The sequence below is a fragment of the Muntiacus reevesi genome, chromosome 6 (assembly GCF_963930625.1).
Source record: "Muntiacus reevesi chromosome 6, mMunRee1.1, whole genome shotgun sequence".
In the NCBI taxonomy this organism is placed as follows: domain Eukaryota; kingdom Metazoa; phylum Chordata; class Mammalia; order Artiodactyla; family Cervidae; genus Muntiacus; species Muntiacus reevesi.
Window position 1 is genome coordinate 9096288 of NC_089254.1, and position 60948 is coordinate 9157235.

Below are 60948 nucleotides of genomic sequence, written 5' to 3' on the forward strand. Positions count from 1 at the left end.
TTTCCTTCAAGTTTTCATATTTACTTTTTATTTTCCAGTTCAAAAGATGAGGATATTAAGGTTCCCCCTCTCACTCCACTGAAATCTCCTGAAGCCAAACTTTCCTGTCATAGTGCCAAAGGGGTTAATATCTCCATGTATCTTACAATCAGCACCATATCTGCTATGTTTTTGTCCATAGCTTGACTTTAAAAATTGAAAATAAATAAAGCATCTCCAGCCTTAAAGCTATAGAAATGCTCTTCTATGTCTTTCCATAAACACTAGGATCTCACCTCTTTAAGCCCATTTTTATGTTATTTTATTTTTTCTCTATGCTTTCACTGTCCAGGGTCTAGGACCAATTCCTGGTCAGAGAACTAAGACCCTGCAAGCTCCAAGGTGCAGCCAAAAAGAACCTTCTTCTTTTTTTTTTTTTTGGAACCTTCTTCATTTGTAACGAGCCTTAATCTGCTGAGAGTCTGTTTTCCTAATTTCGTAGACTGTCATTTTCTGTGTCCTCACATGGCAGAGGGGCAAGGGTAATCTCTAAAGTTTCTCTTATGAGGGCACTAATCCCACTCGTGAGAGCTCCACCCCCTTGACCTCATCACCTCCCCCACTTACAAATATCAACAAGCTGGGGGTTCACTTTCAGCATACAAACCTGGAGAGACACAAGCATTCAGCCTATGGTAGTATATATCACCTTATTATTTATCTCAAATATGTAGGATTTAGAGATTCAGAAAGTTGTCCTAATTTTAGAATTAAACATTACTGGGATTTTTCTTTCCCCACATCAAGGAAGAGTTTTCCTTGTGTCTTTGTATCAACTTTAAGTCTACATACAGTGTCATTTAGAAGCCAAATGGATATTTTTGTGATTAATCCATATTTACCTAATGGATTTACCATATTTACACAACATTTTACACATATTTACACAAATTTACCATATTTACATTAGTCCATATTTACCATATATAGATTTAGGGTTATTTGTATCCAGAGGTGTTTCCTCAAAGCCGTGCCCAGAGGTGATGCAAAGTCTTAGATTTTATTAAGCACAGTGCAGCAGTTAAGCAGCATTCATGCTGTCCAATTCAGAGACGCTCCCATAGAGGTAGTCAAGATCTCAATGTTGTTTCTTTAAACTAGTCCTCCCTGATAACGTGGCTACCACTAAAACAGCAAGAGTAGTAGTATCTGATACTCCAGAGGGTTCTGTCTTAACATTAGACAGTTTACAATTTATACCAAGACAAACAGGCAATCTACATTCTTGGAAATTTCAAATTACCTAAATTTTCCATATTAGCAAGCTAAGTTCCAATAAAGTGTTCTAGAAGTTACAAATGTATTCTAAAACAGTTGAAGAGAGGAGCTCATGGGTAAAAACCTTTTTTAAGCTAAGCACAGCTTTCCATTCAAGGTGATTCCACTCTAAGGGAGAAAATCAGTTTCACTCCCATTGTATGCCCGTCAGCATCCTTATAACATCAGGCCTCCACATTCAGACTTGTTAATGCTTCTCAATAATTATTCTGTAGTTAAAAACTAAATTTTATTATCTTATAACTATTCACTAAACATGAACCAGCCTTACCACAGAGTTTTAACTTTTTTGTGCCATGAACCTTTCTAGCAATCTCATGAAACTATGGATCCCTTCTCAAAATAATGCTTTTGGGATGTAGACCATTTTTTAAATCTTTGTGAATTTATTACAGTATTGCTTCTGTTTTATGTTTTGGTCTTTCGGCCCCAAGGCATGTGGGAACTTAGCTCCCGACCAGGGGTCCAGCCTGCACCCCCTGCACGGGAAGGTGAGGTCTTAACCACTGGACCGCCAGGGGAGTCCCCAGAATAATGTTTTTAAAAACATACAGTATATAAGATTGCAAAGGAAACCAATTATATAGACATACTCAAACTTTAAAAAATTTTTGTGGTGAGTAAAGAAGTAAGATCTAACAGTCTTAGAATACCATAATTTCAAAGTAGTGATAAAAGTTAAAAGACATCTATAATGTAATATGAAAAGTATCTGATTTCTGTTTGCAGAATCATGGATACTGCTAATAATAATGTGGTTACATAAATTCATGAGTAAAGGAAATATTATGGTTTGAAATTAGTACACATAAAGATGGCACTTTTTTTCCCATCCCAGTAACCTAGATTCCTGAATTTTTCTCATTGAACCACACACTTCACAATACAGACTATATTCTCAAAGATAATTTAATGTGAAAAACTCAATAAAACAGATTTTGCCTTCACAAATAGCGTAACATGAGACCACTAACCTTTTAAACAGAACTGTAATACACAGTCGCATCTCCAGTTATAATTTGAGTTGATTCTTGAACACAGGCTTCACAGAATTTGACCAGTGAGATAGATACACTCCCAAGAAACCCTGCACTGTATTACCCTTGTCTTAAAGCCACAGTTCCTGATCTCAGGTTTTGTATTTAACAAGGAAAAAAAAAGCTTGTTAACCTAAATTAACAGAACTAGTCACAAAAACCCCTGATTAGATTCTAGCGAGGATATGGAAATCACCTTGGGCCAAAGAGAGCAAAACTTATCCTTCAAGGACTTTATTTTGGACTTCCACACCAATGGAACTATGTGGACCCAGACACAAATTTATCAGGCAGATAAATATATGATATTCAGTAATTAGATCAAGTCACACAAAATTAATTTTGTATTATTTTTTAGGAAATATAATTAGTCATTGTCAGAAATCTGCTTCCTATGGACAGTGCTTCCAGCTATTTCAGAGGCTATATTTTCCTACAATATAGCTCCATCATTGCTAAATATCATCATTCCAAAACAATAGGATTCTCTCTTATCCAAGGCTTTAAATGTGAGTTTATTCCCTCCCCATCCATCCTTACATATCCATACACTGCCCAATAAATGAATGAATAACCTAAGGCTTCCAGATATTTCACTGGGCTTTTATACTTGGAGATCTAGTACAAGATCTAAATGCTCTGACCTTTCTCGCCAAGAGCTATGTATGCTCTTTTAATACCTGGAAATTGTGTCATTTAGAGTCTGCCAGTTAAAGATCCTCACCCCCGAACTAATGAGCTTGATTTCCTTAAAGAGAGCATATGAAGTATCCATCATAAAACTATTAGGAAATTTCTGAAGTGCCATTGGATTTGATGGCACTGTTCAGTTAATACATAAAAACCGTAAGCTTAAATAAACTTGTTTAAAATTACAAACTCAAAAAAAAAGAGTATACTGGGAGTTGTTTCATAAACTTCATTCTCTTCATTGCTTTCGCAGTTTACAGTGATGTTCACATTTTAGTTCCTTGCTGCCTTTTTCATTTTGATCTTCGTTTGTATCGGATAACTGGGTTTTCAGGGGTGTGAATCATAGTTGTATAATTCACAGTGGGAAAATACCCATCAATGAGATCAAATTCATATAAACGAAGCATAGTGGACCAAATTGTCTTGATTTGAACATAGGCAAAATTCTCCCCAATGCAACGATGACGCCCTATAAAAGAAAAAAAAGTGTCCATAACAATTGGTTGAAATTTCTCATCTCTTTGAGTCTAGAGTGATAAAATTTGTTTATCTACAGTTAATTAAAGGTGAAAAGCAGCTATACAGATACTACAGTAAAGAGACATATTCTTTTCATAACAATGTAAGTAACCATAAAAATCCCAACAGATTTTTAATGTCTCTTAGGGGAAACAGCACAGGGGTATTATACAATGATTTTTCCAATTGTTTTTTTCCTGAAACCCAACATCTATCTAGGTTAAATATATGTAACGTTTGAAACACACAATGGTAATCAAGTTTGGAGATATACTAGAATATTCTGAATGTTAGAATATTAGAATATTCTCTTCTCTCCCAAGAGACCCATAGTTAAAAGTTAATATGAACCTTCCAATCAAAACTTTAAACGCCATTTCAAATGATAATGGAAAACGGAATTTAATACTCTGAAAATAGCAACACATCAAAATGTAAAGGGTCATATACATATAAAAACTAACAAGCTGATTCTAAAATGCAGAGACAAATGCAAAGGACTAGATCTCCAAAGCAATCTTGAAAGAGAATAACCATGTTGCAGGACTTAAGACTTCAAATCTGACTTCATAACTAAATGTTTCACAACCTCTGATAATGTGATTTGTAATAAATATAAATATGTATTTAGTCTTCCATTCTTGGCACAGTGTTCCTCAAACCACTGGATTTCTTATGTGAAGAGAGCAAATAAAGGTCAAAGAAGAAAAGAGCCATTTGTTATTCATAACAAGCCCCTTTCAACCACAACTTGAATTTGCAAATGAGGTGACGTTTGGGGGTGGGGGTGGCACACCCAGAGAGGGCATGCAGCTGTGTACCCTTTCCTTCTGCTTTGCTCTGCGCTTCTCTTCAGTCAGGCTGTTCCTGAGTTGTATACTTGTGCAGTAAGCCAGCAGTCCACCTGACCTGCCTCCTGAGAAACCTGTATGCAGGTCAGGAAGCAACATGGAACAACAGACTGGTTCCAAATAGGAAAAGGAGTACGTCAAGGCTGTATATTGTCACCCTGCTTATTTAACTTATATGCAGAGTACATCATGAGAAGTGCTGGACTGGAGGAAGCACAAGCTGGAATCAAGATTGCCAGGAAAAATATCAATAACCTCAGATATGCAGATGACACCACCCTTATGGCAGAAAGCGAAGAACTAAAAAACCTCGATGAAAGTGAAAGGAGAGTGAAAAAGTTGGCTTAAAACTCAACATTCAGAAAACTAAGATCATGGCATCTGGTCCCATACTTCATGGCAAACAGATGGGGAAACAATGGAAACAGCAACAGACTTTATTTTCTTGGGCTCCAAAATCACTCTCTGCAGATGGTGACTGCAGCCATGAAATTAAAAGACGCTTGCTCCTTGGAAGAAAAGTTATGACCAACCTAGACAGCATATTAAAAAATAGAGACATTACTTTGCCAACAAAGGTCCATCTAGTCAAGGCTATGGTTTTTCCAGTAGTCATGTATGGATGTGAGAGTTGGACTATAAAGAAAGCTGAGCACCGAAGAATTGATGCTTTTGAACTGTAGTGTTGGAGAAGACTCTTGAGAGTCCCTTGGACCACAAGGAGATCCAACCAGTCCATCCTAAAAAAAATCAGTCCTGAAATATTCATTGGAAGGACTGATGCTGAACCTGAAACTCCAATACTTTGGCCACCTGATGCTGGGAAATATTGAAGGCAGGGGGAGAAGGTGATGACAGAGGATGAGATGGTTGGATGGCATCACTGACTCAATGGACATGAGTTTGAGGAAGCTCTGGGAGTTGGTGATGGACAGGGAGGCCTGGCGTGCTGCAGTCCCTGGGGTCGCGAAGAGTCAGACACGACCGAGCGACTGAACTGACTGTCTGAAACCAGCAGTCAGTAAGCAAGCGCTCCGGAGTTCTGTGAGTCATTCTAACAAATCATGGAAGCGCAAAGCGGGCGTCCAGAGAGCCTCAGGTTTACAGCCAGTTGGTTAGAACAGCTAACAACCTGCACTTGGTAAATGGCATCTAACGTGGTGGGGGAACTGAGCCTTTCACCAATGCGGTCTGCACTAACCCGAGACAGAAGCCAGGTAAGTGTCAGTTTAGAAATGGTTCCTTTTTGAGGCAGAATTTGGGCTTGATAACTAATGCCCCTTCCAACCGCTTGAACAATCTATGACTCTTCTCTGTTATGTATATGGTATACCACTTTTGAATTTCTTTAGTAAATAGTTATTAAGATCTAAAGTTTCCAAAGGACATTATACTTTCATTTACGTGAGGAAAAGATGTGACCAATGATAAACAAGTCATGTCACTTAAATGGTCTTTTTGGAAAGTCAGATAAGTCATAGAATACAGTTAAATCTGTGCAAAGTACCAATGACTAGAGAAATTACTGGAGGAACAGCAGTCAGCCTGCATTATTTTAGGATCTTAATCGAAATGCATAGGTTTGCACATTTATGCACTACCTGTCCAAATTTCAGTTCAGTTTAGTCACTCAGTCATGTATGACCTTTTGCGACCCCATGAACTGCAGCATGCCAGGCTTCCCTGTCCATCACCAACTCCCAGAGCTTGCTCAAACTCAAGTCCATTAAGTCGATGATGCCATCCAACCGTCTCATCCTGTTGTCCCCTTCTCCTCCTGCCTCCAGTCTTTTTCCCAGCATCAGGGTCTTTTCCAATGACTCAGTTCTTCGCATCAGGTAGCCAAAGTATTGGAGTTTCACAAGTATACTATCAAGGGTGAAGCAGATCACCAGCCCAGGTTGGATGCATGAGACAAGTGCTCAGGGCTGGTGCACTGGGAAGACCCAGAGGGATGGGATGGGGAGGGAGGTGGGAGGGGGGATCGGGATGGGGAACACATGTAAATCCATGGCTGATTCATGTCAATGTATGGCAAAAACCACTACAATATTGTATAGTAATTAGCCTCCAACTAATAAAAATAAATGGGGGGAAAAAAAAGTATTGGAGTTTCAGTTTCAGTGTCAGTCCTTCCAATGAATATTCAGGACTGATTTCCTTTAGGATGCATTGGTTAATTTCCTTGCAGTCCAAGGGACTCTCAAGAGTCTTCTCCAACACCAGACAGTTCAAAAGCATCAATTCTTTTGTGCTCAGCTTTCTTTATAGTCCAACTCTCACATCCATACATGACTACTGTCCAAATTTAAAGAACATTATAAGAATACATAGACAACCAAAAAGCTCGCTAACAATCCAGGAAAGCTTCCGTGCTATTACTCTTTTCTGAAATGCTGATTATCTCATCATATTTAGCTTCAAATGCTAAATGGTGTGCTAACTTCAACAGTTCTTTAAAACAGAATTCACAAAGAGCTTTAAATAGCATAAGGGAAAACAGGGTAGACTACAAAAATCAGAACTATAAAACTAGATGGGTTACAAAAGATAACAGAACACTATATAAGGATTCACAGAACTGTTTCGTTTAGTACAAATGAAATATTTCTTCCAACCTGCAAAGATTACACGCCTACAAATGTCTGTAGGCATGTCCCCATAAGAAAAGGGGAAGATATTTGTAAATAAAATTCACATGGATTATTTAACAAATACGTTATCAGAACTAACATTTCAAATATGAAGTGTAATCATCTTACCAGCTCCAAATGGGACATAGGCAAACTTCTCTCCTGATGCTGGAGTGTCCTCTAAGTAGCGATCAGGATTAAAGTCCAGACGCTCTACCCATGAGTCTTTGAGTCTCTGATTGACAGTAGGAGAAACGCACACCTGATGTCCTGGAGGAATGGTGTACCCTGCCACAGTCTACAAATGAAAGCAGCACACTTCACTAGGTAACAGATATTCCGCCAGATAATCAGGTCGCTGTACAATAAAGCACTAGTATGCATGGAATGTACATATATTTTAAAACTGGATGCTCGACAGGACAGTTAAAGAGTATTTTAACTCAAGATGACTTCCATATGACACAACACTGGGCTGGAAGGATATACACAAATTTTAAAAAATCATAATGCCATGGGGCTGGGGATGGGATTTCAAGAAGCCTTTCACAATCCAATTTACACAGTTCCACAGTTACAATTACTTCTAACAACAAGTATGTTCTTTTAAAAAACCAAGGAAAAAACCACATTTCCATTTTAAAAGCCCTAATTGTTAAAATGTAGGGAGATGAGATGAACATGTATACTGTCTGCAATATGTAAAAATATTTATATATCTAGAATATGAAAACTGAAAATTGTGTACAAGTGATTATTCTATGTCTTAAAAAAAAATTCTCTTCAATATTACACTGTTTCTTTTTGATAAATAAAACGGGGGGCCACAGAGGAAAAGCTCTAGCCAGGAGACTCACCAGAGGAGTTTTGGCCAGTCTCATCATGGTCATTATAGGAGGCCGAAGTCTTAATGTTTCTTTTATACAGCGATCAAGTAAATTGAGATCCTTGAGCTAAAAAGAGAAAAATTTTCCAAGTTTTACAAACTTTTAACTGCAACAGGATACTGCAACAGGATACAAACAAGTTCAGAGTAGCTGAATAAAAACAGTTTTATTACTGTCCATGGTCAGCAAAGAAAAAGAAGGCAAGGTAACAGATCACTCTGAAGAATGGCATGGTAAGGACCTGCAAAAATTCACCCATCTAAAACATGAAAACATTAGCAAAAAATCATCAATTTCAGCTTTTCCAAAACCTGCACACAAATGTTTATCGCAGCATTACTCATAGTATCCAAAAGTGGAAACAATCCAAATGTCAATCAACTGGTGAAGAGGTTAATCAAAGTGGGATAGCCACATGACGGAATGTTACTTTCACAATAAAGAAGGCTAAAGTACTGATACATGTTACAACATGGATTAATCTTGAAAACATGCTAAGTGAAAGAAGCTAGTCACAAGAGATCACATACTGTTTGATCCCATTCATATGAAATGTCCAATAGGCATGAGTGGTTGCCAGGGGCAGGGGAAATGGACTGCTCATGGCCCTCTTTTGGAAGTGGCGTAAACATTTTCAAATGAGACTCTGATGATGCTTTCACAATTCTGAACATATTTTTAAAAACCAGTGGATTATATACTTTAACAGGTGGATTTTATAGTATGTAATTAGCTATCACTATAAAAATTACTAAAATCAGGAATTAAAAGGAGACATCACTACTGACCTAATAGAAAAGAACGGCAAGAGATACTTTAACAACTGTTTGGCAACAAGTTAGAGAGCCTAGATGAAACAAATTCCTAGGAAGACACAAACTGCCAAAAACTAACTCAAAAGGAAACAGAGCATATGAAGAGATTTGTAAAAAGTGGAGACACTGAATTAGTAATCAAAAACTGCCCACAGAGAAAGCACAAGACTGGATGCCTTCCCCGGTTAACACCACCAGACATTTAAGAAAGCAGCAATACCAGTCCTTCACAAAGCCTTCCTAAAAGGAAAAAGAGGCGGGAACGCTTCCAAACTCCTTCTCTGAGAACCAATAATACCCTGATACCAAAATCTGTCAAAGACATAACAATACAACCACAGCCCACTATCCCCTGTGAATATAGTCCAAAAGTCCTCAACAAAACACCAGCAAACAGATCCAGGATAAGGACATTTCAGGGGAGGCTATGGGGAATTTTCTAAAAATAATCAATTTAATCTACAGTATATAGAAGATCCCAAATTGTCCCCTTTAAAAATCAGCCACACACACTCAGTATCATAAGCAGCAATGAAACTGAAAATCCCACAAACCTGGTCATAAGTCAGAGGAGGCAGATTTTCGCCACAGACTGTTTTCTGTTCTAAGAAACATTTTTCTTGCAGTGTTTTGTCTCTGGCCAGAAAGAAGCCCATCCAGGCACTGGTAGTTGAGGAAGTATGCTGCCCTGCCAAGAGCAGTCCAATAAGCATGCCTGCTACTTCATCATCCGTCAGAGGACGCCCATCCCTACAGAATGGACCACATACACAAATTTAACATTTGCAGAAGCACTTTATACCCCAACCTTTGCATAAAAATTAGTTCATTTTTTCTCTTGCATTTGCCCATCACAAGTCCAAATTTTTTTTCCCCTTTAGAGAAGAGAGGCCAATAAAAAATATGACATTAATTACAAAGACTTCATCGCAGTTTACTAACAAACTTTTCACATGCACAGTACTAAATTCCAGTAAGGTACAGGATATTCCAGTAATTTAGGTCTCATCCATTTAAGAAGTTCAAAGGTCATAGCTACTAATTTTTGCCAGTATTATTACTTTTTAAATGTACTGAAATGTACATGTAGTTAAATGTATTTAACTATATTTTATGTATTTTATGTGGAATTTCCTGCTTCAGTTTAATATGTGATCTGAAGAGCTCTTACTTGTAAGTAGACTCTAATAAAGTTTGGAGAATGTCATCAATTTTTTCTCCTGACTCTCTGCGTTTCTGGATCGCCTTGTAGAAAATATTCTTGATCTCCCGATGAGCTCTGTCCCTGCGTCTGTAATTCAAACATGAAGATGACTTTAAAGAATTAAGCAATACTTTCAGGCATCAATTGACAAAACTCAAAAACCAAGAGGAAAAAAAAGAATCCATGAGAATCTTACATTGTTAGGAATTTCTAAGGTCCTTAAGGACAGGAAATGTGTTATACATATCCCTGATTCTGAACACAATACCTATGTTATAACTGAAGACTCAAATGATTATTCCTTTACAGCCATTTTCCATTTTAAAAGAAAGCAGAAATACACCTTTACATTAACATGAAATCCCAATTTTAAGCAAATTAATTCTTAAAGTGGACAGACTCACTCTGGTTCTTCTATAGAATTTAAGATTTGAATAACTCCCATTCCTCACTTGAACAGAAATGAATCAATAAAGGCTACTAATAGCTACATGCCAAGTCCTACGAGCAGTGTTTCTCTATCACAGATGATCCTTGCTCTTAAGGAGATCACAACCCAGCTGACAAGGAGACAAAGAAAGGTGTGAATACTTCAAAACAAAGAAACTTCATAACAAACTACAAATTAAGTCAACTACTTTCAAGTGCTTAGAAGGCTGCATCACTTCTAGGTAAGAGTTCAGGAACTTTCCTGAGTACAAGGAATACCTGGGACAAGTAGGTTTTAAAATATCAGGAGAGACAAATTAACCCTTCTAAAACTGAAACTTAACCTTAAAATGAGCTATGTAAAAAAAATGTTGAATTCTTACAGAAGAAGGGAGGCTCATAATCTCCCCCAATTTGTATCTATATTTAATTTTTATTTTTGTTAATGCAAAGCAAACCAACAGTACAGTAATTAAACAAAGTGAAATGACCAAGCATCATCTCTTTATCCATACCTGAAACTAGGCAGAGGGAGCCAGCCTGGCAAAAGCCAGGCTGCGTGGCTAAAACCTCCATCCAAATCCGCATACAGTTGTGCCACCTTCTCGTTGAGTTGACTTCTGATTTCCTTTCCATGTAAACAATGGCTGGCTGTTAAAATTATGAGCTCAGAAAGAGCTTCAAACAAATCTAGAGGGAAAAAGATCATTCCCGTTACCATTGCCAAAAATTCTTTTGAAATGTTGTTTTCTTAGAGATGCAAAAGTACTATGAAGGAAATGAGAATACAAATTTAACTCATTAACCAACAAAATCCTATTCACACCACTGAAAGAAGCCTGTAGACAGGCTACAATAAAGAGAAACCAAAGGCAGCCCCCCTCTGTGGACAGCCAAGACAGATGCCACAGAGGCAACTAAAATCTCACTCACCCTCATGAGCCCTTCATCTCAAAAAGAAAAGATAAAAATGAATGTGGTTATCTGAGTTCCAGGTCACAGGATAATGAAGGCAATAAAAAGGTTATCTAGTACATAAGGGGATAAAAAGATGCTTTCTAAGAAAGAGCAGTCCAAAGACTGAAGAATGGATTATTCCCCAGATCAAAAGTGGGAAATTCATAAGTGGGAAAAAATGAAGTCTTGAAAAAGTCTTAAAACTAACTAATCACCATCTTGTATATGCAAACATTAAAGACAGATGCATCAGGTAAGCACACCCTTTAAAAGTCATAACAATTACCCAACCTATATCCTATTCTTTAATTCCATGTTCACCAAACGACCTTTAAGTTATCATTTGGCTTTCCAATTAGATTGCCAATAAAGAGAAGTTCAGCAAGTATTATGCTGTTCTTGGTCCCATAATTGCATCTCACTTGTATTTATTCAGTTAGCATTCTCATTTATACATCAGCTTCTTGTAGAATACCAAGTATGTCACATAAAGCTTAGGTCTATTAAATAAAGCCAGGTTCCTGGACCTTTTACAGAAGCTGAAGACTAGACCCAGAATGTGACGGCCCAGGCGGTAGTCTCACTGCCCTGCAGACAGATGTTGCTTCCTGCTAGGGCCATGGCAACGCTTTCGATGGCAACACTTAACTGAAGTTCAGTATAAAAGCTGGATTCACTGAGTCCAAAGGATGTCACGTTACAATCAATATATTCCCTACACAAGGTGAGAAAGCATATAATACGTTTTTTAAAGATTTCTAATGGGAACAGCTAAAATCGCTCTTTTGGTAGTACAGCAAGCTTATGTATTTAAACTTACATTTTTGTTGAAATAAACCGCTCCCATACAACATTAGAAAAATAATGTATTACATATATAATTTAATCTTTTAGACTTCAACTTGCTGACATGAAGGGCAAATTTTTTTATTTTATATATTATCTTAAAATGACCTTGAATGTAAGTTTTACATTTGGTTTATTTCAAAATTCAATCATGAATTTTTATGTAACTCACACAATTGCTGCTGCTAAGTGGCTTCAGTCATGTCCAACTCTGTGTGACCCCATAGATGGCAGCCCACCAGGCTCCCCCGTCCCTGGGATCTCCAGGCAAGAACACTGGAGTGGGCTGCCATTTCCTTCTCCAATGCATGAAAGTGAAAAGTGGAAGTGAAGTCACTCAGTCGTGTCTGACTCTTAATGACCCCATGGACTGCAGCCCACCAGGCTCCTCCGTCCATGGAATTTTCCAGGCAAGAGTACTGGAGTGGGTTGCCATTGCCTTCTCCAAATTCACACAATTGAGCTAAATAATATGCACATTAATTAAAATATTTTAAGATTTTGCTAAGTGAGCAGCAATAATTACTTCCTCTCAAGTCTTTTAACTCCATAACATGTTCATTTCATTAAATATACGGCAGTTTAGCTTCCCAGGTAGCGTGAGTGGTGAAGAGCTCACCTGCCAATGCAGGAGATGTAATAGATGTGGATTCGATCCCTGGGTTGGGAAGATCCCCTGGAGGAGGGCATGGCACCCCACTCCAGTATTCTTCCTGCAGAATCACTTGGACAGAGGAGCCTGGCGGGCTACAGTGCATGGGGTGGCAAAGAGTCAGACACGACTGAAGCGATTCAGCATGCAAGCGTGCAAGGTGGTTTTACATGTGTTGTAGTTTGCTCTTTACACACATATACACACACACATTCTTAAAACTTCTAGTCACAGAAAAGTAGATGTATTAGGACAAATGAAAAACCAAAATATTGTGCTTACTTTTTTCTCCACTTTCTCCCCAACTTTCAAAGTATTCTTTTGTTTCTTTTTCAATTATAGAAACATGCTGTCTAAAGTGGGCTATGTTAAGACCACTTTTCAACATTTTCTTCTGCTCCAAAAAAACCTTCAAAATATTAAGAGTATACAAGTATTAAAACAGTTCTGTTTTATCATGAGACTCATTTGGGTTATTATAACTCTTTAATACTCAAAGAAAGCAATCTTTTGAAAAATTGCAAACAAAGATAAAATAATTTTCTTCACCACACCAGATAAAACTTCATGCATATATCTGAAGTAACATGTAGTAGACACATGCTATGCAGTTTCAATTCAAATGAAAAATTAGGAACCCCACTTCTGGCCCTCCTTCCTATATATACATGCTTTCCCCACTCTTGACTCAAAGGCTGCCTCCTCCTATTTCATTATATTCTAGTCTTCCAACCCAACCTAGATGCCAACACAATCTCCCAAAGGTCCATTATGCTTTGCTAATATTTTTATCCTCTTCCACATATTCTACCATTTATTCCCAAACAAATATCATTCCTCACTCACACTATCTTCCAAAAGTTTAATTAGAATGTAATACAGTGGGAATAAATTCACACTAATACAATAAACCCTTTGGGAAAGTTCTTAAAATAGAATTTCTGGTTAGATATATCCAACCAGAGGGATTAACCTAGGCTTTCGCTTTTGGTCTTTTTTTTGTTTTGTTTTGTTTTGTTTTGTTTTGTTTCCGCTTTTGGTCTTAAGGAGAGCTGTTCATTCCCCCAAACCTCCTCAATGCCAGAAGCAGCACTTAATGGCAATTCTCAGCTGCTATACTAGAGGTAATGCATGGTACACCGATAGCCAGAGCCTGCACCAAGTAATTAAGTTAATTATTGGATCTGCATTTTATACCAAGTTGCAGCACTTAAATATTTGCCTTCGGGGGAGCAAAGAATTCACACAAACTTCTAAAACCAACAACCTCTAGCTCAAAAGAGCTCTCATCCTAGCATTTCAGGGAGGAGGTGGGAAAGTATTAATAAGAGGCCCTTTTGATGAAATGAGTTTTTCCTTCTTACTACCTCAAATCTAATGCTAACACACTAAGTTCTCATTGATCTATTAATATTGCTTTGCACAGGAAGTCCTTTAAAATTGTTTAGTCCACGCCAGCAGCTATAAAGCAAAATACCCATTCTGTCAGCTACCCTTGGTTTTCCTTCTCATAAATGCCTCCTGATTCTTCAGAGTTTTGAGGCAAGGAACAATCTCTTCTAAGCAGCAGAGCTTACACCACTAGCTATAAATTGTATAGTGTAGATTTGTCTTTCTTCAAGCTAACCGTGTCACCTACTGTATTAGGCACATCATAGGCAACTCCCTTCCCAAACACAGGTGTTGTCAGACGGCTGTAGACATCCTCGGCATTCAAGTCTTCGTTTTTACTATTAAAAAGCAGTGCGGCAGCGTCACTCCCCAGCAGGTAGGTAAACGTCTTGCCCACCATGGTAAAACTAAATACAGGTCCATACTGAAGAGAGAAAAGTACCCATAGTGACGTTACCAAAAAATCTGTAAGTGCTAAGACATTCATCTTAAATAACAAAATAATACATTGTTGAAGATCAAAACATTCACAAACCTTAATGCAATTCTTCCCCCTGTCTTTGTCCAAATGTATAATTATGTTCATCCAGTTCCAAATAAAACATAAATAAAACTTTCTATCCTGCTTTTTTCACTCCTTACATTGAAAATATTTTCTCTTTCACAGACATCATATTAACTGTTCTTTCTATGGTTGATGTGTTCATTTTTTATTTATTATAGATAATTATGTAATGAATATCTCTGAGAATATACACATATTTTCTCTTTGATTAAAGGTAACTTTACAGGAGTAGCCAAAAAATATGACCTATCGTCAAGTCCTTGCTATGTGAAGATACCAGTATTTATTTAGTTATGAGTCCTACCACTATTTCACCAACACTGAATGATCTCATTTTTAATTTTTTTGTTCATCTGGTTAGGTGCAAAATGCTTTGCTTTGCAGTTTTCTGATTACTATTAAAGATTTCAGTTACTGGGGATACAATCATGAACAAAAATACTGTGACTCAAGAAACTCCAGTCTATTTAAAAAGATACAACTCAACTGAATAATCGCATTAACAAATGTAAAATTACAAATGTGACAAGTACTACACAAAGGAAAGCAACTCTTCGATGAGAGAACTGATAAATGGGACTAAAAAGAGAAAAAGACACCAGAGCTGAGACCTAAAGCATGGGTGGGGGCAGCAGTTAGCCTGATGGCAGAGCATGCGCAGAGTTCTAAAGGTAAAAGGGCAGGCAAGGATTCGATGAGGGTAGAGGCTATCGAGTAGGGCCTGCACCATACAGAGCCTTAGAAGCCACACGCAGGGAGCTGCATCCTTGCAAGCAACGGAATGAGATGGAAGGTCTTAAACTGATGGGAAAGATACTAATCTGTGCATATTTTAAAAGAAAGACCCCTCTGGCTCCTGGATGGAGAGGAGGGAGGGACAGGAGCTGAAGGAAAGTCAGACGACCAGCGAGCCTGTCACAGGAACCTGCTGATGAGCACGTGGGATGATGGAATGGAGGCAGTGGAGACAGCAGCAGAAGGATACAGAATTATTTTGAAGAGAAAATCCGCAGGTTTGGCAATGAATTGCTGGATGGAGCAGGAAGTATCAAGAGTGAATCCTAGGCTCCTGGTATGTTGCAAAACTGGTAGAACAATGAGGAGCAAAGTGAACAGGAAGGACGATCAGGATTAGAGAGAAAAATCACAGGGTCAGATTGTTTAAATGTCTGATTTCAGGTGACTTTGGACAACTGAGAAAAAATCATGCGGGAGGTGGATATTCAGGTCTGAAGACCAAAGAAGAGACCTGAATTGGAGACATTAATTTGGGTGTCATTTACATCTGGTTGGGCTTTCCAGGTGCCTGTCAATGCAGAAGATGCGGGTTCAATCCCTGAGTTGGGAAGATTCCCTGGAGAAGGGAATGGCAACCCACTCCAGTATTCTTGCCTGGGTAATTCCAAAGACAGAGGAAGCTGGTGGGTCACAGTCCACGGGGTCACAAAGAGTCAGACACAATTGAGGGACTACCTAACACTTTCACACTTTGACTTCATGTGGCTAAAAACTGAAGCTACAGGAAGAGACAAGATCAGCTAGGAAAGAATAAAAGCCAAGGACAAACCTCAGTGAATCGCAACAGTCAATGGCCAAGCGTGAGCCCACAAATGAGTTAGGAAAGCAGCATTCAGAGAAGCAGAAGAAAAAGCGAGAGAAGCCACAGCTAAGGTGGGAGTGGTCATCACTGACACATACAGCTCAGTTCACTGTATTAGGACATGGTGCTCATTAGTGAAGGGGTTGAAAGACAGACTACAGTGGACTAAAGAGTAAGGAGGAGGTGTGGAAATAGAGACCAAGTACAAAAACCTGCTGAAGGGGGAGGGACATGAGAGGGGGTTAGAAAATTCCAGATGCATGGTTAAAAAAAAAGGGTCAATTATTAATAGTATCCATGTTAACTGTGATCAGTGAATACAAAATTGAGGCCAGTGGTTTTTAAACCATAGTTGCCAGGACTAAATTTCCTCAGAGATAATCCCAGAACAAAGGAGAACATAAGAGGGTCTCTAAGACCCCTCCAGCTCTTAATCCAGAGTAGCTCCAATTTTATCTGTTACCTGTACTAGGGATAGGCATAAGATTACTTTTTAAAAAAAAATATTCCACTATTTAAAAGAAAATTGGAAAAGCACTAATTTCTTTTCCTTTAATGATCTGTAACACTTACCTTCTCATATGCATCTTCTAGGAATTCAATTGGACTTTTCCCAAATGCTATAGCATGCCCAAGGAATGGAATTGGAGAGAAAATGTATGGTGGACTTTTCTGCAAAAGAAAAACAAAAAAACTTCGAGTTTACATTTCCTATTATAAGACATTCAGTTTAGTTTCACAATTCAAAAAGAAAAAAAAGAAATTTGTCCTTAATATTAAGAAGTTACCAAAAGATGAAGCACCAAAAGTAACTTCACAACAAGCAAACCACAAATACCTTAGAGAGAGCAGCTTTGGGAAAAAGAAGAGAAACTCAAAACCTGGTATAAGATAAATGACCAGACAAACATCACAGTACTGCAATTATTAATGCTGAACACTTTCTAGAATATGCCCAGTATTATCAGTGGCTCTAGGCAACTTTCCTAACCATAAGTAAAAACAACACTAAACTCAAACTATGGTTTCTTGAGCACTTATTTCTACTACCACTCAGAATTTTAGTCCCAAAATCTTGCCTAAATCTTTAGTCCCACAATGGGAAAAAAAACAAAGTAACTTGAGGGAAAGGGAAATGTTTAAGATGCTATATTCCTCAGTATGGTCAACAGAACACATTATCATGGTTCTTTCAAGGAATGATCTATATCCATTGATTTTAAAGAGAGAGAAAATCAGTTCTAGCAGGAACTTTTTTTTTTTTTAAGCAGGAACATTTTAGCACTCACTATGAAAGGTACTTCTGGGCTTCCCAGATAGCTCAGTGGTAAAGAATCAACCTGCCAAAGCAGGAGATGTAGGTTCTGGCCGGGAAGATCACCTGGAGGAAATGACAACCCACTCTAGTATTCTTGCCTGGAGAATTCCATGGACAGAGGAGCCAGGCAGGCTACAGTCCATGGGGCTGCAGAGCCGGACACAATGATCCACTGAGCATGCAGGCTTAAAATGTACTTCAGGTGCCTCAAAATGAGACTCACAGATTAGAGCATCAAGTCTCCTGAAATCAAATATGCAGTTATGGAAAAGGACAATAGCCCTCATATCTTTCATAGTCTCAAAGAGAAAGGAGCTCTACAAACTCACTCTTTGGACAATAGTAGCAACAATCTTAAAATACTACAGTTGTCTTTCCAAAGATAACACTTCCTCAAAAATACCACACATGGGGGGAGGGGGGAATAGAACTGCCTCATGCCTGTTTTAGGTCAAACAAAAATCATTTCAGAAACTACTTGGTCAATAGTTTGTGATTTCCACTGTCAGTAAAAAAATGTATTCTATTGTCAGTGCTACTTGGTTTGGCTAAAAACGCATTCATCACATATATTCGGGAAATAGAAGCCAGTGGTCAGTAAAGGCTCTAAGTTAGAGAATCTGATATTTTATTAGCATCATATGAAGTTCCCTGCAACACTCATCACGCTAACTCTACCAAACTCAACACATTCCTTTCCACACTGATGTAAAATCGGCACTAGGGCTAACATCCCATACAACACTGAACCACTCAAGGGCAGCCACCCAGGATGACGACCACCAGGGCCGAAGCGGCCCAGAACATCACCAACAGGGCCCGCACCAGGGCTGAAACACCCCTTACGGCGGCCAGTACCGTCACCGGACGCTCAGGGCCACAGCCGCCACCCCGACCCTGGCCATTAGGGCTACCGGTGCTGCCCCGGTCAACAGAGCCATCACTGACCACAGTCGCGGCAAACACGACCCCAACGAGGCCGAGGCACGCGACCGACATCAGGGCACCCAGCACCGAGCTCAGCAAGGTCAGGGCAGTCGCGACCACCCGCGCCACCAGAATCGGGGCTGCTGCCCCTCGACCCCCGCCCAACGCCAGCCTCCAGCGCGCCCGCCGCCACTGCCCGGCAGCACCGCGGTGCGAGTCCCTCGCTAGCTCTTCGGTCGGCCAGGTCGCAGCGTCCCCCCCAGTAGAACCCCCAGGGGTGCACGTACCGCCCCAGCCGGCAGTGGTGGGGCCAGGTGGCCAACCGCGAGGCGGAGCAGGTAGACCAGACTGAGAGTGAAGGCGCAGGCGATGAGCAGCATGGATGGGAGGTTGCCGCCCGTTACTTGCTCCATAGCCTGCTCCAGCACTGACCCGCCCGCCTGCAGTAAGTCCAGCATCACCATCCTGGCCGCCACCCCCGCGTCAGTTCGCCTGAGACGCTGGAGGCCAAGGTCGCCGCGGCTCCTCCGAATCCACGGAGGAAGAGAAGCCGGCAGACGGGCGTTAGGAGGCGGCCCCGGCCAGCAGGTCTCCTACTAAGCCCAGCCCCAGCCACTGTAACCCCTGGCTCGTTCGCGCACCACCCTGTACGTCACAGAACAGGGCGGGGCCTGCAGCTGGCCACGCCCCTTAAATAGAGCCACCATGCCGAAGTCTCCTTGCGCCTCGAGAGAGAGGACCTGAAGAATCAGGCTGCACCTGTGGCACGAGGAGTGCAGAGACAGAAGAGAAACATAGGCTTAAGAGGAGGCCACCCTAAGAATCGCGAGCCACCCGCGCCTGTGTGTCCTGGGTGCCTGGAGCCAGAACACGGCCCGTGATGGGACGGGCGGAAGGATTTCAGGGAGAGGGTTGCGGCGTGGCGGCGGCGGCGGCGCGCGGTCGGTGATTGCACCGCGCGCGGCTGAGGTGATCTCGGCTTATGTGGCGTCAGCGGGGCGGGTGGCTGCGGCGCCGCCCCCTGCCTGGGCGCTCGAGGGCGCCGCACCTGAACCCTTTGGAGGGCAGCGTCCTGGGCTTTCGGAAAGTTCCAAATATCATCCGCGATAAAGGGAGATTGTGAAAGACGCCTTCTACGCCCTGAAGGTTGGGACGCTGAGGTCAGTCCCATCTCACCTCGAATAAAACCAGATTCATATGCAAATTCATGTGCAGTGATAGAGCTAGCAAGTCGTGGTTATTGGGTGTTCTGCGTCTAACAGAAGCAGATTTTGCAAGCTAGGTTTATGTGTTACAGGCCGCCGTGACCTGTTTGAGGCAATATTTCCCAAGAACGCCTCTTATTCTAGCTGTTTAGGGCCAGACAGATTTTGAAACGGAAGTTCGGTCCTCCTGTTACACGCACCCTGAGCTCATCCACTCTTGTGGTTTCAAATAAACATGGGTGTAAAATGACCGCCAAGTGGAACCCTCCTGTTAACTGTCCCCAGCCCCTGGCCAGATTCATTGCTTTATGCAGTCAACGTTAAGAGCTGGGTGCCGTGCCTGGCCCTGGGAATACAGCAGTGAATGAGAAAACTGCGAGCCAGTGGAAGGAGCCTGTTCTGACTCCTCTGGAGATCTGATGCTGGTATCAGATGAGTAACTCCAAGTAAACTCATAAATCTTCACTCACCTGGCTGCCAGCCCGCTCCTCCGTGCCGCGTCTGTAGGAGGGGCACCGGTGGCCACCAAACTGCCCTCCTGCGCTGCGCATCATGGCTCATCAGTCACCAAGTCCTGTAATTCCACCACCTTAAAGGTTGCTCCACTCTTGCCACTGCCTTGAGTCCGGCCCTGGTCATTGCTTGTCTGCGTTACTGCAGTCATAGGCCAGCTGGACCCTAGTCCTTGTCTTTGATCTACCGTCCACAAAGGCTACCGTTTCTCCTGTCACTAAAGCTGTGCTGCAGTTGACTTCATCAGTTTCCTCTGTTATCAGATGAACTTAAGAATAGGGACCATGTGTTAACTGTTTTTACATTCTGCACTTATTCTGATTCACAGCTGTTCACAAAGTGTGGTTCATGGCCTTCTGGGTATCCTCAGGACCCCAGGGGTGTCTGCAAAGTCAAAGCTCTTTATAATAATACGTGATTTACTTTTTCACTGTTGGAACTTGCAGTGATGGTGTCAGATCAGTAGCAAATAGAACTTCTGGGGCCTTAGCACAAACCGATGGTAAGTGGCACCAAACTCTAGTAGTCGTTATTCTTCACTGCCATGCACTTGTAGTAGAAAAACATTGCTTGCTTCACTTAAGAATGTTGTGGATGAAATTATAAGTATTCCTTTTTAAAAGGGTATTTTAAAGCAAGAATACTGAAGTGGGTTGCCATTTCTTCCTCCAGGGGATCTTCCTGACCCAGGGATTGAACCTGTGTCCTGTATCTCCTGCATTAGCAGGCACATTCTTTACCCACTGAGCCGCCTGGAAAGCCCCAGCTCCTTTTTCTGTGGAATGGCATTTGTGCTTGAAAGAACAAGTGCAGACTTTGGTCATTCAGCGTTGGGTATTTGACAGATGTTTTCTTGAAAATGAAGTCAGCCTCTCCTTTCAAGGAAAACCACTGGCAGTATTTGTTGTCAATGATAAAATTAAAGTGTTCAAATAAAAATTAAGAGTTTTAGAAAACTTACATCTGCCTATATGAACTTGACAACTTACCAATTCTTGAGACTTCTCTATAGAGGAAATTTAGTAACAAGTGCTGTTTGTGTAGTAAAATGTGTCTACATATTGAATCTTTGTATAATTATAAGAGCCCATATTTTCAAATGTCCAGTACATAATGTTGCAAGATCACGCATGTGTGAAACAGCCATTCAAAGTACAAGGGAAGGCCCTCTCTTCACTGACCTAGCACTGTGCCAAGAACTGCCCTCATTCTTGTCATGCCCCAGCAAAATGCATAGAAGTGTAAGAAACACAGGGAGGAGTGTCTCCCAACAATGCCTGCCCTTCTTTATATAGCTCTTTGTTATGGACTGAATGTTTACGTACCCCCAGAATTCTTATGTTGAAGGCCCCAACCCCTAATGTGACTGTTTTTGGAGATAAGACCTGTGAGGCAGAGATAATGGTTAAATTAGATTATAAGGTTGGGACCCTAATCTGATAGGGCTGATGTCCTTATAAGAAGATGAAGAGATGCCATCTGCTTGCTCTCTCCATTATGCGAGGACACCGTGGAAGGACACATCTGCAAGCCAGGAAGAGAGTTTCATCAGGAACCAGATCACCCTGTGTCTTGATCCTGAGCTTCCTGGCCTCCAGAACTGTGAGAAACAAATTTCTGTTGTTACACCCAATGTGTGGTATTTTGTTATGGCAGCCCATGCTGACTAATCTACTTATCTGGACAATTCTCACCTACCCTGTTCTGGTATTATGATTTAGGTATTCCTGCTCTGTGTTCTCATAGTACTTTCTTTTTATCTCTATTATGACACATGTCACACTCTAGGTATCCAAAAATTCACGTGAATATAAAAAAAAAATTATTGAGCTCTTACCATAGGCCAAAGCACTCACCTTGGTACTAGGTACAGAGTTGCGAATAAAGTCTTTCTTCTCATGGGGCTAATAAAGACCTAAACTTAAGTTTAAGATAAACAGGGCAATTTGATTGAGAAAGACTTAGGGGAAAGCAGCTACTTGTAGTTGGGGGTCAGGGAAGACTTCGTTAAGGAGGTAACACTTGAGCTCAGACCTAGATAGTGACAAGGGTAAGTTCATGAGAGAATCAAAAGGAAGAGTATTCTAGGCAGAAGGAACAGCAAGTGCAAAGACCCTGGGTTAGGAATGTGCAAACTGGCTGTTCAAGAAATAGAATAGGTAACAAATGTGACTGGGAATGATGGATGAAGGGCAGAAAGATAAGCACCATAACCAGAAAACCAGATATAGATCTTTCAACTATGGTGTGTGGGATTTAATTTAAAGATTTCAGCATAGCAGCATGGTATTATGTGTTAATGTAGGTGCAGGCAGTTGCTACAATATGGAATTTAATTCGTAGGATGGTCAGCTAGTGTTTGAATAAGAAAGGCCATATCAGAGACAGCCACTAAAAGCTAGATACCAGGGACTTTCCTAATTTTCAGAGTGAATGTTAGAAATGTGTTTTCATTGCTAAAATTATATATGGTATGTAAATATAGAATAAAATACTATATGAGTTTTTAACTGTAGAAATTAGTGACATTTTATATATATATTGCATTGGCTAAAATATTTGAGACACTCCTGAATATACAAATTCTCTCCAAAAAGCCCAACTTAAAAAATAGGCAAAGAACTTGAATAGATATTACTTCAAAGAAGATATACAAATAGCCAATAAACATATGAAAAAATGTTCACCATTACTAATCATTCAGTTCAGTTCAGTTTAGTCGCTCAGTCGTGTCCGACTCTTTGCAACCCCATGAATCTCAGCACGCCAGGCCTCACTGTCCATCACCAGCTTCCAGAGTTTACTCAAACTCATGTCCATCGAGTCAGTGATGCCATCCAGCCATCTCATCCTCTGTCGTTCCCTTCTCTTCCTGCCCCCAGTCCCTCCCAGCATTAGGTAAATGCAAACCAAGACCACAATGAAATACCACTTTATATCCATTAGAATGGCTGTTATAAAAATAAAGAAAATAACAAGTCTTACCAAGATAAGTGCACTCTTGTGCACTTCTGGTGAGGATGTAAAATTGTGCAGTCATTTTGGAAAACAGCATGGTGATTCCTCAAAAAAATTAATCATAAAATTACCATATGATCCAGCATTTCTCCATGGTGATGCTAGTGCAGAAGGCACAAGAGATGCAGGTTCAATCCTGGTTTGGGAAGATCCCCTAGAGTAGGAAATGGCAACCTGCTTCAGTACTCTTGCCTGGAACATCCCATGGACAGAAGAGCCTGGTGGGCTACTGTACATGGGGCTGCAAAGAATTGGAAAACTCTGACTGCAAAGAGTTGGCTGAGCACACACACCATCAGCCAGCAATTTCACTTCTGGATATATATCCAAAAGAGCTGAAAGTTGGGACTTGAACAAAAGTTTGTACACCCATGTTTATAGCAGTATTATTCACAAAAACCAAAGAGTGGAAGTAACTCAGGTGTCTATCAATAGATAAATGGATAAACAAAATATGGCATAAATGCACAGTGGAATATTGTTCAAGCTTAAAAGTGAATGAAATTCTGATATATGCTACAACATAGATGAACCCTGAAGACATTATGCTAAGTGAAATAAGCCTGACATAAAAAGACAAATATTGTAAGATTCCATTTCTATGAGATACCTAGAGACAGAAAGCAGAATGGCGTTTACAGGGCTGAGGAGAAGGGCAAAGGGTTAATGGGTTTGAAGTTTCAGTATAGGATGATGAAAAAGTTCTGGAGGTGAATGGCAGCAATTGTTGCATAATAGTGTCCATGTTCTTAATGCCACTTAAAAATGGTCAAGATGGTAAATTTTATGTGTGCTCTACCACAGTTAAAAAAAAATTCCATCCAGCCCCATAGTCTCTTCTGTTAAGGATGACTCTCCAGCTCAATCCCACAACTGTTGTTTGTCTAGGTTGGAATTTGGAAGATTCTGATCTAAAATAGACTATCAGATTAGTCTAATCTTATCTCTAGTATGTTGTCACATTTGCCCCCAGTGTATCTTTTCTGAAAGGTGTGGTTAGCATATTAAAGAATGACAGAGGTGAGATTTCATTGCACTTACAGATTACATAATTCTATGTCTGTGGGTGTGTGTGTGTGTGCATGTGTGTGTGAGAGAGAGAATTGTCTTAAGACTTGCTTCATTGATAGAGTGAGGTTCTGGGGGAATGTAACTAACCCTAACTCACCTGAAGCTGTTGTTGGCTACCATTGTCTACCAAAATCAAAAAACGTAGTATTTCTGACAGTATTGGTACACTGAGCAAGATTATGTTCAGATAAATTTCAAAAGAAGTGGAAACTCTAATTTCTGTAAGAAGCCAGACTTTGAAATTGGGAAAATAATACATGCATGCTAGCCAATATGTGTTTGGGTATTTGTTCTATAAAGAACAGGGGATAATTAGAAATAAACCCATGTACCTTACTGTCAAAAAACTGGAATAACTGGTAGTGAAAGCACTGTGCCAGCCTGACTTTGAGGAGGTTTTATCACCTCTTCTGCATTTAGGTTGAGGTTAAAGATTTAATGAAGGAAGAAAGAACATTGCCATAGTTGAGACTAGAAGGCAAAACATGAGTGGAAAGAGAATAATGTAGAGAAGTGAGAGTAGCAACATTCATCCTCAAGCAGAGTCATGCCTAGGGGTGTGAGGTCATTCTTTTCTGGAGACTATCAGCAAGAACAAAAGGTAATAGAGTGAGAATTTGTCAGAGGCACAAAGTTGCAAAATGAGGACATTAAAGTTTATGCAAGGCTCCAGTTACAAACTATAAAAAAATAATTTGCTCAAGGTAAGGAAAAGTAAGATGGAGTTTAGTTACCCAGAAGGAGGAGACATTTTCTGTTAATAGGGTGTTTTTAGACCGTAGGCCAATCACCACCATATGGGAGACTGGGAAGAAACTTAAACTGAGGGCCTCAAAATGAAGGATGAAAACTTCAGTAAACTCATCCTGCTTTTTGATTCATTCAGGAAGCACTGGTCCAAAACCAATATTAAAATTTTTTAAGCAAAGAGATGGAAAAGCATTCCAGGAATAATATACAAAGAAACTAGGATTTCTGCTTCTATTTAGGATGAGGAAAACCACGTGAGGGCCTTGCCTCCATCTTAAATCCAAATTCCTGGAGAAAAAAAAAATTTCTAAAATCATAGGTTTCTTCTGAAACCGTTAGAGAGCTGCGATCATAAGACAACCAAGCAGATTAAATTTAAGTATTGACAAACTCTGAGGAGAAATGGGACTCTTCAACCATTTCAGTTTTGGGAGAGCCAAAAAAAAATTGGGAGTTTTTATTTGGGAGTTTCAAGAAAAACTAAGAGGTCACTATAGAAGTATGTAATGAGTAATGTGCTAACATTGTTAAAATGAATTTCTGAAGGCCAAACTATTTTTGGGCAAATATAACAGAAAATTCATCATGAGAAAATTTGAATTAAAGTAAACATTAAAGGGAATTCTTTAGGCAGGAGGAAAATGATCTAGACAGAAGGATAGAAATGCAAGAAGGGAATGAAGAACCCTGGGAGAAGTAATTTGTATATATATGTGTATATATACACATACATATTGACTTTAAAAGCAATGATTATAAAGTTAGCCAATTTAAATATAGAATTAAAAATGCAACACAACAAATGAAGAGAGGAGAACATGCATTAAGAAGTTTTAGCCCCTGTGTATTTTGCTATATGAATGTCGTGATTTCCAATGTAATCTCTAAAATAATAGCAATAAAATCAGTAGAAAAAATAATAAAATGATTGGTCAATTAAGACAGATATGGGAATAAACACAAGAAGGTGAGACAAATGGAAAACATGCAACAAGGTGGTTGATATAAAACTATACATATAGTGATGTCAGTGAAACTGGCCATCAAAAATTCCTAGAATTCTCCCCTCTAAAATAACAAGAAAATAGACCTAAAATGTGTCAGAATCAATTTTTTGAGAATTCTGAAAATTAATCAAAACCTGTCATCAATCCATGAAGCATTCATTAAAGAAAAGCAGCTATATCTTGATAAGAACAGCAAGGTTCGAGGATTTTTTAACTTAATCTACTCCCATCCTCCTCCTGCGGTAGCTTTGAAAACTAACCACATGCATTTGTGAAGATCAGCTATTTTAACAGCTACTGGTGGAAACAAAAGGATTTACATTGGTATAAACCCTATTAATATAACTTAGGTGTAAATCTTCATGATCTTGGATTAGAAAATGGTTCCTTGTACAGTATGTATAAAGGATTGTGGTGCTACAGAAGACTCTTGAGAGTCCCTTGAACTGCAAGGAGATCAAACCAATCAATCCTGAAGGAAATCAACCCTGAGTATTCATTGGAAGAACTGATGCTAAAACTCTTTAGAGCCCACCTCTCTCTCTCTATGGAAGTCTCTCCAAGGAACCTTCTCGGCCCTTCCTCAGTCAGAATCGTTCCCTGCTCCTGAGGTGGCGCCAAAGGACCAAGGATTTGGGGGAGTTCAGCTGCCCCACAAACGCAGGAAGACTGACCTGAACCTCTCTTACCGCCAGACTGGCTGCCCTTGATCTACACTATAAAAGGGATAATTTGAAATTTTGATCAGGAGGTTGATATGTTAGATCTGTTTTTTTAAAAGATAAATCTGGCAGCAAAATACAGTGAGCTCTGGGTGAGTCTACAGGATAGGACAGGAAACTCTGATGGGTGAGAGGTAAAGAATCTGCCTGCCAGTGCAGAAGATGCAGATTCTATAACTGGGTTGGGAAGGCAGATCCACTGGAGAAGGGGATGGCTACCCGCTCCCTTGGGCAGAGGGGCCTGGCAGGCTCCATGGAGTCTCATTGGTGGGGTCCATGGGGTCGCAAAATAGTTGGACATAACTGAGCAACTAAACAACAACAAACACGATAAAACATCTGTTTGAAAGGTTGTTGCAGCATTCAATGGCAAAAGTTGTGATGTTGTTGTGATGTTATCCAGTTTTCTTCTCTCTCTCACTTCTGACTAAAGTTTTCCCAAGAAAATTTTCTGGTCTTTGTATCTTTGAAGGAAGGATACAGAACCTGCCTATGTCACTTAATTATTCTAGGTCTTACTTTTCTTATCTGTAAAATAATAGTTTTCCAAGATCCTTCCTATTTTAATGTCCTATGGAAATACTTTGCTGCCAGTTGAGAATGTTAACCATCACACCAACCACAGGTGAAACGAATAATACTTCTGGATTTTTCACTTTTCACTGACTTAAGCTCATGGGGGGCTACCTGAGTGACTCGGTGGTTGAGAATCCTCCTGCAATGCAGGAGACATGGGTTTGATCCCAGGGTTAGGAAGATCCCCTGGAGAAGGAAATGGTAACCCACTCCAGTAAGTATTCTTGCCTGGGAAGTCCCATGGACAGAGGAGCCTGGCAGGCCACAGTCCATGGTGTTACAAAAGAGTCGGACACGACTTAGGGACTGAACGACAACAAGCTAGTGTGACCTGAGTCCTCCAAGTGATTGAGAATATTTTAGAGAGTGTACAGTTTTTATTCACTTTATAAAATAACCTTCTTTTTAAAAGATACAGACACTTTGTGATGTGAGACTAAATTAAACACAGGTCTTAAACACAGTGCACAGTACAGCATTTTGGATTTAAACACCACGTATTTTATTGTCTTTGTTGTTTTTTTCGGAAGTGCAACATGAAATACTGGCTCTCAACTATAGCACCAGTCTCTTAAGTCCTTCTCTATTTTTCAACTTTTCCCATAGTAATAAGAGTGCCTAAGGATTTATATTCGATAAAAAAGCTGAGCGCTGAAGAATTGATGCTTTTGAACTATGGTGTTGGAGAAGACTCTTGAGAGTCCCTTGGACTGCAAGGAGATCCAACCAGTCCATCCTAAAGGAGATCAGTCCTGAGTATTCATTGGAAGGACTGATGCTGAAGTTGAAACTCCAATATTTTGGCCACATGACGTGAAGAACTGACTCATCTGAAAAGACTCTGATGCTGGGAAAGATTGAAGGCGGGAGGAGAAGGGGACAACAGAGGATGAGATAGTTGGATGGCATTACCAACTCGATGGACATGAGTTTGAGTAAGCTCGAGGAGTAGGTGATGGACAGGGAAGCCTGGCACGCTGCAGTCCATGTGATTGAAAAGAGTCAGACCCGACTGAGCAACTGAATTGAACTGAACTGAAGAATAGCTGTCTTTGTATCTCTGAAGGGAGGGTAGAGAGACAACAGAACTAATACACCAAAAAAAAAAAGAAAAGAAAAGAACTAATACACAAAATAGTGTCTGTAATATTTTATTATGATGACACTAGAGTGGTAGCCAAAATTTATCATCTCTTAGGAATTCATAAAAAGAGACATGACGTGCATTTCTCTTCTATCCAGTTTCAATTATGTAAGTGCATCCTATGTTCTCATTTCTTATTCCAGATACACTGTTCAGAATTTAATTGCACATGAAAAAAGTTTTAAAGCTGTTATTTTGTCCATAATCTCATATGCTCCTATCATGGTTAGCGCCCGAGTTAGTTGATCTCTTAAAGCAGCAGTGGTTACCGACAAGTTGTTATTTTCCGTTTTCCACTTATCAAGTACTTGGTGGACTCTCTCACCTAGTGAAACAGTGCTGAAAAAAATTTAAATAATAACTATTTTAATTATCAGTTAGGAACATTCAACATTGTATATCTAGATTTTCAACCTAGTTTACCAGAGTGATTAAATTAACCAGTGAAGACAGTTTATATAAAAATTTAGCACAGAGTCTGACACATACACAGTAAGTGAATGTCAGTCCTATGCCAGCCCTTGTTGCCTTGTACAAAATTGACAATTCAATTAACATTTGATTCTAAGAGAGGTTTACTCAAGACCTCAATATAATTGTCGCCTATTTACTGTAGACCAGTGCATTACTGCTCCTGTACTACATGCTTTATAACTTGATTTCATGACAACTCACTTAGGTAAATCTGTTTATTTTACTAGTCGAAAATTGAGGCATACAAAAGTTAGAGGACTTATTCAGGGTCACAAAACTAGCTGGGATTTAGAGCCAGCCATTCTATTGTCAGAGTACTTGCTCTTAAATTACTGTAACCATATGAATCTCAAACATATAGTAAACTAAAATCAGTCTTTTATAACAAATTAGAGTTGATGTTCATATGAATGTTTCAGAAACATGTAATATCAACATGATATAAACCAGAAAATGAGAATAGGCTTATACTACATGTTGTCATTTATACATACCTCAATGCAGACTTATCACTTTCTGAGATTGTCAGGTTTAATTTTTGACACAAAAATTGAAAATTTGTTTCAGTAATATTCTTGGCAACTATCTTGAAGATCTTTGCTAAGATTTTCTCTACATTGGAACATAAAAGAAAATTTAGGCCATCTGTTTTTAAAAACATACTCTATTTTGAGTTAATATTATAGCTAGATTTTTTACTTCTGTGCTCTTATACAATGTATATATCAAACAAAATTGAAAAATAAAGTACAAATATACTAACTGAAATTTGAGAAGATAACAAAATATAAATTTGAACTACTCAATTCTCAATTCTAATTAACCCTAAACATAAATAACATAAATGTCAATTTCACATAAAATGTCTGTTTAAAAGAATATCATAAGCAATTTCAAAGTGATCATTAAACCCTTTAATTCTTTCAGGATTTGAAACGAATTTAACTCCTTCCTTCAGTTCTAGCTTTTTAATATGCTTCTTTGGGTATTATCCTGAGAAACCAAGTTTAAAACTACTATAAATATGGTGTACACACACATATATATGCTTGTTTTATATTCACATCATTTATTTAATGACTGTTGGCTTAGACATAGAGTGTTTTTAGTTTTAAAAAAGCTATTAGCTAATATGAACTAGATCCATCTTTCTGTTAACCAAGGTAATTTGAGAATTTTAAAAAACTAGAGATCTGCCACCCCCTCTATAATCATCTCAAATATATTCAGTGCTTTCTGTTTTAACATATTTATCTATACCATTAATCACTCAGGCTAGACTGTATGTTAATGATATAACTGAAAATCCAGTCTCCTAAATGAAATTTTAAGGAAGAGACCCCATGTTTCTTGTTAATTGCAGAATAAATATATCTCCCATGATGACTTTCTCTTCAGTCTCTGTGGTGCCAAGCTTGCAGTATGAAGGCCCCATGGGAATAAAGAAAGGAGATAAATGACTTGAATTCTCTTGTTTTTGCTGACTTTGATGTACTGTCATTGCCAGTTAAACTTTCCCTACTAGAACCACATGAACCTTCTATCCTCAGGAACTTGAGTAGCAGAATGTTAACAAGAAAGTTCAGTCATGTAACTTTACAGCCCTTCTCTAAAGTACTGTAACCTAGCAATAATACAGATCCTTAAAAAGGCCTTCAACCTTTGTTTTACAAAAGTAAACTTACCATTAAATTTCCCCTTTTATGATAGCAGAACCAACTTGCATAGCAAGTTAGAGAAAACAACTACTGTGACTTTTTATTGCTTAGGCTCCTTCCATCAATGAGGCCTTCTTGCAAAATCTTCAGAAAGGTAATCATACCTATTGTGGCTTACAGAGGACTGTAACCATATCTTTTTAGTGACCATCTCAACAGATTAAAGGATTATGATGGTATAAGCCTCTTGATTACACAGACAGGGTACATAATAGAATGATTTGGGGGGATAGTTGTATATATTCTCTTTCCCCAAATCTGGATCATTAAATTGATTTAATACTTTAAAACTGCATTAAATTGGAGGACAAAAATCTGGGTCTATTCTGAGGATTGACAGTGAGCGGCAAACTCAGAGTCCCAGGAAAAACCTTAGATGTTGGGAACCCCAACCCAGGGAAAGAATGAGACAGTGCAACTTCCATCCAAAGGCTTGAAGAAACCAGTCTCCATCTGGTGAAAGGCCATTTAAAGAAAATAGACCCGCTCTCTGAAGTAATCAGAGGAGTACTTAAGAACAGCAGAAATGAAGATTGCCTAAGGATTGCAGACAGCTGATCGTAATGAGCCAAGAACTGACGGGCATCTGTGAACTTCCTTCAAGGCCAAATATGACTTTTGAAACAACTGTATATGGTGCTATAGTCCAGAACTGATAAAAATTTCAATAGGTAGATTCTCTGAGTCTGGCCACGATCATGATGGCCACAACCTCTTGAAGAGCATCAAGGCTAATAGATGGGAAGCAACTCATCTGTGACTTAAATTTACCTGTTTTTCAATGGTTCAAATTGTAAAGACCTATATTAAATAATCTGAATTATCAAAATAAACTCCTAGCCTTCAGAAAAGGGAAGATGATAAATACTTTAATGTCCCTGCCAGATTGAAAACCTCTGATTAAAGCAAATTATTTGTTAATATACACATACCAGAAAATGACTTGTAAGCTAGCTAGTCCTCACTCATCACCTACCATCTCTTTCATCTGCCCTCTGTAGATAGCGTGCAATAGTATACAACTGTTTTCCTTTACAGATTTCCATTGGCGGTCTCAGCAAAGGGTTATCATCAAAATTTATCTCCTTCAGTGAAAAAAGGTTGTAGATACCACTAGGCAGAACTGAAAGATTATTTCCTAGCAGGAAAAAAAAATGAATTACATCCTTTTGTAAAGGAAAACTATGGAGACAAGTAACCATGTCAAGGACAGGGAGGTCTGGCATGCTGCAGTCCATGGGGTCAGGAAGAGTCGGGCGCAACATGGCGTGAAAGGGCGTCTACTGTGTCTCACCGACGCAGTGCCAGAGGAGCCTCGTGGTGCTGGCAAATCTTAAGTTCTTACTGTTGTCCACTTGCTAGGAGTGAAAAGGGGGACGTACAGAAGCAGAGCAAGGATTCTTTTTTCTCATTGAGAATGACAAGATAAGATAGGAGGCTTCCCTCTTGCAATACCAGAATGGACTTTACAGAGTAAGTGTGACAGTACTGTTTTTTTGGTAATTTTTTTAAATAAACTTTTTGTTTTCAGGAATTTCAGGTTTACAGAAAAGTTGCAGAAATTGTATGGAGCTCCTAAATACTTTTCATCTAGTTTTAGTTTCCCCTGAGGTTATCATCTCACATTATTATGTTACTTTTTCTTGGCGCATCATGCAGTGTGCAGGATCTTCAACCAGGAATTTAACCTGTGCTCTCTACAGTAGAAGCACAGAGTATTAGCCACTGGACTACCAGGGAAGTCCCCTATGTTACATTTTTAAATCCAAGAAGCTAACATTGACACAGTACTATTAAATAAGCTTTGGATGCTTCTGAATTTCATTATATTTCCATCAATGCCCTTTTTCTGCTCCAGTATCTATTCCAGGATAGCACATCGCATACAGGTATGTCTTCCAGTCGGTGAGAATTCCTCAGCCTGTCCTTGTTGCTCAAGATCTTAATGGTTTTGTATAGAACTGGTTAGGGTTTTGAAGAATATTTCTTAATATGAGTTTATCTGATATATTTTTTCAGAAATAGACTGGGGTTATGGGTTTTTGGAAAGAATGCCACAGAGATTGAGTGCTGTCTTCACCTCAGGGGTACCTGACACCCACAAGCCATCACTGGCATGTTAACCTTGATCCCTTGGCTAAAATGGGGTCTTCTAGGTTTCTGCAATGTAATGTTTTGATTTTCTCCTTTCCATACTTTTTCTTTAGAACTGGGTTATAAAGTCTGGTCCATCCTCAAAGAGTGGAGGGTAAGTTCCACTTCCTTAAATGTAATTTTTTCAAAACCACCTTAATCTATTGATAATATAAACTTGACATAAAAAGTAAAACTGTGATTACTGACAAAGAATTTATAATCATTTCAAGAGGAACTGGCCTAAAGTTTGCCTTTGTGTTATTTGTGTATTTTATGGTTATGTTATTTTAGCCAAGAATAAAGGAACCTGGTTCCTTTCAGTGAAGAAAGGTTTTAGAAACCAAGATCTGGGTCCTAGGTTGCTTATTGTTTCTTGGAGTATGTGCTGCTTCTGACTTATGTATATTCTCTCTTTCTGATATTACTAGCTCTGGGGAAAACTAGTTACCATGTCATAAGGGGGCAGACATGGCAGGGAACTCAATTCTGTTGCAAGCAGCCACATAAATATGTTTTGAAGCAAATTTGCTAGCAGTAATCAAGCCTGTCTGTAGTACCAACCAACAGGTTGGCTGTCATCTCACACAAGATTCTGAGACAGAGCAAGTCAACTAAACACCTTCTGGGTTCCTGACCCTCAGAAACTGTGTGAAATAAATATTTTATTAACTTGAGAAGCTAAATTTTGTGGAAATTTGTGGCACAGCAATAGATAATCGATATAACAGCTACCAGCTGAAAGTACTGAACTGAGATGTAAGGAGCTGCCAACTTCAGGGAAGGCGTTTGCATTTTCAGTCCAGCAACTTAAGTGCCTGATGAAGCAACAATAGCAACCAGAACAAATATCAACTTTCTTTGGAGAGAGGAGAGAATTGATGATAGACTTCAGGATTCAAAACAGAGAAACAAGAAAGTGTGGCTCACTCCCAAAAGAAAAAAACTGACTCAATTGTAGTTAACAAAAAAAGAATTTTAAAGCAGCTAATACAATGAAGTTTAAGAATATAAAGAAAGATAGTCTCGAATGAAAAAAAGGGAAATCTTGGAGGAGAGATATAAACTACGAAAAGAAAAATGGCAGTTCTAGGACTGAAATATTTAGTATCTGAAATTAAAAATTAATTGGACAGATGTAATAGAATAGAGATCATAGACAAGTCAGTAAACTTGAAGGCAGATCAATATGAGATGCTTAAAAGCTGTGTGTGTTACACACACACACTCACAGTTTTAGGGACTTGTTAGACAATATGTAAAGGTAATTGGAATCTTACCAAGAGAAGAGAGAAAATGAAGCAGAAAAAATTTTTGAAGAAATAGGTTAAAAGTCCCCAACTTAGTAAAATATCCAGACCAGAAACAGCAAAATCCAAGCAGTATAAATAAACATGAAAACCACACCTAGAATGAATGTCACAGAAAGTTCAGAGTAATCCTCTCAAAAAATCAGGTCCTCTACTTCAATCAATCAAAAGTTGGAAAGCAATGATAGAATCAGCTTTTTCAGAATTCTGGCATTTACTCCAGAATTTTACAGTTAGTAGGATACTGCTCAAGGAAGAAAAAGGCAGAAGAATTTTGGTAAGAGAGCACTTTGACTTTTTCACTCATCTCCCTACCACTCTCCATTTCCCAGGCAGCAGCAGTCAAAGAGCGGGCTGGGGCAGCCTGCGTTCCTGGCACAGCGTGCTGGTATCAGAAAGCCAGCATAGACTTTGTTCTTTTAATACTGTGGTTTTGCATTCTGACCTGTCTGCTGATTTCCTGATGGACTGGCACAGAGAATGACCTTTGTTTTGCTACCCTGGCTCAGACAGTTGTTGTCCCATGTAAAGACATACACTGTCTCCCTGTCCCCTACAAGGGAGGGCGGCAAAGAACAGCAGACAAAGCAGCAAACAAATTCAAAAGCCAAGGAAGGAGAAGGCTGAGGAGGAAGTTTCTTGGGGGAATTAGGGCTCAGAAGAGCCACAGTATTTTCTGGGGGAAATGGAATGCAATAAGCACATTCAGAACTGGACACATGCCCAGAAGAAAACTGAGAGAATCCTAGGCTTGCACCTGAGGTGGATTTTTGGGCTTCACACAATCAGGAAAAGACTAAGACAGAGTCTTAGGTGGCCTGGCTTAGTGTTAAAGTGCCCCGGCTTAGAGATAAACTGCAAAGACTGGGAAAGTAGTATTTTCTTTTATGGCTCTGGGTATTGAAGGACAGAAGAAGAAATCCATGCAAATACTAACCAAAGAGCTGGGGTGGTTTTAGTAATATCAGATAACAAAGACTCTGAGTCAGTAACTGTTATAAAAGACAAAGGACAGTATATATTGATAAGAGGATCATTACATCAAGAAGATATAACAATTAGAAGTATGTACAAACCAAACAACAGAGCCCCAAAACATACTGGGCAAATACTGATAGGATTGAAGGGAAAATCTGGTGGTTTTACAATAATAAATGGAAGCTTCAATACCTCACTTTCAGTAATGGATAGAACATTTAGACAAAAGTCATTTAGGGGACTTGAACAGCACTATAAAACAATTAAACCCAATAGATATACATATAACATTCCAACAGCAGAATACACGATTTTCTCAAGTACACATAGAATATTCTCCATGATAGGCTATATGTTAAGGTGCAAAACAAATCTCATTAAGATTGATTAAAAAAAAAACATACAGTATATCTTTTCTGACCACAGTGGCATGACACTACCAAAAATAATGGAAGGAAAATTGAAAACTTTACTAATTTAAGCAGCATGCCAAATTTAAGCTACCACTGTGTCAAAGGTGGAATCAAAAAGGAAATTATAAAATGCAAAGATAAAATGAAAACACAATAACCAAAAATTATAGATGCAGCAGAAGCAGTGCTGAAGATGAAATCTATAGCTGAAAATACCAACACTAAAAAAGAATATCAATGTAATTACTTTATATATAAATTAACTAGAAAAATATAAGTAAATTAACCCAAAACTATCAGGAAGAGGAGGAAATAAAAATTGCAAGCATGTTCAGTCAATCAGTTGTGTCCAACTCTCTGCAACCCCATGGACTGTAGCCCCCCAGGCTCCTCTGTCCGTGGAATTTTCCAGGCAAGAATACTGAAGTGGGTTACTATTTCCCACTCCAGGGGATCTTCCTGACCCAGAGATTGAACCCACGTCTCCTGCATCTCCTGTGTTGGCAAGCAGATTCTTTACCACTGAGCCACTTGGGAATTTTTAGAGCAGATATAAATGAAATAGAGAATCAATAGAATCAACAAAACCAAAAGATGGTTCTTTGAAAAGATCAACAAAATTGATAAACCTTTAGTTCATTGGACTAAGGAAAAAGAAAGATTCAAATTACTAAAATCAGAAATGAAAGTAGAAACATTACTACTGATTCTACAGAAGTAAAAGATTGTAGAGTACTATGACCATTATTATACCAGCAAACTGGATAATCTAGAGGAAATGGACAAATAGCGAGAAACACAAAACCTGCCAAGACTAAATCATGGAGAAAGACGGAAAATCTGAATAGATCTATGGCTAGAAAGAAGACAGAAGCAGTAATCAAATATCCTCCAACAAAGAAGAACCCTACAACTTGTGGCTTCACTGGTGAATTCTACCAAATATTTAAAGAACATCTAATGCCAGTCCTCAAACTCTTTCAGAAAATTGAAGAGGACCGAACACTTCATAACTCATTTCATGAAGCTGCCATTACCCTGATACCAAAGCCAGAAAAAGACACTTCAGGAAATGAAAACTACAGATCAATATCCTTTTTGCACCAATCCTCAACAAAATAAGAGCAAATGAAATCTAGCAAAATATTAAAAGAATTATACACCATTGTGAGGTGGGATTTATCTTGAAATGCAAGGATGGTACAATATAAGAAAATCAATCAGTGTAACATGTGATATTAAGAGAAAAAAGAATAAAAGCTCATGATTCTCTCAATGATACAGAAAAGTCATTTGACAAAATTCAATACCATTTTATTAAAAACAATCATATTTGTGTTTTTCTAATAATAGTCCTTCAAAATACATGAATAAAATTGATAACTAAAGCAAAAATCATACAAATTCCACAGTCCTACTTGTAGATTTTAATGCCTCTCCAAAGCAACTAATACAAGACAGTATACCAATGAAGACAGAATATTCCAACAAGATTATCAACCAGTACTTATATGATATTTATAAAACACTGTACCTAACACTTGCAGAATATACTTTTTTAGAGCATGTGGTATGATTATCAAGGACGGAAAAAAATGGGTGGAAAAAAATGGGTAGAAAAAAGATATACACCAATTTCAGTACAGTGGTTACTTCTAGTTTGGTTATTGTTGTTTAGTTGCTTAGTTATGTGTGACTCTGCAACCGCATGGATGGTAGTCTGCCAGCCTCCTCTGTCCATGGGATTTCCCAAGCAAGAATACTGGAGTGGGTTGCCATTTCTTTCTCCAGGAGATCTTTCCCACCCAGGGATCAAACCTGCGTCTCCTGCATTATCAGTGGATTCTTTACCAGTAGCCACCTGCCCCTACTTCCAGTCTTGGGGAGAAGTACAAAAGAAGTTTCGATTCTGTTTTATTTCTTAACATTCAAAAATACCTCAAGTATACATGTATCCCCTCTTATGACTGATTCATGTTGAGGTTTGACAGAAAACAACAAAGTTCTGTAAAGCAATTATCCTTCAATAAATATTTAAGTTAATTTAAAAAAAAGAATGAAAAAAACTCAAGTAAATGATTTCTTATACCTCAGAGTAAGCACATAAGTGGTTTTTTCTGTAAGCCTGAAATACTTTATAATAAAAATTAAGAAAAATACTAGTCTAGCTTTGAGAATTCTGATATTTTCAGAATGACTTACTTTTGTTGTTGTAATTGAAGTGATTTACTTTGTAAAAGACTATAAGATGTTAGATTACTATAGGGTGTAGGAGTGGGCTGAGGGTAGCCAGCAGGAAAGGAAAATAGAGAAAATGCTGACCTAAGGTTGTGTGTGGAGACGGAGGGAGGTCAGGTTCACAAAGGGAAGAAATACTGAATGATTAGGTATAGGCAGAGAAGACAGAAAAGAATGAAAATATGTTCAAGTTCCCCAGCTAGATCATAACCTCTTTCAGGGAAGGAACTGGACTTTAGGCTTTGTTCCCATTTTCTGTATGTGCAGTAACCATTTCCTTCCAATGGGCACTTAATACATTGTGTTGAGTGTTTGCCATTCTGTCTTGTCAGCAAAATGTGCAACCTAGAAACTAAAACTCAACTTATTAATAACGCTTATTGATTATACTTGACACTCACCACTCAAGTTTAGCCGTTGGAGAGCATTTAAAGATAGAAAAGATGGCGGCAGATATCTTATTTGATTGTTGTCTGCGTTTAGACTAACCAGACTTCTCAGTTCCCCTATATTTGTTGGCATCTCTCTGATTGCATTATTTGAAATATCAAGTCCTTTAAGTTTAGTCATATTAGACAGCTCTTCTGGAAGTCTTGTTAGCTGTAACAAAGGTTAAACAATTATATTTTTAATAAATATTTCTATGGTGAAAACTTTTCTCTGAAATAAAAGTAGAGAGATTTTTTTTTTGTTGTTCCAAAAAAGGAGATATTTTCACTATGTCACAAAGTCTTTGTGATTCCTTTCTTTAATAAAACCCACAACAAATTGTGTAACATCCACATATCTCCCCCATTCTGACTGATGCTACCTATTCAACCCTGTGGCTTACTAACTACTTTTTTCACTCACCCAACGCTTGATGTTCAGTGCCACCTTATCCCTCCTGTCCCTAAAGCTTACCCAGCTTTGATTTATTCTCCCTGAAGTCTTTCTAAATGATTCTCTTCCATATTTGATCTCTTTCCTCCTACTCTCATCAACATAGCTTTTTATTAATCCCTTGTGTATTCTCCTTGGATTTTTAAATGACATATAGTTTTTGTATGCATGTTCCCAATCATGATACATTTTGAGTAAGTGCTCATTAATTCCTTTGTAATAGACACACACAGTTTGGCAATGTAGCTTCCAATGAAAATTCCTAGTACAAAAAGGATTGCAAAGTAACAGGAATTAAGATACTCTGCTAAGGCAAAGAAGAAATATGCATCTTCAGAAAAAAATAAGGTCATCACAAGTGGCTTCTGAAATAGAGGAAGTCCTGTGAGTGAAAAAAAGTGTTTTGAATATATGGGCCCCTCAAAAATAATCAGACAACAAGGTAAATACTACATATCGAGTTCAGTGCTCTTCCATGTATAAAAGAAGCATAATAGATGATCCTAACTTCAGGGAGATTAAAATTCAGTTTGGGAACAAAATGCATGTGTGCATGCTCAGTCACTTCAGTGGTGTCCGACTCTTTGCAACCCTGTGGACTGTAGCCTGATAGGCTACTCTGTCCATGGGATTCTCCAGGCTAGAATACTGGGGTGGGTTGCCATGCCCTCCTCCAGGGGATCTTCCTGACCCAGGGACCAAACCTGCATCTCTTCTCCTCCATTGGCAGGTGGGTTCTTTACCACTAGCGCCACCTGGGAAGCCCAAAATATACACATATGAAACAATCAGAAATCAGCACTAATCAATAAGTAATTCAGTGCCAAAATAATGTTAACAATAATATATAGAGAGAGAATTTAGGGAATGTATATCAGCATAAATGAGAGAACAAAAAAGAAGTTTCATGTAGTTTCAGATGGGAGTCAAATGGCTTTTTGAGAATGAATAGGATTGTATAGAAGTTACAGGACACTTCAGGCAAGACAAATATCACGCATAAAAATGGCCAGTGAAAAGCTGACAAGTAAAGAGGTGATAGGAATCAGAAGGAGATATATTTAGAGAAGGAATATGGAACCAACCTCTGGCAAGACTTGAAATCTGGGCCTATTGGGAGGAATCTGATCAATACAAATAGCTAGGTCTACAATTTGACATTGTTTCAAACAAATATTCTTGAACAATTTGCTCAGCATTTCTTAGAGGAAGTGCCTGAGAACTGTGTGATTGAGAGAGCTACTCTGAAAGGAAAACTCCTGTTGGGCATCCTGCACTCAGCAAAATAAAAGCCCTGTAATTAACCTGATTCCTGTTCTTCAGATGACTGTACAGTGAATATATGCTGTTATATAGATTAATCTTTTGAGTATATTACCTTCACCCCAAGAGGGTTATCAAAGTGACCTTTCCAATGATAGAGGATATTCCTTTTGAAAGGAATTTTGATACATCATTTTTCTCATTTGATGACCTTCAAATTGATGTTTTAATGACATGGCATTTGGCAACCGTCCACCCATCCAAGGAATCTAGATTCCTAAGAATGGCCCTGTGAAATGAAAGCTGATAGTTTTGATGAGTCCTGAGAAAAGGAAGGAGACAGAATCAAAGAGAATAGCAGAAGTTTCCCAGAGTAGTCTAGGCATGAACGGAGCAATGAGCATGGACCAGGATGGAGCCAGTGACACTGGAAAATCAGAGAGAGGATCCAAGAGCTTTTTCAGAGGAAAAATGAAATTGCTTTGGTGTGAGATTCAGTATGATTGGTGATGGTTCCATGATTTCTAGATTGGCAGGTCTGAAGAAAGTGGCATGACAAACAGAAATGGGGGAATTTTGAAGGGAGTTGCATTAGAAAGAAAGGTGGGTTTGATTTTGAAGTTATATTGAGTTTGAGACAGTAGAAGAATAACAGAAGAGAGAGTATGCAGGGAGTCTGTGGTACTAGTGCACTGGTGAACGTTAGCTCCAGACATCTGGGTCTGAGAGGCACGTGCATGCTGAGGTCTAGGAAGCAGTTAATAGGAAAGAGAAAATTAAAGACATAACTTTGTAGATTTCCCTAGTAAGATATAAGAAGAGAACGTGAGAGGATTATAAATCAGCCAAGGAATCAGTTGACAATTATAGTACAGAACTAAAACATGTCTTTTAGTATAAGAGAAACTTTTAAAATATAACATGTATTATTATTCATTCCATCTACTTAAGCAACTATTTTCTGGAGTAGTCTTTCTGGAAAATGTATATATAGCAGATAGGTTTAAAAAATAACTTTGGGAAATGTGGGTTAAATAGAGACAAACCAATCTCTTTGTGCAGGCCACTTGAGAGCTTTTAATGTTTTGAATCCATTGCGATTCTCAAAGAGCCCAGTACTTCTCAAAGCTCATGGGCCTAGTATTTTTTAGTAACAGACTCTGGTAAATCTTGGGCTTCCCTTGTGGCTCAGACGGTAAAGAATTTGCCTGGAATCTTCCGGGAGACCTGGGTTTGATGCCTGGGTCGGGAAGATCCCCTGGAGGAGGAGCTGGCAACCCACTCCAGTATTCTTGCCTGAACAGAGGAGCAAGAATTCCATGGACGGAGGAGCCTGGTGGACTCTGGTCCATGAGGTTGCAAAGAGTTGGACACATAACACATACACACACACTAGGAAATCTTGCTATCCATAATAGTCCCTTGTGACTTGTGTGACTTGTGAAAGTCGCTCAGTTGTATCTGACTCTTTGTGACCTCATGGACTCTACAGTTTATGGAATCCTCCAGGCCAGAACAGTGGAGTGGGTAGCCTTTCCCTTCTCCAGGGGATCTTCCCAACCCAGGGATCAAACCCAGGTCTCCCGCACTGCAGGAGAATTCTTTACCAGCTGAGCCAGCAGGGAAACCCAAGAACACTGGGGTGGGTAGCCTGTCCCTTCTCCAGATAATAGTCAAGCCTCTATCAAATTAATTTGACTGTGGTGGTCAGATTAAAGATACCTAGGTAATAGCTGTGTCCTTTTCACTTGTTTACTGAGATCTTAATATATAAATCAGATCTTAATATATAAATCAAATTCTTTGATTTTTAAAAATATTTCCATAAAATTCAGTCAGTGTTGAGTAAACTGAAATGCTGTAAGAACATTTATACCCATTGATCTAGCAGTTCTTTAGGGGAAATTCCATAGGGAAATAGTAAAATATGAAAAGGGTACATTTATGAAGAACTTCATCATAGCATTATTTATGATGATGAAAAATGGAAACATCACAGAATGCTTAACAAGAGAGGATTAGTTACACATATCATGCATTGGTTATAAAAATTATTGGGAAGATTATGTTATGAGTAAATTCTTATATGTTAAGTGAAAATAGAAGACTTTAAAATTGAGTATACAATATTTCTACAATTGCTTATGAAATCATATTAATAAGAAAAAGCAAGAGTAAAAGTAAGTTGTATCAACATATGTCCGTTAGTTGTATTGTGATGGTATGCTTGTGGAATTTATTTTTACTTCTTTTTTGTCAATTTTCCAAATCTTCAATAATGTGTTTATGTTACATCTGTAAGTTAAGTGAAAATAAATCTATAAATTTGTCACCTTTAATTACTTGGCATTTCATTTTAGTGAAATGTTTTCCTGTTAAACTCTTGTGTTGAAAAGTTTATTTGTAAGCCATGTTTGAGGTTAAAAAATAAAATATTTCAGCTAAATTAAACACACACACACTGCAGCTGAGATTTGGATCCCCTCAGCCCTCCCTTCCCCACAAAGCCCAAGCCGTCTGTCTCTTACCTTTCTCCCATTTATCTGGCTTATGTTCAACTCTTCCAGTGACTGAAGATGGCAAAGTTCAGTAGGAAAATATATAAACTGATTGTTTGAAAGGTTTAATTTCTGGATTCCTCTTAAGTTACAGATCTCTGAAGGTATAGTCTGTATTTGGTTTTCTGAAAGATCAAGTACTCGCAAATTGTCTAAAGTACACACTTCTATGGGGAAAGTTTCCAGCTTATTACAGCATAAAATAAGGACATGGAGTGATACCATGTTGGAAATAGATGGCGGAATTTTCCTTATTTTGTTTTTACCAAGATCTAGGTATTCAAGATTAATAAGAGAACATAAGTGCTCAGAAAATATGAGGAGTTTGTTTTCATTAAATTCTAAATGAAGCAGTTGTTTATTGAAAGATATGTCTACAGGTATTTCTGAAATATAATTTCCATTGAAACTCAAATAATAAAGAGAACCTAAAGCACACAAACCTAGTGGGAAATACATTATTTTATTATAACTCAATTCAACTTTAGCTATGTTTTTGCAGTTTTTTATTTCAATGGGAAAATCTGTGATAAAATTTCCTGAAAATTCTAGGCTGAACAGATTATTAAGATGTGAAATATATTCAGGTATTTTCACTAGATAATTTCTGTTTATATGGAGTTTTCTTAAGTTTTTAAGCTTATGGATGTTCTTAGGAAGTTCTGTTAATTTATTATCACTAAGACTAAGGCATTCCAACACTGCACAGTGGGAAATGTTCTCTGGCATGTCTTTCAATAAATTTTTATCAAGTATTAGAATCCTAAGTTCCTTAAAATTCTCAATTTTGTTTGAAATAACTTCCAATTTATTGTCTGTCAGTTGGAGTTCTTTCATTTTGAGCAATAAAAAAATTTCCACAGCCAAAAAGGTAAGTTTATTGTGATCCAGTAAAAGTTTTTCTAAATTTTTAAGCTCCTTAATTTCTTTTGGCAAACTGTTTATCAGGTTTCCAGTAAGATTTAGTGAAATTAACTTGGGAAGGAAGCACAAAGCTTTAGGAAATATTGTTAACTGATTATATTCCAGATTAAGAGCCCTCAAGTTTTTCAAACTAGACAGGGCATCTGGTATATGTCTTAACTTATTTTTAGCCAAATTTAAAATTTCCAAGTTTTTAAGACTTTCCAAGCCAGAAGGAAAATCCTCAATGCAATTGTTATTTAAAAACAGTTTCCTGATATTCCCAAGCTGTGATATTTCTTTAGGTATATGTGATATTTGGTTGTGACTGACATTTAATAGTTTTAAATTATGAAGTAATTGAATTTCAGATGGAAGTGTTGATAGCCCATTTTTTTGTATGGATAGAATTTCAAGTCCTAGCATATCCCTTGAGTCTGCCCCTTTAAAACTTTTGATTTCATTCTCATCTAAATACAGATATTTTACATATTTGACTTTTAAAATGTCCTTAGGGAATTCTTGTAAACCCTTGGCTTTGAGGTTAATTGTAAAGTTATCTGATGGTAAGCCAGATCCTTCCTGATTTTCTTCAGAGAGTTGTGGACTAATTTTTCCTAATGTTTCATGAGGCAGGGAGTCAACAAAAGCCTGATATTCAGTCCTCATCTCAGTTTCTGATAATGATGAACTTTGTGAAACTCCAGTTTTTGACTGCAGGCTGTCATATGTAGTAATCGTTTCAGAAAATTGGAGAGTTTTCCTTTGTTCTTCATATTTCTTAGACTTACTTCCAAAGGAGGATGTTGATGTATCATCATGTATAGCTAATGTGTTCTTTCTAGGAAGCGTTTCATAAATTTGGTTGGAAGATGTCTCATCAGAATCTTCCTTTAACAAGTTTGATGCTTCTTTAGTAAGTCCAGATTCCTCCACTGACCATGATCTAGATTCTTTTCTAAATCGACTAATGATATCCTCTAGCTCTTCTGAAGTATGCTTCTTTTCAGACATCTTATTTGTGGGTATATTTTATACCAATACAAGATTGTAACTCAGTTATAATTTTCATGTTTAATTTTTTCCTTTGAACCTACAAAACAAATGTTAATGTTAAGAGATATAATACAGATGTTAAAGTTACAAAAGAATTTTAATACAATAATTTTTATTCTGTAATGAATAATTTCATAATCATTAAAAAACATTTATAACTAATTAACATATATAATTACTGGCTAAAGACATTTATTGATTGGATGCATTTATCACATGATACTCTTAAAATCACATTAAGATTATAGAAAGGAATAAAAATATCAAAGAAAATGAGAAAGGACACATAAGGGAATGAAAGAACTCAACTTTTTGGAAGACAGGGTGTAGCCAGTGACTCCCTCATGCCCCATGTAGAGAGAGTATCATTCTCATTGTGGGTATGTTTACATATGGTAGATTTACATATGGTATTGAAGTATCTTGTTCCAACAAATTCAGTGTGTATGACAATTCTCCAATAGGTGAAAGTAAAATGTCTTAAGGAAAGGGGCAAGTCTCAATAAAAGTAAACTAGAGGTAAAACAACCTTTTCAAGGACTAATGCCTGACTTTAAGTCTTTCGTGTAACTCTTGAGGACCTGCACAGCTAGGGAGCAACCTCCTCAAGAGGTTTGAATCCGACCTCTGTAGGTCCCTCTTTCAAGTTTATGGGTTTTAACAGCCCAACCTGCATCCCTAGGGGTGGAAGCTGCTTCTTGTATTTATTGTCTCTGTTGCTGCAGCCTCACTTTTACCTTTTCAGTACTCCAATACCTGTCTACACAACTCCCTATATTAACAAATTATTATTATTATTAATTGAAATATGGTTGATGCATAGTCTTGTGTTAGGTTCAGGTGTATAGCAAAGTGACTCAGTAATATTTTTGCAGATTATCTTCCATTGTAGGTTATTACAAGATATTGAATATAGTTCCCTGTGTGATGCAGTAAATCCATGTTGCTTACCTATTTTATGTATAGTACTTTGTATCTGTTAGTCCCATATTCCTCTAATTTATCTCCCTCTACCACCTTTCCCCTTTGGTAACCATAAGTTTTTTTTTTTTTTGATGCCTATGAGTCTATTTCTGTTTTGCATATATATTCATTTGTATTTTTTTTTAGAGTCCACATGTAAGTGATACCATATAATACTTGTCTTTATCTGACTTGCTTCTCTAAGAATAATATTCTCTTGGTCCATCGTATTTCTGCAAATGGTGATATTTCATTCTTTTTTATGGCTAAGTATTATTCCATCACACACACACACCACATCTTCTTAAGGGAGCCATCTGTTGATGAGTTCCATGCCTTGGTTATTGTAAATAGTGCTTCCATGAACATTAGTGTGTGTATCTTTTTAATTAGAGTTTTCATCTTTTCCAGATATATACCCAGGAGTGGAATTGCTGGATTATGTGGTAGCTATGTTTTAAAGAAACCTCCATACTGTTTTCCATAGTGGTTACACCAATTTACCTTCCCACCAACCGTGTAGAGGGTTTCCTTTTCTCCACATCACCTCCAGCATTTATTATTTGTAGACAACGGCCATTGTGACTCATGTGAAGTGCTACCTCATTGTGGTTTTGACTTGCATTTCTTTAATAATTAGAGATGTTGAGCATTTTTTATGCATCTATATGTCTTCTCTGAATAAATGTCTATTTAGACTTTTTTTGGTTTGGTTGTTTTCTACAATGTTGAGTTATATGAGCTGTTTGTATATTTTGGATATTAATCCTTTGTTGTATTATTCAAAAATATTTTCTCCCATTCCGTATGTTGCCTTTTCATTTTGTTGGTGGTTTCCCGTGCTTTGCAAAAGCTCTAAGTTTGATTAGGTCCTGTTTGTTTATTTTTGCTTTCATTTCTTTTGCCTTGGGAGACTGATCTAAGAAAATATTACTATGATTTATATCAGGATGTCTTGACCATATTTTGTTCTAGGAGTTTAATGGAATCATGTCTTATATTTAATTCCTTAAGCCATTGTGACTTTATTTTTGTATGTGGTGTGAGACAGTGTCCTAATTTCATTGATTTACTTGTAGTTGTCCAATTTTCCCAACACCACTTGTTAAGAGTCTTTTCTCCTTTGTATATGCTTATCTTCTTTGTAGTAAATTAATGAACTATAGATGTGTGTTTGCTCCTGGGCTCTTTATTCTGTTCCATTTACCCATATGTCTGTTTTTGTGTCAGTACTGTGATGTTTTGATTACTGCATATTTGTAGTATAGTCTGAAGTCTGTTTTTTTTTTTTTTTTTTTTAGTCTGAAGTCTTGAAGGGTTATGCCTCCAACTTTGTTCATTTTCCTCAGGATTGCTTTGGCAATTCTAGGTCTTTTGTGGCTCCATATAAAATTTAGGATTATTTATTATAGTTTGTAGAAAATGTCATGCATATATTGATAGGGATTGCATTAAATCTGTAGATTGCATTGTATGGCCATTTTAACAGTATTAATTCTTCCAATCCAAGAGCATCGGGTATCTCTTGATTTCTTTGACTCACCTTCAATTTCCTTATCAATGGTTTGTAGTTTTCATTGTATAAATCTTTTCCATTCTTGGTTAAGTTTATTCCTAGGTATTTCTTAAGTTACTTTTCAACAGGATTTTTTAAAAACTTTCTGACATTTCATTGTTAGTGTAAAGAAATGCAACAGATTTATATATATCAATCTTATATTCTGCTACCTTGCTGAATTCATGGATTAGTTCTAATAATTTTTGTATGGAGATTTTAGGGTTCTCTATATAGATTATCATGACACCTGGAAATAGTGATAGTTTTACCTCTTCATTTCCAATTTGTATGCCTTTGATTTCTTTTTCATGCCTGATTGCTGTGGCTGGGACGTCTAATACTATAATGAATAGAAGTGGTGAGAGTGGGTATCCTGTCTAGTTTCTGAATTTAGTAGAAAGGCTTTCAGCTTTTCACCATTGAATATTATGTTGACTGTGAGTTTTTCACAAATGGCTTTTATTATTTGAGATATGTTCCTCTCTACCCACTTTGGTAAGAGTTTTTATCATGAATGGATATTGAATTTTGTCAAATGCTTTTTCTTCATCCATTGAGATGATCATGTGGTTTTTGTCTTTTCTTCTCTTGATGTAGTGTATCAACTGATTGATTTACATATGTTGAACTATCCTTGTAACCCTGGAATGAATCTAACTTGATTATGGTGTATGATCCTTTATGTATTATTGGATTCAGTTTCCTAATATTTGTTGATAATTTTTGCATCTATAGTCATCAAATATATGGACCTGTAATTTTCTTTTTTCTTGTGTCTTTGTCTGGTTTAGGTATAAGGGTAAGTGATTTCATGGAATGAATTTCCCTCCTTTTCAGTTTTTTGGAATAATTTGTGAAGGATCAGTGTAAGATCTTTGTATGTTTGGTAGAATTCTTAAGCTGTTCAGTCCTAGACTTGTTTGCACAGAATTTTATTATGGATTATGTTTTACTTCTAGTGATTGGTCTGTTCAAATTATCTGTTTCTTTTTGACCCAGTTTTGGCAAGTTATGTGTTTCTAGAAATGGGTCCATTTCTTCCAGGTTTCCTAGCATATAATTATTCTTAATATTATTATTTTTTTATTTCTGTGGTATCAGTTGTTATTTCTCTTAATTTCTTATTTTGTTGAATTTGGGTTCCCTCTCTTTTCTTCTTGGTAAACCATTCAATATCACAGTAATCCAAATCTATGCCCCGACCAGTAATGCTGAAGAAGCTGAAGTTGAATGGTTCTATGAAGACCTACAAGAACTTTTACAACTAACACCCAACAAAGATGTCCTTTTCTTTATAGGGGACTTGAATGCAAAAGTAGGAAGTCAAGAAACACCTGGAGTAACAGGCAGATTTGGCCTTGGAGTACAGAATGAAGCAGTACAAAGGTTAATAGAGTTCTGCCAAGAGAATGCTCTGGCCATGGCAAACACCCTCTTCCAACAACACAAGAGACGACTCTACACATGGACATCACCAGATGGTCAACACCAAAATCAGATTGATTATATTCTTTGCAACCAAAGATGGAAAGTTCTATACAATCAGCAAAAACAAGACCGGGAGCTGACTGTGGCTCAGATCATGAACTCCTTATTGCCAAATTCAGACTTAACTTAAAAAAATAGGGGAAACCACTAGACCATTCAAGTATGACCTAAATCAAATCCCTTACGATTATACAGTGGAAGTGGGAAGTAGATTTATGGGACTAGATCTAATAGACAGAGTGCCTGATGAACTATGGATGGAGGTTTGTGACATTATACAGGAGACAGGGATCAAGACCATCCTCTAAAAAGAAATGCATAAAAGCAAAATGGCTGTCTGAGGAGGCCTGACAAATAGCTGTGAAAAGAAGGGACGCGAAAAGCAAAGGAGAAAACGAAATATATATCCATTTGAGTGCAGAGTTTCAAAGAATAGCAAGGAGATATAAGAAAGGCTTCCTCAGTGATCAGTACAAAGAAATAGAGGAAAACAATAGAATGGGAAAGACTAGAGATCTCTTCAAGAAAATTAGAGATACCAAGGGAAAATTTCAGGCAAAGATGGGCTCAATAGAGGACAGAAATGGTCTGGACCTAACAGAAGCAGAAGATATTAAGAGGTGGCAAGAATACACAGAAGAACTGTACAAAAAAGATCTTCACGACCCAGGTAACCATGATGGTGTGATCACTCACACTCACCTAGAACCAGACATCCTGGAATGTGAAGTCAAGTGGGACTTAGGAAGCATCACTACGAACAAAGCTAGTGGAGGTGATGGAATTCCAGCTGAGCTATTTCAAATCCTGAAAGGTGATGCTGTGAAAGCGCTGCACTCAATACGCCAGCAAATTTGGAAAACTCAGCAGTGGCCACAGGACTGGAAAAGGTCAGTTTTCCTTCCAATCCCTAAGAAAGGCAATCCCAAAGAATGCTCAAACTACCGTACAATTGCACTCATCTCACACACTAGTAAAGTAATGCTCAAAATTCTCCAAGCCAGGCTTCAGCAATACGTGAACCGAGAACTTCCAGATGTTCAAGCTGGTTTTAGAAAAGGCAGAGGAACAAGAGATCAAATTGCCAACATCTGCTGGATCATCGAAAAAGCAAGAGAGTTCCAGAAATACATCTATTTCTGCTTTATTAACTACGCCAAAGCCTTCGACTGTGTGGATCACAATAAACTGTGGAAAATTCTGAAAGAGATGGGAATACCAGACCACCTGACCTGCCTCTTGAGAAACCTATATGTAGGCCAGGAAGCAACAGTTAGAAGTGGACATGGAACAGCAGACTGGTTCCAAATAGGAAAAGGAGTACATCAAGGCTGTATATTGTCACCCTGCTTATTTAACTGATATGCAGAGTACATCATGAGAAATGTTGGGCTGGAGGAAGCACAAGCTGGAATCAAGATTGCCGGGAGAAATATCAATAACCTCAGATATGCAGATGACACCATCTTTATGGTAGAAAGTGAAGAGGAACTAAAGAGCCTCTTGATGAAAGTGAAAGAGGAGAGTGAAAAAGTTGGTTTAAAGCTCAACATTCAGAAAACTAAGATCATGGCATCTGGTCCCATCACTTCATGGGCAAATAGATGGGGAAACAATGGAAACAGTAACTGACTTTATTTTTTGGGGCTCCAAAATCATTGCAGATGGTGACTGCAGCCATGAAATTAAAAGATGCTTGCTCCTTGGAAGAAAAGTTATGGCCAACCTAGACAGCGTATTAAAAAGCAGAGACATTACTTTGCCAACAAAGGTCCACTAGTCAAGACTATGGTTTTTCCAGTGGTCATGTATGGATGTGAGAGTTGGACTATAAAGAAAGCTGAGCATCGAAGAATTGATGCTTTTGAACTGTGGTGTTGAAAAAGACTCTTGAGAGTCCCTTGGACTGCAAGGAGATCCAACCAGTCCTTCCTAAAGGGGATCAGTCCTGGGTGTTCATGGAAGGACTGATGCTGAAGCTGAAACTCCAGTACTTTGGCCACCTGATGCTGACATTTGAAAAGACCCCGATTCTGGGAAAGATTAAGGGCAGGAGGAGAAGGGGACAACAGAGGATGAGATGGCTGGATGGCATCACTGATTCGATGGACATGGGTTTGGGTGGACTCTGGGAGTTGGTGATGGACAGGGAGGCCTGGCGTGCTGTGGTTCATGGGGTCCCAAAGAGTCGGACTCGACTGAACTGAACTGAACTGAAGCCTGACTAGAAGTTTGTAAATTTTGTTTATTTTTAAACACACACACACAGACACACAGCTCTTGGTATTATTGATTTTCTCTATTGTTTTTTCAATCTCTATTTTAATTATTTCACCTATGATCTTTATTATATCCTTCCTCCTTCTGCATTTGGGTTTTGTTTGTTCTTTGTATAATTCTTTTAGGTGATTGTGATATGGTTTATTTGAGATTTTTCTTATTTCTTGAGGTAGACTTGCATCACTATGAACTCCTCTCTTACAACTGCTTTTGCTGCATCTCAGAGATTTTGTAAGGTTGTAGTTTCATTTTTTTTTCCTCAAGGTATTTTCTGATTTCTTCTTTGATTTCATTGTTGACCCATTGGTTTTTTAGTAAAATGTTGTTTAGTTTTCATGCATTCATTCTTTTCCCATTTTTCTTTCTGTGGTTGATTTCTAGTATCATACCACTGTAGTCAGAAAAGATGTTTAAAATAATTTCTATCCTCTTAAATGTGTTGAGACTATTTTTTTTGTGGTTGATTTCTAGTATCATACCATTGTAGTCAGAAAAGATGCTTGAAATAATTTCTATCTTCTTAAATGTGTTGAGAGTAGTTTTGTGACCTAGTATGTGGTCCATTCTAGAGAATGTTTCATGTGCATTTGAAAAGAATGTGTATTCCACTTTTTTAGGTATATAGTGTCCTATAGATATCAATTAAGTCCGACTGGTCTGTTGTATCATTTAGGACCTCTGTTGCCTTTTTGACGTTTTTATCCAGATGATCTGTCCATTAATGTTGGTGCAATGCTATTGTTTTCTCCCTTTGTGTCTGTTAGTATTTGTTTTACATATTTATGTGCTCCTATATTGAGTGCATATATGTCAATGAGTGTAATATCCTCTTGTTGTATTGATTCATTTATCAGTATATAATATCCTTATTTATCTTTCTTTATGACTTTTGTTTTAAACTCTATTTTGTTTGAGTATTGCTACCTCTGCTTTTTTATAATTTCCATTTGCTTTGCACTAAACATATTTTCCATTCCCTCACTTTTATTCTGTGTGTTTCTTTCACTCTGAAGTGAGTGTCTTGTCGGTGGCATATTGTAGATTCTTATTTCTTTAATCCAATCTGCTACTGTATGTCATTTGATTGGAGCACTTACTCCATTGTCACTTAAAGTAACTACTGGTCGGTATGTACTTATTGCCATTTTAAATTTGTTTTTGTAGTTTGCTCATTTCTTCTTCTTTTTGTTTTTATTTTCGTGGTTTGATGATTTTCTTTTGTAGTATGCTTAAGTTCCTTCTTTTATGGTTTTTGTGAATCTGTTATATGTGTTTGATTTGTGGTTAACCTAGTTTTCAAGTATGTTGACCCATGATTATACCCACTTGCTTTAAACTGACAGTTATACAAGTTCCAACACATTCTAAAAATCTAATTTTTATACTTCTCTCCCCACACTCTGCAGTTTTGACGTCTTGTTTCATATCTTCATGGTTATCCTTTTGCTGTTTATTGTAATTAGTTATAATCACTTTTACAAAAATTTTTTGTTTGTTTTTTAAACTATGTACTGGTTTATTTAAATATCCTCAAGTCTTTTATTCATTTGCCTTTCTTATCATGATTTTTCACTTCCTATAGATTCTTGCTTTTTTTCTATTTAGAGAAGACCCTTCAGTATTTCTTTTAGGGTAGGTTTAGTATTCCTTTAGTTTTAGCTTACCTGTGAAATTTTCTTTATTTCACCTTCTATTTTAAATGATAATCTTGCTGGACAGAATAGTTTAGTTTATAGTATTTCCCTCTCATGACTTTGAATACATCATGCCACTCCCTTCTGGCCTGCAAAGTTTCTGCAGAGAAATTAGTTGATAGTCTTGTGAAAGTTCCCTTATAACTTAATCTTTATTTTTCTCTTGCTGCCTTCAGAATCCCCTCTTTAACTTTTACCATTTTAATTATGATGTGTCTCGCTGCAGATCTGTTTGGGTTCATATCGTTTTAGAATCTCTGTGTTTCCTGTACTCGAATATCTATTTCCTTCTTTATGTTTGGAAAGTTTTCAGCCATAATTTCTCCCAATACGTTTTTGATCCCCACTTTTATGTCTTTTCCTTCAGGAAGTCCTATTAAGTGTAAGTGAGCACACTTTATATTATCACATAGATCCCATATATTGGTATCAACAGCATATTTTCCATTATTCTATTTTGCAGATCACTTATTTGTTCTTCTTTGTCATATAGTGCTATTCATTGCTTCTAGATTGGTTTTTATTTCAGCAATTGAATTGTTTGATTGACTCATCTTTATAGTTTTTAGTTCATTGTTACAGTTAGCTACATTTTTATCAATAATCTTTCTTAATTTCTTTAGCATTTTTATTGCCTGCTTTTTGAACTCAGGGTCTGATAGACTACTGAGGTCTGTTGCATTATTTTTTTCAGGGGATTTCTCTTGTCCTTTTGATTAATAGTTTCTCTGCTTTTTCATTTTACTTAATTCTAAGTCTCTCAGAATTTAGGAGAAATAGTTATCTACTGTGGTCTTAAAGGGGTGTTTTTATGTAAGATCATCCCTGTGAATACTGTGTGTTTTCAATATTTTTGGTGTAAAGGTTGGTTTTGGTATAGATAACAACCATGTCTTTCTTCAGAGTGTGACGACTGCTATCCCTTGCTAGGGAGTGTGATGGATGTTGTGTTGAGAGATCATGCTGGATGTGAAGTGGGGCTTTCTCTGTGACCATCACTGCCCTACTAGGGGTGCGATCTGCTCCCCGGTTGTTGGAGTAGAAGCTCTGAGGGCCCGGTTTGATCAGACTCCATTGCCCTTGCTTGTGTGCCTTGCTCCAAAGGAGATGATTGCTAAAGCAAGGGACGCACATGTGGTCACAGCAAACCTATGCACTGCCTGCGTAGGCATCTGCAGTTCCACACAGAAGAAACCCAAGGTCGCATCCCTTTCTCTGTTGTGTTTGTCCCACATCTAGCGCACGGCTATGGTGTGCAGGAGCCTGGTGCTGGGGTCGGGGCATCAGAGCTGCAAGAACTGAGGTGGCGCTGCAGTCGCCTGGGCTCTGACTGCCTCTGTGGCAGTCTTCTCCCAGGATCTGTCTGCCCCAGGTCTACACACTGAGTAAGATTGTTATCAAAACCCTAACCTTATTTCTGTGGAACTTGACAAGCTGATTTTTAAAACTGCTTGGACAAAGGGCCAAGAATAGTTATGACACTCTTAAAGGAGGAAAATCAGGTGGGAGGACTTGCTTGTTGGATATCAAGACTCATTATGAAGCCACAGCAATTAAGGGGATATGGAATTGGCACAAGAATATACAAATAGACCAGTAGAAAATATACAAGTCCCAGAAACAGACATTTGATTATGACATACAGATACTTGATTTATGAAAAAGATGGGACTTTGTAGTTTTGGGGAAAAACTGGTCTTTTCAATAATGATGCTAGAACAACTGGACAACTATTTAACTAGAAAATATGAAAGATATATCCAGAATATAGTAAAGACAGATAAGGAGATGGAAATTATAAGTCAGCACATGGAAGATGTAATGGACTAACATATATCTAATTAGAGTTTCAAAAGGAAAAAGTGAAGACAATGAAGCAAAAGCAATATTTTAAAAATAATGAGGGCTTCCCTGGTGGCTCAGTGGTAAAGAATTTGCCTGCCAATGTAGGTTCGATCCCTGGTCTGGGAAAATTCCACATATTGCAGAGCAGCCAAGCCCGTGGACCACAACTACTGAGCCTGTGCTCCAGAGCTCGGAAGCCACAGCCATTGAGCCACGTGCCGCAACTACTGAAGCCCGTGCACCTAGAGCTCATGCCCTGCAACACGAGAGCCACGGCAATGAGAAGCCCCCACACCACAACTGGAGAGTAGCCCCCACCTGCAGCAACTAGAGAAAAAGCCTGCGCAGCAACAAAGACCCAGCACAAATTAAAAATAATGGCTAAGAATGTTCCAGAACCGATGAAAAATATGAACCCACAGATCCATGGTGTACAACAATACCCAAAACAGAATAATTAAACAGCTTTATCCTGAAACTATAGAACATTATAAACAATCAAAATATCACGAAAGCAATTCGATGGGAGGGAACACTTAATGAAAAGGAGAAACAAAACGAGAAAAGAATTCCTAGCAACTTTGGTGAAAATCACCATCAGTGTAGAATTGAGTATCCAGTTTAAACATATTGATAATCAAATAGATGTGAATAGAAAAAGGAACCAATTTGTAAAAAAAAAAAAAAAAAAGAAAAGAAACAAAACTTAATTGTTCTTTATGTAAGATAATTCTAAAGTATAAGATCACAGAAAGGTTGACATTAAGAGGATGAGACCCATACATAAATGCACCTTCATCTATGACAAAGATGGCATTAAGAATAATGGGGAAAGAATAGCTTTTGATTCTGGGTTAACTGGGAATCCATACAGAAAGAAAAAGATTTTGACCCCTATCTTGCCATCCACAAAAGTCAATCTTAGGTGGACTATGGATTTAAACGTGAAAAGTAAAACAGTAAGACTTTCCAAGTAGATGATATTAAGAGGATGTCTTCATACATGAGAACAGAGAATGAATTCTTTTTACTATTTTATATTGAAGTATAGTTGATTTACACTATTGTTCTAGTTTTAAGTCTACAACAAGGTGATTTGGTTATACATATGTATATATTCTTTTTAAAAATTCTTTTCCATTATAATTTATCACAAGATATTGAATATAGTTCCCTGTGCTATGCAGTGAATCCTTACTGTTTATCATAATATATTATTTTGGTTAAAGGAGAATGAATTCTTAAGTGGACAGAAAAAGCATTGTTTGTGATAGTAATAGATTGGCAATAACACGTGTCCATAATAGGAGACATATTAAAATATATTATTTCCATGTGTAGATCTAACTTCAATAGAACCATAACCACGCCAGACTGGACTGGGGTTTAATCAGTACACTTTTGGCTTTTGCTTTAACTGAGTGTTAATGAAGTGAATGAGTCACTCAGTTGTGTCCAGCTCTTTGCAACCCCATGAACTATAGCCTGCCAGGCTCCAGGCAAGAATACTGGAGTGGGTAGTTGTTCCCTTCTCCAGGGTATCTTCCCGACACAGGAATCAAACTGGGGTCTCCTGCATTGCAGGCAGATTCTTTAGCATCTTTGCTACCAGGGAAGCCCAAATAATTGACTCTGTGTGGCCCCATGGACCATAACCCACCATGTTCCTTTGCCCATGGAATTCCCCAGGCAAGAATACTGGAGTGGGTAACCGTTCCCTTCTCCCGGGGATCTTCCTGACCCTGGGATTAAACCCAGGTCTCCTGCATTGCAGGCAGATTCTTTACCATCTGAGTCACCTATCTGCTCACTTAACTTTAACACCTAACTCTAACACCTGAGTATTAAAGGTTATTAAAATAGTCCTTGTCCAAATGATTTCTACTTAAAGTTTCTCAAAATGTATGGCTTAAGGCTTTAACTACAATTTCAATTATGGCTGAGCCCAAGTAATTGGGTCTATAATTTTCTATTTCTACAATGTGTTTTGTCACATTGTAGAAGAAAAACCACCTGATTGGAACTGGGCCTTTGGCTGGAGGGACCAGTCAGTCTGAAGCAAGAGACCCAAGGGAATAAATCCTCAGTCTCACTCTCCTCTTATCTTCCCTGATGTTCCCATTGGCTGAGCCCAGGGGAAGCCAAAGAGCATGAGAAACACTTGAAGATGTCCATATAGTTCAGCGCCCGGGGCAGAAAGCAGAATCAGAAATTTCAAAAGGGTCATAAATGTTTCCTAACTCTGTATGAAACAGATTCTACCTCTTGAGTCTCAGGTTGGCCATGTGATTTATTTTTGGATACTGGAGCATTAGCAAACATGACACCGCAGAGTTTTGACAGATATTGGAACTTATGAACTGGCTTCTCAACAGTTCTTGAGACCCCCTACCTATGTGAAGAAGTTTGGGCTCGCCTATTGGATGACGAGAGACATGTGACTTGTCACTCCAACTTTTAACCAGCCAACACTCCAAAGCAGAGTAACTCACCTGACCACAGATAGCCCTTGCCAGGGCTATCAGAGGAACTGTTCAGCTGACCCAACTCTGAATGGCTCACCCAGATGAGTAAAGTGCAAGGAATTCCCTGGCAGTCCAGTGGTTAGGACCTCACTTTTACTGCCAAAAGCCTATGTTCAATTCCTGGTTGGGGAACTAAGATCCCACAAGCTGTTTACATTGCCAGATCAATTTCAAGATAAGCATATCAAGTTCCAAAAAATCTCTTGCTTGTACTTCAATAAGTATTGAATTAAATTTGTAAATTAATTTGGGGAAGAAGTGATGTGTTGTTGTCATTAAGTCTTCCTAGTTAATAATGTGATATAGCTCTATTTATACTGGGAATGATATCTGTCTCCTATGTTTCTTCTTTCAGTTTTTAAAATATTTGTATATAGGAACACTACTAATCTTTGTATGTTGATTTTGTACCCAGCAATTTGATTGGGCTCTCTTATTCTAATAACTTTACACATTCTCCTGGATATTCTAGAGGGGCAATATCATAAATATTGGCAATTTTTGTTTCTTCTTATCCAGTTCTCTGACTCTTGTTTATTACTATGGTCTTAATACATTTGTTAAGCCCTTCAGCACCATGTGGAGAAATGACAGCTGCTATCCATCTTATTACTTCAATCTGCTAATGTGGTATATTACATTAATAGATTTTTTTTATTGAACATGTGGCATTTCTTGGATAAATCAAACTTGATCATGATAGATTACTTTTTCTGAATTAAATATAACATTTACTCAGAATTTTTATGCTTTTAAAAGTAATTTTGCTAACAGTTTCCCTTTTTTGTACTGTTCTTGTCCAATTTTACTGTCAAGGTTATACCATGCTCGTAAAACAAACTGGGTAGCATACAAATTATCTGCTTCTTAAAGCATTTTGAATATTATAGGAATAATCTATTCCCTGAAGGTTCTGTAAAATTTGCTTCTTGATCGCTCATGCATTTGATTTAACGATTATTGGTTTGTCCAAACTTTCTTTTTCTTCTTGAGACATGTGGGAGAGTAACTGCTTTCTCCTGACCTCAGGTTTCCATGTGGAAGAAACTCTACTCATGCAATGCCCTTGGCCTTGAGTCTCCTCTGCTATACCTCCTCTATAGACAAGATGAGAGTTGGATGACAGATGAACTCAGCTCCTTTTGGGAGCTGGGTGAGCTATAGACCATATGGTCACGAACAGACATGACTGAAGCCACTTAGCACGCACACACGCGGTTGTCTTCCAGAGAATAAGGGCAGTGCATAACTGCTGGGGGAGCTAAGGTTGTCCATCTGTGTGATGGCAAGGTAATTATGTCGAATTCATTGGTGAGCTATTACAAGTTCACTTAGCTGCACACCAAAACCACTATCTCTAAACTGCTCTGCCAGTAATAATTGTGTTACTTTGACTCTTTTCTACTTGGTTATAGTTCATAATAAAGAACTTGGGAGGGGTAAAAAGGGTGTCATTCTTTGCCACAATTTGCAACATCTGGTGCATTGGCTGAACATTTTGAAAAATAAATGCAACTAGAGAAATTAAGACTCTGGGGTGGTGATGGTTCATGTTTTATAGCTTTAGAGTTTTGACCTTGGTATTTTGTAGCCGCCCAGATTGTGCAATTGGCTTTTGTGGGGATAGCTTCCTTAAGTGGCTTTAGCTTTTGTGCTTTAGTAAGCATGGCAGACCTGGGGTCGTGATGTTGATGGGTCATCATGGTTTATGGTAGTTGTATCCTCAGGTTTCTGGCTGTTTTTCTGAAAAAGGGTTGGTTTTTTGTTTTCATTGTGGTAAAATATACATAAAATTTATCAGTTTAATCATTTTAAAGTGTACAGTTGGTAGCATTATGTACATTTACATTGCTGTGTGTAACAAAAGGGTTGTTTTTAAAAGATACAGAATTGGACAAGGGTTGCTTGCTCTGGTCTCCATGTGAAGGTACCTGCAGATTGACCATGAATACTGTACCCAGTTTGGACTGGCATTGGAGGAGAAACTGACTCAGAAATGAGATGTGTATGTGTATATATGCATATCAGGGAGTTAGAACAACCCAAAGGAAGATTAGATGCTGGAGAAGCAACTATGATGTCCCTTTCTTAGAGATAATCAATGATGAATATCATACATTTTTGAAAAAACAAAATGAGACCATGCATCATCATCCAGTATGGTAGCTAGTAACCACATGTGGCTATTTTAGTTTGCTGCTAAGTCATGTCAGTCATGTCCAACTCTGTGTGACCCCATGACGGCAGCCCACTAGGCTCCTGTCCCTGGGATTCTCCAGGCAAGAATACTGGAGTGGGCTGCCATTTCCTTCTCCAGTGCATTAAAGTGAAAAGTGAAAGTGAAGTCGCTCAGTCCTGTACAACTCTTCCCACCCCATGGACTGTAGCCTACCAGGCTCCCCTGTCCATAGGCTTTTCCAGGCAAGAGTACTGGAGTGGGGTGCCATTGCCTTCTCCTATTTTAGTTTAGATTTAATTAAGATTTCACTCCTCAGTCATACTGGACTGACTTACCTTAGGTGCTGACTCCCTTAGTGAACAGTACAGATATGAAACATTTACATTGTCACAGAATATAAGTCATAGTTAACATACCATGATTTGCCATCAAATATTTGAAAGTTTACCTTTCATGCCTGAAAAACATCCCATTGAAGGATGTGCCATCAATTATTTGACCATTCCTATGTGAATATTTTTAAGACTCACACACACAACTAAATAACATTCTAAAAAGCTATAGGATATAGGCTCCCCTCATTATCACAAGCACTGAGAGTTTCATCTTAAAATAAATATTGCCGATTTGATAGGCAAAAATAGATCCCAACTTCTGTTATCCTAAATATTAATTAGCTCAACAGTGACCCAGTGTAATTTGTTACTGAGCTGAAAGACACAGTGAAGCTTGGACAAATTACTTCCTAGACTGTGAAAAAAGCGACGTGTGACAGGAGGCACACGTGCTCAAGGTGGGTATCCCAGGGACATGGAACAAAGGGAGGACACGCAGAGCTGCAGCTGTGGAGGGGAAACGGAGAGGGAGATAACCTGGATTTGGCTGAGAGGGCCGCTGATGTAAAGTCAGAGAGCTTCGCGTCACCTGGAGTCTTCCCCTGGCGAGTGGTGGGACGGGTCGCATGCCAAGAGTCCGGGGGGGGGGGGGGGGGGAATGCGCCTGCAGCTCGGCTCGGACGCAAGCCTGGCCCGCGGCGACAGCGGCCCGGCGCCGGGGCTCCGCCGCGCCCGCGCGTTTGTGAGCTGGCCCCGGGTCACGCGAGAACCCGCGCAGGGGCGCGCGCCGGCCGCCGCGTGCGGAGCAGAGAGCGCGCGTCTGGGTCCTCAGCTTGAGGCCTGGTCTTTCTCGGGGAGGCGGGTTCTGATTGAGTGGGTCGGCGGCGGCCCTGGCTTCTGAGTCTAAGGAGCAGCCGGAGTGGAAAGTCACTGGGTAGGGCTTGGCCCTCAGCGGTTACCACCCGCTAACCCACTCGGGTTCCACTTCACGGAGAGTCGTGCTCCGAGGCGCTGCTCCCCAACCTGGTCTTCGTGCCTGCGGGGTAAATGGCAGGTGAATCGTGGGGGGCGGAGGGGGGCAATGGCATTTAGTAACGTGGAGGACGCAGCTTGTCACCAAACCGCTTCGTGGAGTCCGCCCTCTTCTGTTTCGGTTACTCCTAGGCCATTCTTCAGGCCGGACGAGGCTCCCATACCTTGAACCAGGCTGAAGGTGAGCGACTGGAGCTCTGGATAACGGAGCACGCGCAACTCCAGGAGGTGGCGGCTGCACCCGTGTTTAAAGGGGTCCCCTAGACCTAGAGGAGTTGAGTTGAAGGCGGGGCTGCCTTTGAAGTTTCCAGGAAGTACTGGGGAATGAATGTGGGCCGGAGACGTGACTGAACTTTGAGAAAGGTCCTGAGGTGAGTGTGACCTCCTTTCAAACCTCATCATCTAAACAACAAGACAAGGGAAAGTTACATGACTAATTTAGTCCTAGTCTAATACAACCAATATAACTGTATTA

General features: G+C 38.6%; 2 protein-coding genes across 3 annotated transcripts; both read right to left on the bottom strand.

Moving 5' to 3' along the window:
• Positions 1–2208: 2208 nt before the first annotated feature.
• On the bottom strand, positions 2209–19250 carry CYP51A1 (cytochrome P450 family 51 subfamily A member 1). Its single transcript, XM_065938589.1, has 10 exons — positions 18930–19250; positions 16971–17069; positions 14480–14656; positions 13123–13249; positions 10901–11075; positions 9924–10043; positions 9307–9502; positions 7908–8003; positions 7180–7348; positions 2209–3516 (listed from the first exon to the last, which is right to left on the bottom strand). Exons 1-10 carry the CDS (start codon positions 19104–19106, stop codon positions 3338–3340), a joined length of 1515 nt encoding a protein of 504 aa, XP_065794661.1. The 5' UTR covers positions 19107–19250; the 3' UTR covers positions 2209–3337.
• A 9421-nt stretch (positions 19251–28671) lies between these two features.
• Positions 28672–60640, bottom strand: LRRD1 (leucine rich repeats and death domain containing 1). Of its 2 annotated transcripts, XM_065938583.1 has the most exons (6): positions 59979–60640; positions 42586–44611; positions 38314–38512; positions 31817–31978; positions 29617–29734; positions 28672–28987 (listed from the first exon to the last, which is right to left on the bottom strand). In XM_065938583.1, exons 2-6 carry the CDS (start codon positions 44530–44532, stop codon positions 28801–28803), a joined length of 2613 nt encoding a protein of 870 aa, XP_065794655.1. In that variant the 5' UTR covers positions 44533–44611; positions 59979–60640; the 3' UTR covers positions 28672–28800. The 2 variants fall into 2 exon arrangements, with proteins under 2 accessions (XP_065794655.1, XP_065794656.1); XM_065938584.1 differs by lacking the exon at positions 42586–44611 and having other exon boundaries at positions 60031–60180.
• Positions 60641–60948: the final 308 nt, after the last annotated feature.

Bases quoted from the DNA above. Each gene is read 5' to 3' on its own strand.
- CYP51A1 (XM_065938589.1), bottom strand. From the start codon at position 19,106: ATGGTGATGCTGGACTTACTGCAGGCGGGCGGGTCAGTGCTGGAGCAG. The intron at 13,250-14,479 runs GTAGGTGACACG...AATATTTTGAAG, and splicing joins CCTATGATGTGCCTAATACA to GTTTTTTTGGAGCAGAAGAA. The intron at 9,503-9,923 runs GTAAGAGCTCTT...TCCATTCTGTAG, and splicing joins TTATTAGAGTCTACTTACAA to GGATGGGCGTCCTCTGACGG.
- LRRD1 (XM_065938583.1), bottom strand. From the start codon at position 44,532: ATGTCTGAAAAGAAGCATACTTCAGAAGAGCTAGAGGATATCATTAGT. The intron at 31,979-38,313 runs GTGAGTGTCAAG...TTTTCCTGCTAG, and splicing joins CCAACGGCTAAACTTGAGTG to GAAATAATCTTTCAGTTCTG. The intron at 29,735-31,816 runs GTAGGTGATGAG...GTTCCAATGTAG, and splicing joins GAGGGCAGATGAAAGAGATG to AGAAAATCTTAGCAAAGATC.